This window comes from Lithobates pipiens, unplaced genomic scaffold (assembly GCF_037356315.1).
Source record: "Lithobates pipiens isolate NorthernLeopardFrog02 unplaced genomic scaffold, aLitPip1_a1.2 Scaffold_19, whole genome shotgun sequence".
Classification (NCBI taxonomy): Eukaryota; Metazoa; Chordata; class Amphibia; order Anura; family Ranidae; genus Lithobates; species Lithobates pipiens.
This window is the reverse complement of record NW_027507764.1, coordinates 589,622,370-589,694,458: the sequence shown is the minus strand read 5'-3', so window position 1 is coordinate 589,694,458 and position 72,089 is coordinate 589,622,370. Positions and strand designations below refer to the sequence as shown.

At 46.6% G+C, this 72,089-nt stretch overlaps 2 protein-coding genes across 2 annotated transcripts; both read left to right on the top strand.

Annotated features, from left to right (window-relative positions):
• Positions 1–14,103: 14,103 nt before the first annotated feature.
• LOC143997764 (uncharacterized) lies at positions 14,104–48,253 on the top strand. The gene is made up of 4 exons (XM_077493553.1): positions 14,104–14,508; positions 31,101–31,202; positions 33,364–33,435; positions 42,052–48,253. Exons 1-4 carry the CDS (start codon positions 14,320–14,322, stop codon positions 42,358–42,360), a joined length of 672 nt encoding a protein of 223 aa, XP_077349679.1. The 5' UTR covers positions 14,104–14,319; the 3' UTR covers positions 42,361–48,253.
• Positions 48,254–49,989: 1,736 nt separating this feature from the next.
• LOC143997763 (neutrophilic granule protein-like) lies at positions 49,990–70,790 on the top strand. Its single transcript, XM_077493552.1, has 5 exons — positions 49,990–50,327; positions 56,298–57,178; positions 62,939–63,040; positions 64,377–64,457; positions 70,251–70,790. The coding sequence occupies exons 2-5, from the start codon at positions 56,975–56,977 to the stop codon at positions 70,500–70,502; spliced, it is 639 nt and encodes a 212-aa protein (XP_077349678.1). The 5' UTR covers positions 49,990–50,327; positions 56,298–56,974; the 3' UTR covers positions 70,503–70,790.
• The last annotated feature ends 1,299 nt before the right edge of the window (positions 70,791–72,089 follow it).

Here is a 72,089-nt window from a genome sequence, read left to right as displayed (position 1 = left end):
TGGGACTCCCTTCAAGTGTTCTATAGCCCAGGACTCCCTTCTATTGTGTTGTGTAACCCAGGACTCCCTTCTATTGTGTTGTGTAACCCATGACTCCCTTCTATTGTGTTGTGTAACCCATGACTGCCTTCTATTGTGTTCTATAACCCATGACTCCCTTCCATTGTGTTGTGTAACCGGAGACTATCTTCTATTGTGTTCTATCACCCATATCTCCCTTCTATTGTGTTGTGTAACCCAGGTCTCCCTTCTATTGTGTTGTGTAACCCATGACATCCTTCTATTGTGTTGTGTATCCTGGGACTCCCTTCTATTGTGTTCTATAGCCCAGGACTCCCTTTTATTGTGTTCTATAACCCAGGACTCCCTTCTATTGTGTTGTGTAACCCAGGACTCCCTTCTATTGTGTTGTGTAACCCATGACACCCTTCTATTGTGTTCTTTAACCCAGGACTCCCTACTATTGTGTTGTGTAACCCATGACTCCCTTCTATTGTGTTGTGTAACCCAGAACTCCCTTCTATTGTGTTGTGTAACCCAGGACCCCCTTCTATTGTGTTGTGTAACCCATGACATCCTTCTATTGTGTTGTGTAACCGGGGACTCCCTTCTATTGTGTTCTATAACCCAGATCTCCCTTCTATTGTGTTGTGTAACCCATGATTCCCTTCTATTGTGTTGTGTAACCCATGACACCCTTCTATTGTGTTGTGTAAACTGGGACTCCCTTCAAGTGTGTTGTATAACCTTGGACTCCCTTCTATTGTGTTGTGTAACCCAGGACTCCCTTCTATTGTGTTGTGTAACCCACAACACCGTTCTATTGTGTTCTATAACCCAGGACTCCCTTCTATTGTGTTGTGTAACCCAGGACTCCCTTCTATTGTGTTGTGTAACCCAGAACTCCCTTCTATTGTGTTGTGTAATCCAGGACCCCCTTCTATTGTGTTGTGTAACCCCTGACACCCTTCTATTGTGTTGTGTAACCGGGGCTCCCTTCTATTGTGTTCTATAACCTAGATCTCCCTTCTATTGTGTTGTGTAACCCATGATTCCCTTCTATTGTGTTGTGTAACCCATGACACCCTTCTATTGTGTTGTGTTAATTGGGACTCCCTTCAAGTGTTCTATAACCCAGAACTCCCTTCTATTGTGTTGCCTAACCCAGGACCCCCTTCTATTGTGTTGTGTAACCCATGACAGCCTTCTATTGTGTTGTGTGACCCATAACTCCCTTCTATCGTGTTGTGTAACAGGGGACTCCCTTCTATTGTGTTATATAACCCAGATCTCCCTTCTATTGTGTTGTGTAACCCATGATTCCCTTCTATTGTGTTGTGTAACCCAGAACTCCCTTCTATTGTAGAAATTATTTGGTCCAAACTTCCCAGTGACACATTAATACTATAGGCACCTCATCCCCTAATAATTCTAGAAATAACATATATGAAAGGGAAGGGGGAGGGGGAATGCAACAGGGGATTTTTCAACGGTGCAGCTTATACGAAAGTAATAACAAAAATATAAAAAATTCATAGAGTTTTATTTCAATATATTAAAAATAGATTGTATAAACATTAATAACAGATACAAAAAATGTGCACAAGGTACATAGCTATTGGGTTTTGGGGATCCTGAAAATGTTTGTTGATAAAGTGATCGCACTTCTTCCCAACATGTTTCGCAATGAGCTTCTTCAGGGGAATGTGCAACTAACAATAACATGAAGAGAAAAATAAAACTTTTTTTTAGTTATACATTTAAATCAGGCTTTAATTGATAACTAATGTTCAATGTCTGTACCTTGTGCACATTTTTTGTATCTGTTATTAATGTTTATACAATCTATTTTTAATATATTGAAATAAAACTCTATGAATTTTTATATTTTTGTTATTACTTTCGTATAAGCTGCACCGTTGAAAAATCCCCTGTTGCATTCCCCCTCCCCCTTCCCTTTCATATATGTTATTCCCTTCTATTGTGTTGTGTAACCCAGGACCCCCTTCTATTGTGTTGTGTAACCCATGACACCCTTCTATTGTGTTTTGTAACCGGGGACTCTCTTCTATTGTGTTCTATAACCCATATCTCCCTTCTATTGTGTTGTGTAACCAATGATTCCCTTCTATTGTGTTGTGTAAACTGTGACTGCCTTCTATTGTGTTCTATAGCCCAGGACTCCCTTCTATTGTGTTGTGTAACCCAGGACTCCCTTCTATTGTGTTGTGTAACCCATGACTGCCTTCTATTGTGTTGTGGAACCCAGGACTCCCTTCTATTGTGTTCTATAACCCAGAACTCCCTTCTATTGTGTTGTGTAACCCATGACTGCCTTCTATCGTGTTCTATAACCCATGACTCCCTTATATTGTGTTCTATAACACAGGTCTCCCTTCTATTGTGTTGTGTAACCCATGACACCCTTCTATTGTGTTGTGTAACCTGGGACTCCATTCTATTGTGTTCTATAGCCCAGAACTCCCTTCTATTGTGTTGTATAACCCACGACTACCTTCTATTGTGTTGTGTAACCCATGACACCCTTCTATTGTGTTGTGTAACCCAGGTCTCCCTTCTATTGTGTTGTGTAACCCAGGTCTCCCTTCTATTGTGTTGTGTTATCCAGGTCTCCCTTCTATTGTGTTGTGTAACCCATGACACCCTTCTATTGTGTTCTATAGCCCAGGGCTCCCTTCTATTGTGTTGTGTAACCCATGACTGCCTTCTATTGTGTTGTGTAATCTGGGAGCCCCTTCTATTGTGTTGTGTAACCTTGGACTCCCTTCTATTGTGTTGTGTAACCCAGAACTCCCTTCTATTGTGTTGTGTAACCCACAACACCCTTCTATTGTGTTCTATAACCCAGGACTCCCTTCTATTGTGTTGTGTAACCCATGACTCCCTTCTATTGTGTTGTGTAACCCAGAACTCCCTTCTATTGTGTTGTGTAATCAAGGACCCCCTTCTATTGTGTTGTGTAACCCATGACACCCTTCTATTGTGTTGTGTAACCGGGACTCCCTTCTATTGTGTTCTATAACCTAGATCTCCCTTCTATTGTGTTGTGTAACCCATGATTCCCTTCTATTGTGTTGTGTAACCCATGACACCCTTCTATTGTGTTGTGTTAATTGGGACTCCCTTCAAGCGTTCTATAACCCAGAACTCCCTTCTATTGTGTTGCCTAACCCAGGACCCCCTTCTATTGTGTTGTGTAACCCATGACAGCCTTCTATTGTGTTGTGTAACCCAGAACTCCCTTCTATTGTGTTGTGTAACAGGGGACTCCCTTCTATTGTGTTATATAACCCAGATCTCCCTTCTATTGTGTTGTGTAACCCATGATTCCCTTCTATTGTGTTGTGTAACCCATGACACCCTTCTATTGTGTTGTGTAAACTGGGACTCCCTTCAAGTGTTCTATAGCCCAGGACTCCCTTCTATTGTGTTGTGTAACCCATGACTCCCTTCTATTGTGTTGTGTAACCCATGACTCCCTTCTATTGTGTTGTGTAACCCATGACTGCCTTCTATTGTGTTCTATAACCCATGATTCCCTTCTATTGTGTTGTGTAACCCATGACACCCTTCTATTGTGTTGTGTAAACTGGGACTCCCTTCAAGTGTTCTATAGCCCAGGACTCCCTTCTATTGTGTTGTGTAACCCAGGACTCCCTTCTATTGTGTTGTGTAACCCATGACTCCCTTCTATTGTGTTGTGTAACCCATGACTGCCTTCTATTGTGTTCTATAACCCATGACTCCCTTCCATTGTGTTGTGTAACCGGAGACTATCTTCTATTGTGTTCTATCACCCATATCTCCCTTCTATTGTGTTGTGTAACCCAGGTCTCCCTTCTATTGTGTTGTGTAACCCATGACATCCTTCTATTGTGTTGTGTATCCTGGGACTCCCTTCTATTGTGTTCTTTAGCCCAGGACTCCCTTCTATTGTGTTCTATAACCCAGGACTCCCTTCTATTGTGTTGTGTAACCCAGGACTCCCTTCTATTGTGTTGTGTAACCCATGACACCCTTCTATTGTGTTCTATAACCCAGGACTCCCTTCTATTGAAAAATGGCATGGCTACCCCATCACCCCCCTACCCCAGCTCATTACCAGCCCCTTTCGGTCTTGTATGGATATTAAGGGGAACCCCGCACCCAAAATATGTTATGTTAATGTGAGGCAGATGCCTGTGTTGCACAAATGAACTACACAACACCAGCAACGAGGGGGTAGATTCAGGTGTATGCTGTGCAGGAGGCACACTACACCCACTGTAACAGCGCTAGGTTAGGAAGCAAAGCAAAGCTGAAACTGTCCCTGCCTATCCTGCTCTCTCCCTGAACACTACACTCACTGTAACAGAGCTATCTAAAGAAGTAAAGCACAGCTGACACTGTCCCTGCCTATCCTTCTCTCTATGAACGCCGCAACACGCTACACAAGGCCGCTGCGCTAGTGGCCTTATATAGTGTGGGGGGTGTACTATACCCCCTGAGCTATAATTGGCCACAGGCATCCAACCTGTGGCCAATTATGGCTCTTCTCGCTGCCGGCGCTGTGATTGGCCAAGCATGTGAGGTCACAGTGCATGCTTGTCCAATCATCAGCCAGCAATGCACTGCGACTGGCGCAGTGCATTGTGGGCCATTCGTATCACACAAATTTGATGCGAACGGCCCACAAAGTTCTGTTTTCGACGAACGGATGAACGGCCGATGTTCGATTCGAACATGGGTTAGAAATGGGAGGGTGCAAATTTTGGAAGGGTGCAAACTGAAAAATTCTGAACCCCCCCCCCCCTCATCAATTGCAACCTCACTGTGCCCATCAAACACAGCCACTGTACCATCAAATGCAGCCACTGTGCCATTAAATGCAGCCACTGTGCCCATCGAAGCTTGATCATGTTTTTTTTTTTACTCTCACTGTGCCCCATAAAATGCTCCCACTGTGCCCATAAAATGCTCTCACTGTGCCCCATCAAATGCTCCCACTGTGCCCCATCAAATGCTCCCACTGTGCCATCATCAAATGCTCCCACTGTGTCCCATCAAATGCTCCCACTGTGCCATCATCAAATGCTCCCACTGTGTCCCATCAAAAACACAGCTACTGTGCCATATCAAATGCTCCCACTGTGCCCATCAAATGCTCCCACTGTGCCCCAGCAAATGCTCCCAATGTGCCCCATCAAATACTTCCACTATGCCCCATCAAATGCTCCTGCTGTGCCCCATTAAACACATCCACTGTGCCATATCAAATGCTCCCACTGTGCACATGAAATGCTCCCACTGTGCCCATAAAATGCTCCCACTGTGCCATGAAATACTCTCACTGTGCCCCATAAAATGCTCCCACTGTGCCCATAAAATGCTCCCACTGTGCCCCATCAAATGCTCCCACTGTGCCCCATCAAATGCTCCCACTGTGCCATCATCAAATGCTCCCACTGTGTCCCATCAAAAACACAGCTACTGTGCCATATCAAATGCTCCCACTGTGCCCATCAAATGCTCCCACTGTGCCCCAACAAATACTTCCACTATGCCCCATCAAATGCTCCTGCTGTGCCCCATTAAACACATCCACTGTGCCATATCAAATGTTCCCAATGTGCCCCGTAAAATGCTCCCACTTTGCCATCAAATGCTCCCACTGTGCCCCATCAAACGCAGCCACTGTGCCATATCAAATGCTCCCAACAAATGCTCCCACTGTACCCCATCAAATGCTCCCACTGTGCCATCATCAAATGCTCCCACTGTGTCTCATCAAAAACACAGCCACTGTGCCATATCGAATGCTCCCACTGTGCCATCAAATGCTCCCACTGTGCCCCATCAAACGCAGCCACTGTGCCATATCAAATGCTCCCAACAAATGCTCCCACTGTGCCCCATCAAATGCTCCCACTGTGCCATCATCAAATGCTCCCACTGTGTCTCATCAAAAACACAGCCACTGTGCCATATCGAATGCTCCCACTGTGCCATATCAAATGCTCCCACTGTGCCCCATCAGATGCTCCCACTGTGCCCCATCAAATGCTCCCACTGTGCCTCATCAAATGCTCCCACTGTGCCCCATCAAATGCTCCCACTGTGCCCCATCAAATGCTCCCACTGTGCCATCATCAAATGCTCCCACTGTGTCCCATCAAAAACACAGCCACTGTGCCATATCAAATGCTCCCACTGTGCCCCACCAAATGCTCCCACTGTGCCATCATCAAATGCTCCCACTGAGTCCCGTCAAAAACACAGCCACTGTGCCATATCGAATGCTCCCACTGTGCCAATCAAATGCTCTCACTGTGCCCCATCAAAAACGCAGCCACTGTGCCATATCAAATGCTCCCACTGTGCCCATCAAATGCTCCCACTGTGCCCCATCAAGTGCTCCCACTGTGCCCATCAAATGCTCCCAATGTGTCCCATCAAAAACACAGCCACTGTGCCCCATCAAATGCTCCCACTGTGCCCATCAAATGCTCCCACTGTGCCATCATCAAATGCTCTCCCTGTGCCCCATCAAAAATGCAGCCACTGTGCCATATCAAATGCTCCCACTGTGCCCCATCAAATGCTCCCACTGTGCCCCATCAAATACTCCCACTGTGCCCCATCAAATGCTCCCACTGTGCCTCATCAAATGCTCCCACTGTGTCCCATCAAAAACACAGCCACTATGCCATATCAAATGCTCCCACTGTGCCCATCAAATGCTCCCACTGTACCCCATCAAAAACGCAGCCACTGTGCCATATCAAATGCTCCCACTGTGCCCATCAAATGGTCCCACTGCGCCCCATCAAATGCTCCCACTGTGCCCCATCAAATGCTCCCACTATGCCCCATCAAATGCTCCCACTGTGCCCCATCAAATGCTCCCACTGTGCCCCATTAAATGTTCCCACTGTGCCCCATCAAATGCTCCCACTGTGCCCCAACAAATGCTCCCACTGTGCCATATTAAATGCTCCCACTTTGCCCCATCAAATGCTCCCACTGTGCCATATCAAATGCTCCCACTGTGCCATATCAAATGCTCCCACTGTGCCCCATCAAATGCTCCCACTGTGCCCCATAAAATGTTCCCACTGTGCCCCATCAAATGCTCCCACTGTGCCCCATCAAATGCTCCCACTGTGCCCCATCAAATGCTCCCACTGTGTCCCATCAAAAACACAGCCACTATGCCATATCAAATGCTCCCACTGTGCCCATCAAATGCTCCCACTGTACCCCATCAAAAACGCAGCCACTGTCCCATTTCAAATGTTCCCACTGCGCCCCATCAAATGCTCTCACTGTGCCCCATCAAATGCTCCCACTATGCCCCATCAAATGCCCCCGCTGTGCCCCATTAAACACATCCACTGTGCCATATTAAATGCTCCCAATGTGCCCCATAAAATGCTCCCACTGTGCCATCAAATGCTCCCACTGTGCCCCATCAAATGCTCCCACTGTGCCATCAAATGCTCCCACTGTGCCCCATCAAATGCTCCCACTGTGCCCCATCAAATGCTCCCACTATGCCCCATCAAATGCTCCCACTGTGCCCCATCAAATGCTCCCACTGTGCCATCAAATGCTCCCACTGTGCCCCATCAAATGCTCCCACTGTGCCCCATCAAATGCTCCCACTGTGCCATCAAATGCTCCCACTGTGCCCCATCAAATGCTCCCACTGTGCCCCATCAAATGCTCCCACTGTGCCCCATCAAATGCTCCCACTGTGCCCCATCAAATGCTCCCACTGTGCCCCATCAAATGCTCCCACTGTGCCCCATCAAATGCTCCCACTGTGCCATATCAAATGCTCCCACTGTGCCCCATCAAATGCCCCCACTGTTCCCCATCCCACCTGCCTCCCCTGACCGCACGTCTCTGATGCATGGCCAGCCTAAGGGTCAGCTTTATCAAATTCACATTTTTTTCCTCTTACAGGTCAGAGGTCGCACTGCGTTTTGATTCGTCGCGCTGTGATGTAACGCGGGGAATGCAATCCTGAGAGTGACAATCAGAATGGTTGTGTCTCAGGTGTGTCTCAGGTGTCACCTTCCCATGGAGGGAGTGACCCGTCTGTGTACATTGTATACGCATGGTTACCTCCGACAATCCCGGCTGACGCGTTGTGTACCCAGCAGATCATTCCCGGCTCAGGTTGGGTGTCTGAGGTTTGGCTCTCTCTCTGGGATTTACAGTAAAAGGCATCCCAGGTGTCGGTACATACGATATCCTTCAGGACAAACACAGCTGCAGATTAAAGGGGATTTCTGCGTCTGCCGCGTCCGCATTACTCCCAGCCAAGCCTTCAGAGAGAGAGATAGTGGGGGGGGGGGGGGGGTGGAGAAGCTGTGACCCCCCAAATGGAAGACATTGAGGTGAATAAAGAATCATTTATCAGAAACAATTCTCGTTTCTTTTTTTTTCTTTTTTATAAAATGCTCTTTTACATCCTTTGTTACATCTGATCTCCTGCAGCCCCTTTGCAGCCACTTCTTGTCCCTAATGCGCTCCGGCAATGGTTGCACGGCTTTTCTCAGGGGGTGGGCTTCCTGACAATGTCTGTGTAACATACGGTGAAAAAGCCCATATGATGGGGTGACAACACAGGAGACAGGGGCAGAGCAGTGTCACCCCCTATAACAGGAAGTGCCCAAACAAGGACCTTACTGGCAGGATCACTAAGAACAACAGTGGACCGTGCCTGTTTAACCACTTGCCTACTGGCCGGTTTTACCCCCCTTTCCTGCCCAGGCCGATTTTCAGCTTTCAGCGCTGTCACACTTTGAATGACAATTGTGCGGTCATGCAACACTGTACCCATATGAGATTTTTATTAAAAAAATTCACACAAATAGAGCTTTATTTTAGTGGTGTTTAATCCCCACTGGCGGGGGGGGGGGGGGGGTTATTTTATGCTAAACAAACGAATAAAGACCAACATTTTTTGAAGAAAATAAAGCATCATAGTTTGTTATAAAATTTTGCAAACAGGTAATTTTTCTCCTTCACTGTTGGGCACTGAGAGATGGCACCGATAGGTAGCACTGATGGGCACTGATAGGCTGCACTGATGGGCATCAATGAGGTGGGACTGATTGACATGATAGGCTTCACTGATGGGTACTGATAAGGTGGCACTAATGGACACTGATAGGCTGCACTGATGGGTACTGATGGACACCAATGAGGAAGGACTGATGGGCACTGATAGGCTGCACTGGTGGGGACTGAGCAGTGGTACTGATAGGCAACACTGATGGGCACTGATAGGCTGCACTGATGGGTACTGATGGGCACCAATGCGGCGGGACTGATGGACACTGATAGGCAGCACTGATGGGTACTGATGAGGTGGCACTGATGGACACTGATAGGCAGCACTGATGGGCACTGATAGGCAGCACTGATGGGCACTGATAGGTACTGATGGGCACCAATGAGGCTGGATTGATGGGCACTGATGAGGTGCCTCTAATGGATACTGATAGGCAGCACTGATGGGCACTGATGAGGCGGGACTGATGGGCACTGATAGGCTGCACTGATGGGCACTTATGGGCACTGATAGGAAGCACTGATGGGTACTGATGGGCACCAATGAGGCAGCACTGATGGGTACTGATAGGCTGCACTGATGTGGTGGCACTGAAGGACACTGATAAGAAGCACTGATGGGCACTGATAGGAAGCACTAATGGGTACTGATGGGCACCAATGAGATGGGACTGATGGGTACTGATAAGCTGCACTGATGCGCATTTATGAGGTGGCAATGATGGGCACTGATTGGCAGCACTGGTGAGCACTGAGTGGCAGCACTAGTGGGCACTGATTGGCAGCACTGGTGGGCACTGATTGGCAGCACTGGTGGGCACTGAGTGGCAGCACTGATGGGACTGCACTGATAATCAGTGTAGATGTTCCTTTAGCACAAGACAGTTATCAGCTCTCTTCTCCTCTCCCCATGCTGTCACCCTGAGGAAAGAAAAGCCGATAACTGGCTCGTGTTTACATCCTATGATCTGCTTTAATTGGCTGACAGCTGATCACATGGTAAAGAGCCGCTGTGATTGGCCCTTTACCTCGATCTGTGATCAACTGAGTCCGAAGAACTCGGCGATCACAGAGCACGCCAGTGGCGCAATCACAGGGGAACGTCCATGATGTACACCCTCCCAGCATACTAAAGCCCGCGCCGTAGCCGTCTTTCGGCTATAGCACGGGCATAAAGTAGTTAATGTGTGTTGAACAGGCCACATGCAATCTCCATTGGAAGCCCATGTGACAGGGTGACAACGCAGGAGCACAATTAAAGAGACAGGGACAGAACGTTGTCACCTTATAACAGGAAGTGCCTAAATAAGGACCTTAATGGCAGGATCTCCAGGGAACAACAGTGGGACCATGTCCTTAGTGTGAGCTGGAATGACCCCTTGTAGTCTCTATTGGAAGCCGGTGTAACAGGGTGACCACACTGGAGCGCAATTAGGAGACGGGGAGAGTGCGTTGTCACCTTATAACAGGAAATGGCTGAACAAGGACCTTCATGGCGGGATCACCAGGGATCATTTTGATGAAGGTTGAAGATCATTTTGAAAATGAAGTTTGAAAATGACATTCAAGTTTATCTTGGATTTTAGTGCTTGGGTATGCATTTAAAGGGGAACTCCAATCTTGCTAAAGGACAAAACATTCCTTTACCGTCATCTATATACATTACATCACAGAGATTTTAGAGAACCTTACTGGAGATTCTTACCTGCTTCTGCTCTGCCGATCTGACTGCATAGTGAGATAGACGGTCACTTTACAGCTCTATGATAAAGAAGCAGAAACTGCATCTGTTATGGGCATTTATGGCTGGCCCGAATATATAGTATATACTGTATGTAGAGCACCCCCTAAGGAGCTGCTGGTGAACTTAATTCCTTTTCCACAGTTAAAGCGCACACAGCCAGGTACACAGCATTTCCTCCCTTCTTCCACTGGCTCAAACAGAACAATCTAGAGGTGTCTTTTTGATGTTTTATTGGAACATTGACCTCGGACGGGGTGAAGGGGGCATGGGATACCCCAAACTGGTGAACAGAACTGTTTGAGGGACTCTTCTCTATCTTGCTGAGCTGAAACAAAATGTCCCACAGAGTCTCTACATCTGAGGAGTAACTATGACTCCTCCTAAAAGACCAAAAGCTACGCCAACTTCCAGCACCGGGTCATCTATTCACACAGCCACAGGATCATCGGTTGCCTCCTTCCAAGTTCTACCAGGCACCATAGGACAGCTGGGCACTTACCCAACAACTTCCTCCTGGCTCTCTCCAGTGAGCTTCTCCAGACCCAAACTCTAGGACTAGGCTTTGCAAATAGCCCCCCCCGGGCCAAGGGTCCAACTGGGACCTCATTGTCTTCTAAATGGCTCCTCCAGTGATCCCGCTCCAGGGAGAGAACCGCACAATGGTCTCTCCCAGCGGGACCGGAACCAGCAATGCTTTCCCTCCTGCCCCAGGCATCTGAATATTTATTGACTTTCCAACCAGTGCCTGTATCCCCACAAATATTCAGGCTGCCCACTCTGCCCCCCCCCCCACCACTATAATTCTAGAATCCTCTAGAATACAAGGCAAAGCAATCAAATCAGCAGCCTGTGAAACAGTGAGCAGGCAAGAGCAATCAACCCCTGTTCCACTGAATAAAGAGGAGCTACACTAAACCTACAAGACCTACAACAAAAAACAACATCAACTAAGAGAGTGTGCGGTGCTACAGATAGATAGATTAGATAGATTAGATAGATTAGATAGATTAGATAGATTAGATAGATTAGATAGATTAGATAGATTGGATAGATAGATAGATTAGATAGATAGATAGATAGATAGATAGATAGATAGATAGATAGATAGATAGATAGATAGATAGATAGATAGATAGATAGATAGATAGATAGATAGATAGAACATTTCTAAAATAATATCAAAGCTTCATCCTATGAACGTGTCTTGCCTTCCCCCTGAAATATCAGATGTCTTATGACTATACTGTCTTCATGATCGGAGGTCATAGGTGATACCACCAGAGGTCATAGGTCAAACCAGATTTAGTAGTTTGATACGTTGATACATATTACTGCTTGGTGGGGCTGTCAACTGGTTACTACACCGCTGTTCTAACAACCTTCCAGACAGCACCACCACACCACTATTCTAATATCCTTCCAGACAGTGCCACCGCACCAGAATTCTAATATGCTTCCAGACAGTTCCACTGCACCCCCATTCTAACATCCTTCCAGACAGAACCACCATTCTAATATCCTTCCAGGCAGCTCCACTGCACCACCATTCTAATAACCTTCCAGACAGTTCCACCACACCATCATTCTAATATCCTTCCAGACAGTTCCACCACACCACCATTCTAAAATCGCTCCAGACAGTGCCACCGCACCACCATTATAGTAATATCTTTCCAGACAGTTCCACCACACACCATTCGAATATCCTTCCAGGCAGCTCCACTGCACCACCCTTCTAATATCCTTCCAGGCAGTTCCATTACACACCACTCTAATATCCTTCCAGATAGCGCCACTGCACCCTTCCAGACCACACCACCATTCTAATATCCTGCCAGAAAGTTCCAACTACACACCATTCTAACACCCTTCCAGACAGTTCCACCACACATCATTCTAACACCCTTCCAGACAGTTCTACCACACATCATTCTAACATCCTTCCAGACAGTTCCACCACACATCATTCTAACATCCTTCCAGACAGTTCCACCACACATCATTCTAACATCCTTCCAGACAGTTCCACCACACATCATTCTAACATCCTTCCAGACAGTTCCACTGCACCACCATTCTAATATCCTTCCAGACAGTTCCATCACACCACCATTCTAATATCCTTCCAGACAGTTCCACTGCACCACCATTCTAATATCCTTCCAGACAGTTCCACTGCACCACCATTCTAATATCCTTCCAGACAGTTCCACTGCACCACCATTCTAATATCCTTCCAGACAGTTCCACTGCACCACCATTCTAATATCCTTCCAGACAGTTCCACTGCACCACCATTCTAATATCCTTCCAGACAGTTCCACTGCACCACCATTCTAATATCCTTCCAGACAGTTCCACCACCCCACCATTCTTCCAGATAGTTCCACTGCACCACTATTCTAATATCCTTCCAGACAATTCCACCACAGCATCATTCTGATAACTTCCAGATAGCACCACCGCACCACCATTCTGATAACCTTCTAGGCAGCTCCACTGCCCCACCATTCTAATAACCTTCCAGACAGTTCCATCATGCCACATTTATAACAACCTTCCAGACAGTGCCACCACACCACCATTCTGATATCCTTCCAGACAGTTCCACCAAACCATCCTAATAATATCTTTCCAGAAAGCACCACCGCACCACCATTCTAATATCTTTTTAGACAGTTCCACCACACCACCATTCTAATATCCTTCCAGACAGCACCACCGCACCATCATTGTAATATCCTTCCAGATAGCACTACCAAGCCACTATTCTAATATCCTTCCTGGGGGAATCAGCTGAGCTGGGGGTTACTATGGAGTGGGGGGATCAGCAGAGCTGGGGGTTACTACTAAGTGGGAAATCAGCAATGTTGGGGGTACTACTGAATGGAGCATCGGCAGAGCAGGGGATGTGCTGAAGGAGGGCACTAAAAATCCTTAGATCTGCTGAACAGGGGTGCTAATGAGCTGTGGATCTGCTGCATGGGGTACTACTAAGCTGGGGTTCTCAGTAGTACCCCAGTAGAATATCAACACACACACAGGGCATTTGCCAAGCTCCATTAAAGCTTCAAAAAAGGCTCAAAGAAGCATAAAAAAAACATCAAAAATCATGAAATCGTGCTAAATTGATGAAGGTGCTTTAATGTGTGTTAAGGTTGAAGAAAGTGTAAATGAGCCCTTTAGTGATGACACTTTCCTGTAGATGGTATTGTGGTTGTGCATTAACTGGTTCACCAACACACCATACCCATGGCTGCCCTTCGGGTCAGGCGTAGATCTGTGCCAAGCACGCACAGGTGAGGGATCAGTGTGTTTTGTTAATCTCTAAGCTCCGTGTCTTTGTTGGGTACATAGACGACGTCTCGCTCAGATAGCTCTGAATGGGAAGGTGATCTTGTTTATACCAGTGGAAGGGCCGGAGCGACAAACAAAACAAGACGCCTCGCCGTGCCGACCATCATAGCGGGTGCAGAGCGGAGACGGTGAAGATGGTGGCTGTCCTCTGGGCACTCATGGCACTAGGTTTGGGTCCGGTCATCGATTCGGCATCGTTACCGCCAGCTGCGCGCGCCGCCGGTCACTCTGAACTGATATCGGAGGCCGTCTCCAATTACAACAAAGGATCCGACTCAGAGTTTGTGTTCACATTGCTTGCGGATGAGGATGGAGGGAAGACGGTGAGTACGGCGATCACAGACCATACCTTTACAGCCTAAACATTGCGGGATCCCCCCTCCCCCCACCTCCCTTTAAAGCTAAACTAAAAAGCGAACAGATAAAAGAATAATAGGAGCTGTTCTTTCCTTCCTATGAATTTTCATTTATGTCCATCCAGTCCTGAGATTTACACAGCTCTATCACACAGCACAGCCCTGTATAGCAAGGCAGGAAACCTCGTTTTTTTTTTATGCAGCACGTTCCCTACCCAACCCTGTAACTGGACGGTGAAAGGAGAAGCAGAAGACTGATGCCGGGTCAGGGACATCTAGTGCCCAGCGTGACGATGCCAAACTCCCCCCCCCCCAAGATATATAATCATTATATAATCATCCCTCCTGGCACAAATCCCCCCACACTTCCCCATCCTAGCACAAATATCCCCACACTTCCCCATCCTAGCACAATTACCCCCACACTTCCCCATCCTAGCACAAATACCCTCAATAAACTCTCCTGACACAAATCCCCCCACATCTCCCCATCTTAGCACACATCACCCCAGTCTTCCCTCCTAGCACAAATTCCCCCAATTACCCCACCTAGCCTAAATCACCCCAAATTTTCCCATCTTAGCACTATCCCCCCAATCCTCCCTCCTAGCAAAAATCCCCCCAAATGTCCCCATCCTAGCACAAATCCCCCCAATCTTCCCTCTTAGCACAAATCCCCCAAAATGTCCCCATCTTAGCACAAGTAACCCCAATCATCCCTCCTAGGACAAATACCCCCACATTTCACCATCCTAGCACAAATCCCCCAACATTTCCCCATCCTAGCATAAATCACCCCCAAATCTCCCCATCTTAGCACAAATCACCCCAATCATCCCTTCTAGCACAAATACCCCCAAATGTCCCCATCTTAGTACAGATCCCCCCCAACCATCCCTCCTAGGACAAATCCCTCCAAATGTCCCCATCCTAGCACAAATCACCCCAATCATCCCTCCTACCAAAAATCTCCCCAAATTTACCCATCCTTGCACAAATTCCCCTAATCATCCCTCCTAGCACAAATCACCCCAATCGTCCCTCCTAGCACAAATCACCCCAAATTTCCCCATACTTACACAACCACCCCCCCCCCCATCATCCCTCCTAGCAAAAATCCCCCCAAATGTCCCCATCCTAGCACAAGTAACCCCAATCATCCCTCCTAGGACAAATACCCCCAATTTTCCCTCCTAGGACAAATCCCTCCAAATGTAGCACAAATTCCCCAACATTTCCCCATCCTAGCACAAATCACGCCAATTATCCCTCCTAGCAAAAATCCCCCCAAATCTACCCATCCTTGCACAAATTCCCCTAATCATCCCTCCTAGGACAAATCCCCCCAATCAGTCCTCCTAGCGCAAATCACCCTGATCATCCCTCCTAGCACAAATCACCCCAAATATACCCATTCTTGCACAACCCCCCCATCATCCCTCCTAGCAAAAATCCCCCCAAATGTTCCCATCCTAGCACAAATCTCCCAATCCTCCCTCTTAGCACAAATCTCCCCATCTTAGCACAAATACCCCCAATAATCCTTCCTAGTTCAAATCCCCCCAAATTTCCCCTCCTGGCACAAATCCCCCCAATCATACCTACTAATGCAAATCTTCCTCCCCATTCCTAACACAACCCCCCCTCCCCCCCACTCCCAAACAAAAGTCCTTCCCAGGGCAAATCCCCCTAAGTCCCCCCTCCTAACACAAATCTCCCCAAATCTCCCCTGATAAAGCACAAGTCCCCCTTCCTAATACAAATACCCCCCATTCCTGGCACTGAAATGGTTTTCTCTGATTGCACTGCACACTGTGAGCTTCTCACAATGTGGATTAGAAGCCGCAGCAAGTCAGACAGAGCCCCACCCTCATTTCCTGGCTGGAGGACGTCCAGCATCATCTAGATGAAGGGGCGTACCTAGAGCATTTGGCACCCGGGGCGGATCCTATATCTGGCACCCCCCCCCCCACCATAAAATGTAAAAACACCCACCGTGCCCCCTGCATACCTCTGCATCCTTCAATATCTTTTTGTCACTACTGTGTACCCCCCCTCTCCACAACTGCACCTCTGGACCCCTTTACATTACACAGGACCTTGCACCTAAGGACCTCTTTACATTACACAGCCCCCTGCACCTAAGGACCTCTTTACATTACACAGCCCCCTGCACCTCTGGACCCCTTTACATTACACAGCAGCCTGCACCTCTGGACCCCTTTACATTACACAGCTCTTGTACCACTGGACCCCTTTACATAACATAGCACCCTGAACCTCCTGACCCCTTTACATTACACAGCGCCCTGCACCTCTGGACCCCTTTACATTACACAGCAGCCTACACCTCTGGACCCCTTTACATTACACAGCAGCCTACACCTCTGGACCCCTTTACATTACACAGCTCTTGTACCACTGGACCCCTTTACATAACATAGCACCCTGAACCTCCTGACCCCTTTACATTACACAGCGCCCTGCACCTCTGGACCCCTTTACATTACACAGGACCTTGCGCCTAAGGACCTCTTTACATTACACAGCAGCCTGCACCTCTGGACCCCTTTACATTACACAGCTCTTGTACCTCTGGACCCCTTTACATAACATAGCACCCTGAACCTCCTGACCCCTTTACATTACACAGCCCTTGTACCCATGGATCCCTTTACATTACACAGCACCCTGAACCTCTGGGCCCCTTTACATTACACAGCCCTTGTACCTCTGGACCCCTTTACATTACACAGCACCCTGCACCTCTGCACCCCTTTACATTACACAGCCCCTCACAGCTCTGGACCCTCTGCATGTTACACAGATCCCCTACAGTGCAGACCCCCCTCCCTACCATACAGAACCCCATCTACAGTGTAGACCCCCCTACAGTACAGAATCCTCCCCTACAGTGCAGACCCTCCTACAGTACAGACCCCTCCACCCTATAGCGCAGACCCCCCCCCTACAGTGCAGACCCTCCTACAGTACAGACCCACCCCCCTACAGCGCAGACCCCCCTACAGTACAGACTCCCCTACAGTACAGAATCCTCACCTACAGTACAGACCCCCCTACAGTGCAGAATCTTCCCCTACAGTACAGACCCCCCCCCCCTACAGTGCAGGACCCCTTCTACAGTGCAGGACCCCCCTACAGTGCAGGACCCCTTCTACAGTGCAGGACCCCTTCTACAGTGCAGACCCCCCTACAGTGCAGACCCCCCTACAGTACAGGACCCCTTCTACAGTGCAGGACCCCTTCTACAGTGCAGGACCCCCTACAGTGCAGGACCCCCCCCTACAGTGCAGGACCCCCCTACAGTGCAGGACCCCTTCTACAGTGCAGGACCCCCCTACAGTGCAGACCCCCTACAGTGCAGGACCCCCCTACAGTGCAGGACCCCCTCTACAGTGCAGGACCCCTACAGTGCATGACCCCTTCTACAGTGCAGGACCCCTTCTACAGTGCAGGACCCCCCCTACAGTGCAGACCCCCTACAGTGCAGACCCCCTACAGTGCAGGACCCCCTACAGTGCAGGACCCCCCTACAGTTAAGGACCCCCCTACAGTGCAGGACCCACCACAGTAAAGAACCCCCCTACAGTGCAGGACCCCCCTACAGTGCAGGACCCCCCTGCAGACCCCCTACAGTGCAGGACCCCCCTACAGTGCAGGACCCCCCTACAGTGCAGGACCCCCCCCCCCCTACAGTGCAGACCCCCTACAGTGCAGGACCCCCCTACAGTGCAGGACCCACCACAGTAAAGAACCCCTAGTGTACCTGGAGCCCAAGGCAGCAGCATTGCAGGGGGGAGGTGTGAGCAGCACCCGAGTGGAGTGTCACCTGTCGGCTCAGTAATCCGGGACCCGGCGCAATAATCCCCTTCTCTCTGTAGTCACGTGACTCACATCGCGCCGTTCAGATCAGTCTCGGGCAGCGGCTGTCACTCACAGCCGAGCAGAGTGAAGCCGCCTCCCCCTCCTTGTCTACACAGTGCTGTGCATGGAGGAGGGGGAGGCGGCTTCACTCTGCTCAGCTGTGAGTGACAGCCGCTGCCCGAGACTGATCAGAACGGCAGCGCGACGCGACCACAGAGAGAAGGGGAGCCGGGTCCCGGATCACTGAGCCGGCAGATGTCACTCCACTCGGGTGCTGCTCGCACCCCCCCCCGCAATGCCGCCCACTGCCAGTGCCTCTGGCTCCTCACGGCGCTGTCTGACACTTCAGTTGCGGAGAGGGGAGGGGGGGGGCGCTGGCCTGACCCCCCCCCCCAGTGTGTGGCACCCGGGGCGGCACGCCCCCCGCCCCCCCCCCCACTTAGTACGCCCCTGTCTAGATGTTTCCTCCCTTCAATCGCTTGCCCCTTTTCAGAGCCTGCCTAGGAACGTCCACTCCTCCAGATGGACACCCACCCACTAAGGTGTTCTGATATTTGCATAACCCCTCCCATGATCCAGCCCACTGCTTGCATCAGGACCGAGGGCTCCCGAGAAGAGTCCTGTGATGTTTTCAGGAAGCTTTGTACAGCACCCTGCCAGCCCCTCCCACCAGCCATGATCTGCCTGCATTGCATAGAGAAGGGTGGAGACCCAGTGATGACATCACAGTGACCATGAGACAGTATGTAATGAAAATGGAAATGTTTAACCACTTACCGCAAACCGCTGTAGCTGTATGTCGGGACTTTGACGTAGAATACCGGGGCTACGGCCGCGGATCGCTGGCATAGCCCTGACATTTTCAGAAACGGCGGTCGGTCCTCTTTGAGAAAAAAGTGGTCTCCTCGGTATCCCCTCCCCCCTCCCACCGCGCTCCGGTCGTCTCCGCCCGCTTACCGGAGCCACCAGTAGCAGCGAAGACGATCCGGTCCTTTCCCCTGAGAGGACTGGAGCTGAGTGAGGGAACAATGGCCCCCCTCGCCATACCATTGGATGACGGAAGGGACCTCAAACGTCACTTTCGCCCAATGGTCTTAAAGAGGATTTTTTTTTTTTTTTTAAAAGACATTTCACTTATTTATTTTTTTAATTGCATTAAAGTGTAAATTTGAGATCTGTGATCTTTTTGACCCCCGGATCTCATATTTAAGAGGTCCTGTCATGCTTTTTTTTTTTCTATTACAAGGGATTTTTACATTCCTTGCAATAGGAATAAAAGTGACACCATTTTTTTTTTAAAAGGTCAATGTAAAAAAATAATAAAAAAAAAGTAAAATAAATAAGAAAAAAATAAAATAAATAGTAGGAGTAGCGCCCGCATATGAAAACGGTGTTCAAACCCCACATGTGAGGTATCGCCGCGATTGTTAGAGTGAGAGCGATAATTCTAGCCCCAGACCTCCTCTGCAACTCTAAACTGGTAACCTGTAAAAAAAAAAATTTAAACTTCTCCTATGGAGATTTTTAAGAGTAAAAGTTTGTCACCATTCCACGAGCGGGGCGCAATTTTAAAGAGTGACATGTTGGGTATCAATGTACTTGGCGGAACATTATCTTTTTATCTTTCACTATATAAAAAAAAATTGGGCTTACTTTACTGTTGTCTTATTTTTTTAATTAAAGAAAATGTATTTTTTAATTAAAAAAAAGTATATTTAAAAAAAAAAAAAAAAAAGTGCGCTTGTAAGACCGCTGTGCAAATACGGCGTGACAGAAAGTATTGCAACGACCGCCATTTTATTCCCTAGGGTGTCTGAAAAAAAAAGACTATATAATGTTTGGGGGTTCTAAGTAATTTTCTAGCAAAAAATAAAAATAAAAAAATAATTTTAACTTGTAAACGACAAATGTCAAAAAGAGGCTCGGTCCTTAAGCAGTTCATAATGTCATTATCATGTTGATAAGGGGGAGGGGGGGGGAGGGAACCAAAATAAAAGTAGCATCAATGATCACAGAGCTGTATTCATTTGCTGTCTCCTGTGTCTTCTCGGAGTTCCCCTTTAACCACTAGAGATCCGCGCTATAGCCAAATGACGGCTACAGCGCAGACCTCCTTGCCGGGACACGTCTATTGACGTCGTCCCGTGCACGAGCGGCCTGCGCGCCCCCTGAGGGGTTTGCGCGCGGCACGCTCTGTGATCGGCGAGTCTATGAGACTCGCCTGATCACAGATCAGAGCAAGGGGTCGATCCCGACCCCTTACCACGTGATCAGCTGTCAGCCAATGACAGCTGATCATGTGATACAACGGAGCCGGTAATCGGCTATTATTCCTCCTTGCGCTGACAGCGCGAGGAGAAAAAAAAAGAGCTGATCACGGCCAGCCCTGCCAGTGCCACCTCATTAATAAATAAGTGCCCCCCGTCAGTGCCACCCAGCAGTGCCCACAGTGCCACCCATCAGTGCCCACAATCTGCCTCAACAACGGTGCTGCACCTCAGTGCCACATATCCGTGCCCATCAGTGTCATCTACCAGTGCCCATCAGTGCCGCCCATCAGTGCCCAGCAGTGCCACCTATTAGAGCCGCCTATCAGTGCCACCTATCAGTGCCCATCAGTCCCATCTATCAGTGATACCTATCAGTGCCCCTTAGTGCCACCCATCCGTGCCACCCATCCATGCCACCCATCTGTGCCATCTTATCTGTGCCCATCTTTTCCCATCAGTGCAGCCTTATCTGTGCCTATCGGTGCCACCTTATCTGTGCCTATTAGTGCCGCATTAACTATGCCTATCAATGCCCACCAGTGCAGCCTATCAGTGCCCACCAGTGCAGCCTATCAGTGCCGCCTCATTAGCGCACTTCAATGAAGGAGAAAAATGACCTGTTTGCAAAATTTTATAACAAACTATTAAACATGATTTTTTTTTTTTTTTTTTTTTTGCATTTTTTTTGGTTTGTTTAGCAAAAAATAAAACTCCGAGCTGCAATTAAATACCACCAAAAGAAAGCTCTATTTGTGGGAAAAAAATGATAAAAATTTCATTTGGGTACAGTGTTGTATGACCGCGCAATTGTCATTCAAAGTGCATCAGCGCTGAAAGCTGAAAATTGGTCTGGGACTGAGGGGGGTTTAAGTGCCCAGTAAGCAAGTGGTTAACAACGATTAATAACAGTTTTTCGGTTTCAGACAATGGAGATTGTCGCCGGTTGCATCACAGGAGGTTTTGTAATATTTGCCGATAACTCGGGATAAGTGATCTGAAACTTCACGTCTTTCTCTGAAAAAACAAAAATATTTCATCACCCGATTGTGACGCAGAAACGATCGTCATTCTGTGGTTTTTCTTTCACCAGATTGAACGTTTCCTGATCAGGGTTCCCCATTCTGGGAAGCGATCAGATAATAATCATTGATTGGGCGAAAATTCTGACGAGTGGAAATCCAGAGGATATTATTACTATACACCACAAAGATATTTTGTATCGTTTTGTATCATTAATCCTGTACTTCACTAATGCTGGCCATACACACTTCAATCACTGACAATTTATTGTCCAATCAATCCGTTCTGATAGAATCTTCACTAATGCTGGCCATACACACTTCCATCACTGCCAATTTATTGTCCAATCGATCCGTTCTGATAGAAATATTTAACATATATTCAACAACCCCCATCCCATCGATATGCCACACACACAGGGCGGTAGATTCCAATCCATAGATAAGACATGATTGCAAGTTGTCGATCGCATCTCTGTTCCATTTTTTTTTTTTTTTTTTTTATGGGGAAAAGTAAAAACATAAAAGAAATTTATTGGAGGTTGACTTTTAAATCTCGTGGTGGCCGCACACACGTTACATTTTTTTTTTTTATCCGATCGATGTGCAATTTGATCAAAATGACATTCACAAAAATGGCAGACTGCAGTCCAAACCTGGTCCTTTGCGACAGTCCAGTCCAGAGCGCGGCCGCTCCACTAATCGACCCGGGCGTTCTCCCCCGTTGGTTCTCCCACCGGGCCGCCTCTCTCAATGGGTGGGGGGGCAGGAGGTGCTGCATATTGGGGTCGGAGGATGGGAACTTAGCCCAACTTACTTACTAACAACCCCCACACCATAATCGCCCCTCCGCCAAATGATTTGGGCCAGTGCACAAAGCAAGGTCCATAAAGACATGGATGAGCGAGTTTGGGGTGGAGGAACTTGAGTCGCCTGTCCTGACCTCAACCTAATAGAACATGGATGAATTAGAGCGGAGACTGCTCACCAGTGAACAAAGCAAGGTCCATAAAGACATGGATGAATGAGCTTGGAGTGGAGGAAATTTGCTGGCCTGCACAGACTCCTGACCTCAACCCAATAGAATGCCTTTGGGATGAAGTAGAGCGGAGACTGCGAGCCGGGCCTTCTCGTCCAACATCAGGGCATGACCTCACAAATGCTCTTCTGAAACATTCTCAAACGTTCCCCCATAGACACCCTCCTAAACCTTGTGGGCGGCCTTCCCAGAAGAGTTGAAGCTGTTATAGCTGCAAAGGGAGCGGAGCCAACTCAATATTGGACCCTACAGACTAAAGCCTTCGTACGCACGATCAGACTTTCCGATGGGAATTGTGTGATGACAGGCTGTTGACGGTAAGTCCGACAACTGTTGTCTCAAATTTTTCATGGACAAATGTGTCTTTGTCTGATTTTTCCCATCGTGTGTACACAAGTCCTTCGGACAAAAGTCCAAAGTACAAACACGCATGCGCGGAAGCAAGGAGGAGCCGGAAGTGGTCGGTCTTGTAAACTCGCGCTCGTAATGGAGAATTGGTGACACGGCAAATTATGAGCGCACAATTCTCTTATATATAATGGGATAATAATGAAGCTGCTTTGCTGGTGATACGGAGTTATCGCAAAACTAATTCTCAAAGGATTTTTTTTTTCTAGTGATATCAAGAATAATATTATTATGTTTTATTTTTATTTTTTATTTGGGGCAAGTTACCACAGCCCCATTATCCCGGAGTTTTTAAGATCAAAGATACAACTATGTTGGTGTCCCTTGTCAATGTTACATTGTATTTTTTTTTTTTAATGTAACCACCGACTCCCAAACTATCATTTGAAGTAAAACACACAGCCAAGTATTATTCTACACAATTGTTTTTATTCTGCATTAAAAAAAGAAAACAAATAAAATTAGACATGATATCTGCCAATAGAACTTAAGCAAAAAGTGCGTTCTATGCATCCAAAAATATAGAAAATATAACAAATCAAATCATCATTATTATTCAACCAAAAAAATTAATGCCAAAGCCATAACTCCCAGCCCAATAATAAATAAGACGTTATCTCCTCCGATTCTGCAACACGTCTAGTTGACGAATGGCCCTTCAGAAACTAACTGAAAAGTGCTAAATAAAAAAAAAAAACACGAAAAGAAAAGCGCAAAATGAAAAGCGTGAATCAACACTCGCCAAACTTCTACCGACACCAGATTAGCAGAAGGAGCCCAAAGGGTGGCGCTAAAGAGCTGAAAAACCACGTAGTACATCACTACGTTCGTAATTGTTGGCCAACATTTGTGTGGCCGTGTGTATGCAAGACAAGTTTGAGCCAACGCCCTTCAGACAAAATTCCACAGTTTTGTTGTCGGAAAGTCTGATCGTGTGTACAGGGCATAAGACTGGGATACCATTAAAGTTCATTCATGTACCTGTAAAGGCAGGTGTACCAATACTTTTGACAATATCGTATATATATATATATATATATATATATATATATATATATATATATTTATGGTCGAAGCCCTATGGCCGATACGGATATGAACCAATATACTTTACCATAGGATTAACAACATGAAATGGACCTGAAGTGTGCCCTGGTCTGATGGTCGGTATACCAAAATAAGGGGGCAAAAACATTCAGGTAGGGGTGTAGTTTTATTCGTTTTAGCTTAGTTAGATGAGCGAGTTTGGTGAATGCTTGTGCCACTTCCGCACGAGGATTGGGGATGTACTGGGCGAGGTAGGCAGGGTTCCAACTGCTTAGTCTCTCAATGACGTGACTTGGGACCCAGGCCAACATGCTGCCAAGGGTGCTCAAATACTAAAGAGTGACCACGTTATGGACTGGGGTCGAGGTGTAGGCTGCGTAGAAGGACCTAACCGAGAGCGGTCCTGACCTAGCTTCATCAACAAGATCAACCTCGGCCCAGTTGTCGGTGGTGAACGCCATGGCCTGTCCTGTCTTGACATGACCCCAGAGTCGAGAGGCTGTCATGACCGGGTATAACTTGAAGAGGGAGGAAGTCCAGGTAAACCCGGGGTTTAGGAGTATCCCTGATGCCATGGTTCTGTAAGCCAGTGGTGGCCAAAAATTGCAGCGAAGCCTGTGGAGGCTGCGGCATCCGTCACTACCAGGGGTGACAGGGCATCGTAGATGGTATAAACATCGCTATACCAATCCATGCAGTAAGGAACCTTCCGACATAGATAGGACTGCTAATGCTACGGCATCTAAATTAAGGATCTAAGCGGGGTCCTGCGTCCGTGAGAGGGAGACCAGGAGGCGTGACATAAAGATTGACCCTGGGGGATGGCCCGTATTGTAGATTTTGACCATTCGTCAGGTGGTGTCTGTGTAGAACTTGGCTGCCAGTGCTACTAACGAAAAACTGGGTAGGCCGTGAAAACCACCAAGGGCCCGGTAGATGGCCGCTTGGACGACCAGACTGGGGAATGTGCGAGGATTTTATGTGTCCCTAAAGATGGCAGACGTGATGGGCGAGTGTATGCCGTTGGCTATGGGCTGATGCCTCTAGATGCCTCGTAGTGGGGATCTTACTGTATGGGCCGTAAAGACAGATGGCTCTCCGAGTCCTGTAATGATAAGAAATGCTGAACGCTGGCTAGGTATAGCCTGACTGTGTAACAAGAAGAAGCCAGTTGCGTGTGTCAACACGATCCCGGTGCAGGACGGAAGTTGAACTCAACTGTCCTAAGGGAGAGATAACAGACAGGGAACGGTGAATGGCTTGTAAGAAAAGCCACAGAAGACAAGTGGCCAATTAAGTGCTGCTGAAAACAACGTGTAGCCAGTTTGTGGGCCACTGAGAATGTGCTAGCAAAAGAATGATTGCAAGAAGTTATGCTAAGTCGCGAGCCTTGGCACGATTGCAAAAGTTGTGTTTAAACATGTGCTTGCGACAATGGCACGGGAGTTTGTCACTGGAGATGTGTTCGTAGTGACTCTGAGAAATTCGTGTTGCCGCATGTGCTTTGCGAAGACTGCAGGAGTTGTGCTTGAACGTGTGTTTGGATGCGTGCTTGCAACGATTGCAAGATGTAATGCCAAGATGCGTGCTTGCAACGATTGCAAGATGTTATGCTAGGACGCGTGCCTGCCACGATTGCAAGGAGTTACACCAGGATACGTGCTTGCCATGATTGTAAGAAGTTATGCCAGGATACGTGCCTGCAATGATTGCTTAGCTGTTATGCCAAGATGCGTGCTTGCAACGATTGCAAGATGTAATGCTAGGATGCGTGCCTGCAACGACTGCAAGGAGTTCCCCAGGATGCGTGCTTGCCATAGTTGTAAGGAGTCATGCCAGGATAGGTGCTTGCAGCGATTGCAAAGAGTTATGCCAGGATGCGAGCCTGCAACGATTGTAAGGAGTTATGCCAGGATGCGTGCCTGCAACGATAGCAAGGAGTTATGGTAGGATACATGGGTAGCCAGGTTGAAAAAGACAGAAGTCCATCCAGTCCAACCACAAATCAAATAAACAAAGTATCGCACAACCCAACATACCCAATTCTACACCCACAGCTGATCCAGAGGAAGGCAAAAAACCCCAGCAGAGCATGGCCCAATTTGCTACGGCAGGGGAAAAAATTCCTTCCTGATCCCTCGAGAGGCAATCGGATTTTTCCCTGGATCAACTTTACCTATAAACATAAGTACCCCGTTATATAATGTACATTTAGGAAAGTATCCAGGCTTTCCTAAAGCAATCTATTGAGCTAGTCAGAACTGCCTGCTAGCAATGATTGCAATAAGCTTGTGCCTGGACATCTGCTTGCAATGATTGCAAGAGTTCTATGCTTGAATGAGTGTTTGCAATGATTGCAAGAGGTCCATGCTCGAATGCGTGCTTGCAACGATTGCAAGAAGTCTATGCTTGAATGCGTGTTTGCCATGATTGCAAGAGGTCTATGCTCGAATGCGTGCTTGCAACGATTGCAAGAAGTCTATGCTTGTATGCGTGTTTGCAACGATTGCAAGAAGTCTATGCTTGTATGCGTGCTTGCAACGATTGCAAGAAGTCTATGCTAGGATGCGTGCTTGCAATGATTGCAAGAAGTCTATACTTGGATGCGTGCTTGCAACGATTGCAAGAAGTCTATGCTTGGATACGTGCTTGCAACGATTGCAAGAAGTCTATGCTTGGATGCGTGCTTGCAACGATTGCACGAAGTCTATGCTTGGATGCGTGTTTGCAACGATTGCAAGACGTCCATGCTTGAACGCGCGCTTGCAACGACTACAAGAAGTCTGTGCCTGGAACATGTTTGCAATGATTGCAGGGAGCGTATGCTTGGGTGCATGCTAGCAGTGATTTGCAAGAAGTTGTTTCTTGGATGTGTATGGAATGAATCCGATATGAATCGGTCGAACAAACCGAATCTTATATGAGCCGATCGCATGAAATTAATCTGACAAAATCCGTTTTAGAGTGTATGAATTTAATCTAATATATAAGAGACTGTGGAGAGTACGGGATGAACCCGGTGCGAATCAATTTGCCGCTGGGGCGACTGGAATTGAAACGGGTTGTAGCGTGTATGAAAATGAAACTGACACGAATCTTTGTATCTATATGTAACAATCCTGATAGGAACCGATCGTAAGATGTATGAAAGGAAACCAAGATGCATTGGATTGTGCGACTATCAGGGGGAGTAGTAGTGAGGTGAAGGTTTAACGAACGAATCGAGACCCTTGGCTGAAATTCGAAGCACGAAGGATCGATCTATAGTGAGTGTCGGACTTGGAGGAATGACAGGCAACATGCGAACGATACCTGTAATGCTGACATGACGGGTGCAACCAATGTATTGTTGGTATGAGTGGATTAGACTCAAGTGACAAGAGTGCGCAGTGAATGAGTGAAATGTTTGCTGTGACATAGGCTGATTGCGATAACCGACGTTTCAGACGAAAAGTGATGAGATGAACTGTGGAGCATGTAACGAAATGCGACCGAGCCAATTCGGAACAAAACAATTGGAGCACACCGGAACAAATCGGTGCCTCACGGGCGACTGACTCGAATCGGGGCACGGTATATGACGGTCAAATTAATGAAATATGTGTTTATGACAGAGGCATAAGTCGATCGTGCCGCGACTGCGACTGATGAGGAACTGGATCCTGGAGTATGCACTGAAATTAGGTTAAAGCACCGGGGCACACCGTAACGAATCGGTGCATAACGTATGCAACCGGATTCGAAACGGAGTGCGGTACGTGGCGGCGAAATTATTTTGATTGCCATGACAGAGGCACGAATCAATCATGCTGCTGTTGCGACTGACCGTTAACCATGTACGCTCTGGAGCATGTACTGAAATGTGGCTGAAATACCTGGGACGCGCCGAGACGAATTAGCGCACGATGCGACTGGATTCGTATCGGAAGCGTGATACGTAACAGTGAACTGATTTCCCATGACAGAGACATGAATCAGCGAACCGAAACCTGCAACCAACAATGAATCATGACTCTGGAGCATGTACTGAAATGAGGCCGTAACAACTGGGGCACATCGGAACGAATCGGTGCATCATAGATGCGAATTGATTCAAATCAGAGCGCGGTAGGTGACAGTGAAATGAGTGACAAAAGTTTGCCATGACAAAGGCCCGAACCGGTGGTGCCGCGATTGCGACTGACAACGAACGGGACTCTGGAGCATGTACTGAAATGAGGCCGAAAAATACCTGGGGCCGTCCGGACGAATCGATGCACGGGGATGCGACCGGATTCGAACTGAACGTACTATGTGACAATGAAATGTTTCCCATGATAGAGCTACGAATCGGAGAGGACGCAACCTGCGACCGTCAACGACCGGGCTCTAGAGCATGTACCGAAATGAGGCCAACGCAACTGGGACACGTCGATCGAACCTGCGCGTTTTGAGAAAAGCGACTGGTTTCGATTCGAACGTAATAGGTGAGGTGAAATGACTCCCATGACAGAGACCCGGGTCGTTTTAACGACGAGCGGGCTCTGGAGCATGTACCGAAATGAGGCCGAGCAAGTAGGGGCACACCAGAACGAAACGGCGCATTTAGCGGATGCGACTGGTTTCGAATCGGAGCGCCGTGCGTGACAGAAATGAGTGAAATGATGAAATGACCTACGTGAGCCAGCTATGGCAGAGGTACGAGTCGTTGTGCCGTGAGACACGACTGGCAACGATTTTGACTGTGGAACACGGTAACGAGACTATATAACAAGTACTAAAACAGTGCAGTTTTTCCTACCAGCAATATCTACCGAAATGACGCCCGTGAAATGAAGGGCGCTGCGAAATTGGAGCGTATTGAGTGATAACAACCGGTATCATAACGAACGATTCCATATTTCAGGTTTTAACGACACTAAAAATAGTACAGGAAGGTCAATCGAGACCCTTACCTGCGGCAGTCGAGCTGGCGACGTTGTACAGAGCCGGCGACGTTGTACAAACGAACGGGAAAGAAAACCACGAGAGAGACGTTTTGTCCGAATGGAAACGAAACACGAGCCGTCGGCCTAGTGACGTAGTGCCGCGCACCGGAAACCGACAAAGACCACAGGCGAGCGGGCTGGTTAAATACCCTCCGGGCTCCTCCCATAAATTCAGGCCACCATACTGGCCTTCCTACATATATATATATATATATATATATATATATATATATATATATATATATATATATATTTTTTTTTTATTCATGTTTGTTACTTATGTATTGATTTATTTTATTAATGATTTAAAGTTTTAATTTATTAATATTTCTTCCCTACACTTTTTTAAGTTATTTGACTAAATATATATATACCGTATATAAATTATATATATATATATATATATATATATGTATATATTCATTTTAATTATTTATTTAATTTATTAATTATTTTATTTATTATTATTTTTTTTACATACTTTTTATTTATTTATTTGTGTGTATATATTCTGTGTATATATATATATATATATATATATATATATATTTTTTTATTTTTTTTATTCATGATTGTTACTTATGTATTGATTTATTTTATTAATGATTTAAAGTTTTAATTTATTAATATTTCTTCCCTACACTTTTTAAAGTTATTTGACTAAATATATATACCGTATATAAATGTTATATATATATATATATATATATATATATATATATATATATATATATATATTAATTTTAATTATTTATTTACTTTATTAATTATTTTATTTATTATTATTTTTTTACATACTTTTTATTTATTTATTTGTGTGTGTGTGTATATATATATATATATATATATATATATATATAATTTATATATATATATATTTTTTTTTATTCATGTTTGTTACTTAGGTATTGATTTATTTTATTAATGATTTAAAGTTTTAATTTATTAATATTTCTTCCCTACACTTTTTTAAGTTATTTGACTAAATATATATACCGTATATAAATGTTTTATATATATATATATATATATATATATATATATATATATATATATATATATATATATATATATATATATATATATTTATTTATTTATATATTCATTTTAATTATTTATTTGTGTGTGTGTATATATATATATATATATATATATATATATATATATATATATATTACATTTTTCTTAATTGTTTATTTATTGATTTTGTTTTAATTTTTTTCACACTGTTTTTCCTTTATTTTCACCTGGTGATCCTGTCAGTAACACACTCCTTGTCCTATGGTGACAACGCTCACTGCGAGGAGACAGGATAACCAGGTGAAAAGAAAAAAAAAACATGAAAAAAGAGATGAAAACGAAAGCAGCAAGATTCGGCTTTCATAGGATTTGGTGCCACCCTGTTTCCCCCGAAAATAAGACCTAGCGTGATTGTCGGTGATGGCTGCAATATAAGCCCTACCCCCCCTTCCCATTAAGCCCTACCCTGTTCCCCCGAAAATAAGCCCTGCCATGAAAATAAGACCTACAAGGACTTTAACTAGGGCTTATTTGGGGGGGTAGGGCTTATCACCGAAAATCACGCTATTTTCAGGGAAACAGGGTAAGTGACATTTCCACAACTTTCAATGACTCTCTACTGTCTGAGCTGCCTGTGGACTGTCACTGAGGTGGTACGGGGAGTAATCCTGTATAGAATGTGTATGTAATGAGCAAACATCACTCATCTCATTTCCAAAGACCATTAAAAGTATTAAATGTTTAATAGGAACAACAACATTCGTTTTAGAAATCAGATTAAAGTCCTTTTTTTTTTGTAAATGAAATGTAGAAATGACAGGTCCTCTTTAGCTTCCTGCACTGTATACAATCCTCTGGCCCCCTATCTGATCTTACACTGAGGATATGACTCTGTTCCATACAGGAGCCTGGAGGACCAAACGAGGTGAAATTCACCATCAAGGAGACGGTTTGTCAAAAATCTGAATATAAGACGACTGAGAGATGTGAATATAAAGCCGGAGGGGTAAGTGTGATGAGTGCGCCCCGCCATGAACAGCAATGCCTTCACCTTCCCTCTCTCCACTTTAAATAAATGATCCCCCCCCTTTTATCATTACAAAGCCGTCATTGATCTCCATTCTCCAGTCAGCGACTTTGCCGAGGCCGAAATAATGTCATCGGTCTGCTGCAGGCAGGAGGAAGCATTTCCTAAGTCTCCCCTCCCCCAGTGAACAAACTATACATTGTAACTTTGTCCTGCATAAGTATGAAGGGGTCCTTTGGGTTCATTCAGATACTCTTGCTGCACTTCTATTCTGTAAAACGCAGTAATACACACATACAGTACATCGTGACACAATGCATTGCGGGGCGGATCATATTGTATTGCGGGGCGGATCATATTGTATTGCGGGGCGGATCATATTGTATTGAGGGGCGGATCATATTGTATTGCGGGGCGGATCATATTGTATTGCGGGGCGGATCATATTGTATTGCGGGGCGGATCATATTGCATTGCGGGGCGGATCATATTGTATTGCGGGGCGGATCATTTTGTATTGTGGGGCGGATCATATTGTATTGCGGGGCGGATCATTTTGTATTGCGGGGCGGATCATATTGTATTGAGGGGGGGTCATATTGTATTGCGGGGCGGATCATATTGTATTGCGGGGCGGATCATATTGCATTGCGGGGCGGATCATATTGCATTGCGGGGCGGATCATATTGTATTGCGGGCGGATCATATTGTATTGCGGGGCGGATCATTTTGTATTGCGGGGCGGATCATTTTGTATTGCGGGGCGGATCATATTGTATTTCGGGGCGGATCATATTGTATTGCGGGGGCGGATCATTTTGTATTGCGGGGCGGATCATATTGTATTGCGGGGCAGATCATTTTGTATTGCGGGGCGGATCATTTTGTATTGCGGGGCGGATAATTTTGTACTGCGGGGCGGATCATTTTGTATTGCGGGGCGGATTATATTGTATTGCAGGGCGGATCATATTGTATTGCGGGGCGGATCATATTGCATTGCGGGGCGGATCATATTGTATTGCGGGCGGATCATATTGCATTGCTGGGCGGATGATATTGTATTGCGGGGCGGATCATATTGTATTGCGGGGCGGATCATATTGTATTGCGGGCGGATCATATTGTATTGCGGGCGGATCATATTGTATTGCGGGGCGGATCATTTTGTATTGCGGGGCGGATCATTTTGTATTGCGGGGCGGATCATATTGTATTGCGGGGCGGATCATATTGCATTGCGGGGCGGATCATATTGTATTGTGGGCGGATCATATTGTATTGCGGGGCGGATCATTTTGTATTGCGGGGCGGATCAAAAACAGGATAAACCTTCCGCATCCAACAAAAACTGAAATATTATATGTGGGTGGACTGACCCTTTAACAAACCTTGATAGTATTTTAGATTTTTGACTCTAACCTCCATCAACACCCAATACAAACAGCACCTCATCGCAATTAGAAATTTGTTTGAAAATTGGAGAAAAAGAAAGGGGATTTTTGCGGTGCTAAAGTACTTGAGGTAAAGCAGTAAAGAAAATTAATACATAAAACAAACTAGTTTTATGATCAAATATAAAATTGTAGCACATTTGCAATTGTTGCATAAATACAAAATGACAAGAAGAACCAGGTCCACATAATGGGGGGGAGGTGAAAATGCTTGCAGTCATCTATCCCGACATGTTTCGCAATAGCTTCCTCAGGGGATATGCAAGCTAGTAACAAATAGTAACAGAAACAAAATTACAATTAATATAATTAACCAGGCTTATTAATACATTCAATATGAAAAAAAAAACAGCTTGTTAATTTCATTGCCACATCCAGAACCTTAAGGGGGCTTAATGTGGCAATGAAATTAACAAGCTGTTTTTTTCATTTTTTCATTTTGTATTTATGCAACAATTGCAAATGTGCTCAATTTTAATATTTGATCATAAAACTAGTTTGTTTTATATATTCATTTTCTTTACTGCTTTACCTCAAGTACTTTAGCACCGCAAAAATCCCCTTTCTTTTTCTCCAATTTTCAAACAAACCTTGATAGTAATTAATAGTTTAATCCGAAAATAAGTTTAATATACAGCCCTTTAATTTACCAATATTATCAGTTTTCCATTTTATTTCCATGTAGGTGGAGAAAAGCTGCAAGGCTTCGATGAAGGAAAATCACTTCACAGTCATCTGTACGACCATACCAGACGGGGTAAGTGTGTCCCACATGGAGAAGATCCACAGGAATGAAGACACTGGGAGACTTTGTTAGGGTTAGTGGTAGAGAGATAGTGTTAGAGTTAGGGCTAGGGTTAAACGGTTAGTGTTAGAGTTAGGGTTAGCATTAGGGTTAGAGGGTCAGGGTTAGAGTTGAAGGGTTTGAGTTAAGGATAGAGGGTTAGGGTTAGAGTTAGGACTAGAGGGTTAGGGTTGAAGGGTTAAGGTTAGAGGGTTAAGGTTTCAAAGTTAAGGTTAGAGTTGGGATTAGGTTACAGGTAGAGGGTTAAGGTTAGAGTTAGGGTTAGAGTGTTAGAGTTAGGGTTTTAGGATTAAGGGTAGAGTTAGGGATGGAGGGTTAAGGTTATAGTTATAGGGTTAGAGTTTTAGGGTTAAGATTAGAGTTAGGGGTTAAAGGGTTAGGGTTGAAGGGTTAAGGTTTATATTTAAAGTTAGAGGGTTATAGTTAGAGTTAAGTTTAAAGGGTTAGGGTTCGAGTTAGGATTAGCATTAGGGTTAGAGGGTTAAGGTTAGAGTTAAGGTTAGTGTTAGGGTTAGAGTTAGGGTCAGAGTTAAGATTAACGTTAGGATTAGAGGATTAGGGTTAGAGTTGAAGGGTTTGAGTTAAGGTTAGAGGGTTAGGGTTAGAGTTGAAGGGTTTGAGTTAAGATTAGAGGGTTAGGTTTAGAGGGTCAGGGTTAGAGTTGAAGGGTTTGAGTTAAGGTTAGACGGTTAGGGTTAGAGTTGAAGGATTTGAGTTAAGGTTAGAGGGTTAGGGTTAGCGTTGAAGGGTTTGAGTTAAGGTTAGAGGGTTAAGGTTAGAGTTGAAGGGTTTGAGTTAAGGTTAGAGGGTTAGGTTTAGAGCAGGGATCCTCAAACTACGGCCCTCCAGATGTTGCGGAACTACGCATCCCATGAGGCATTGTAAAACATTGACATTCACAGACATGCCTAGGCATGATGGGCATTGTAGTTTCTGAACAACTGGAGGGCCATAGTTTGAAGACCCATGGTTTAGAGGGTCAGGGTTAGAGTTGAAGGGTTTGAGTTAAGCTTAGAGCAGGCATGTCCAAAGTCCGGCCCGCGGGCCAATCGCGGCCCGCAGTCCGGTTTTGAACGGCCCGCCTGGTGTGCTGCGGGATCAGGGCTGTCAAATGAGCCGATCCCCGGCACTGTGTGAAGCTCCGTCGGCTTCAAAAGTGAAAGTAAAGTGCAGAGGAGTGTGCTGTGCTCTCTGCTTCCCCCTACAGTGCAGTACCCGGCTGAATGAGGAAATGGAATGGAAAGGTACTGTACTACAAGCTAGATTCGTTTTAAAAAGGCTTTATTTATGTGTATGTGTGTGTGTGTGTGCATGTGTGTCTGTATGTATGTATGTGTGTACATGTGTGTCTGTATGTGTGCATGTGTGTCTGTATGTATATGTGTGCATGTCTGTCTGTATGTATGTGCATGTGTGTCTGTATGTGTGTGTGAGTGCATGTCTGTCTGTATGTGTGTGTGTGTGCATGTCTGTATGTATGTATGTGTGTGCATGTCTGTATGTATGTATGTGTGTGCATGTCTGTCTGTATGCATGTGTGTGCATGTGTGTCTGTATGTATGTATGTATGTATGTATGTATGTATGTGTGTATGTGTGTGTGTGCATGTGTGTCTGTATGTATGTGTGTCTGTATGTATGTGTGTCTGTGCATGTGTGTGCATGTCTGTATGTATGTGTGTGCATGTGTGTCTATATGTGTGTGTGTGTGCATGTCTGTCTGTATGTATGTATGTATGTATGTGTGTGTGTGTGCATGTCTGTCTGTATGTATGTATGTATGTATGTGTGTGTGTGTGTATGTGTGTCTGTATGTGCATGTGTGTGTGTGTCTGTGCATGTATGATTGCATGTGTGTGTCCATGTATGTCTGTATGTATGCGTATGTGCATGTGTGTCTGTATGTATGTGCGTGTATGTCTGTCTGTATGTGTGTGCATGTATGTGTGTTTGTATGTGTGTGCAGCATGTGTGTCTGTATGTATCTGTGTGCATGTATGTGTGTGTGTGTGTGTGTGTGTGTGTGTATGTCTGTATGTGCGTGTATGTGCGTGTATGTCTGTCTGTATGTATGTGTGTGTGTGCATGTGTCTGTATGTATGTAAGTATATGCATGTGTATGCATGTGTCTGTATGTGTGTATGTCTGTGTGTATGTGTATGCATGTGTGTTACTTTTAATCCAGACCCCCCCCCCCCCATTCTTGTACCATCAGAACTGCTTTTGTGGTGCTTGTGTGTGTGATAGCAGCCAGGATTGCTGCTCCTCTGAAAAGCAATCCATATACAGATCGCTTTTCAGAGGCATTTGAAAGGTGGTAAAGAGGCATTATGTTGCCTCCTCACCACCTGTTTTAAGCCCGTAAATGTAGCATCACTATACCGCAACTGTGCAGTCTACACAGTTGCGGGGTAGTTGCAGTGCAGGCCCATTCACCCTGAGCATACCTCCAGCTGCAGCCACAGCATGTGTACACCCCCAGCTGCTCCCTCTGCAGCTAAAGGGGGAGAAGTTGGGGGTGGTAAAAACAGCTTAACCATGTAGTTTTACTGCCCCTCCAATAAGCCCTTGGTTCACATCTGCATGGCTGCATGCTGTGTGTAGGGCAGCCCATGCATTTCAATGGGCTTCCATACCCACAAAAATGCAGGGAAAGAAGTCCCAGAGCTTTTTTTTTTTTTTTTAATTGCGCTGCACCAAAAGCACCCCATGTTTCCAATGTGTGGGGTACCATTAAGACTTAACGGTACCCCCAAATAACAGAGCATTCGTCTGTGTGTCAGGCAAACGAGCGCGACAAAGGCACGAGAATTTTTGTTGGGCCAGGTATGAGTGCTCGAATGACCGAATTTTAATGGTTCAAAGAATGTCAGGCAAAATGGTCGGCCCTCACACATGTTCACTTCATCGAATCTGGCCCTCTTTGAAAAAAGTTTGGACACCCCTGGCTTAGAGGGTTAAGGTTAGAGTTGAAGGGTTTGAGTTAAGGTTAGAGGGTTGGTGTTAGAGTTTAGACTAGAGGGTTAGGATTGAAGGGTTAAGGTTAGAGGGTTAGGGTTAGAGTTAAGGTTTCAAAGTTAAGGTTACAGTTGGGGTTAGGTTAGAGGGTTAAAGTTAGAGTTAGAATTTGAGTGTTAGATTTAGGGTTTTAGGGTTAAAGGTAGAGTTAGGGATGGAGGGCTAAGGTTAGAGTTATAGGGTTAAGGTTAGAGTTAAGGTTAAAGGATTAAGGGTAGAGTTTGGGATGGAGGGTTAAGGTTAGAGTTATAGGGTTAGGGTTAGAGTTTTAGGTCTAAGGTTAGAGTTAGGGTTATAGTTAGGGCTGGAGGGTTAAGGTTAGTGTTAGGGTTGAAGGGTTAAGGTTTAGAGTTAAGGTTAGAGGGTTGGGGTTAGAGTTAGGGATAGAGGGTTATGGTTAGAGTTAGGGTTAGAGTTAGGATTAACATTAGGGTTAGAGGGTTAGAGTTAAGGCTAGAGGGTCAGGGTTAGAGTTGAAGGGTTTGAGTTAAGGTTAGAGGGTTAGGGTTAGAGTTAGGACTAGAGGGTTAGGGTTGAGGGGTTAAGATTAGAGGGTTAGGGTTAGAGTTAAGGTTTCAAAGGTTACAGTTGGGTTTAGGTTAGAGTTAAATGGTTAAAGTTAGGGTTAGAGTGTTAGAGATAGGGTTTTAGGGTTAAGGGTGGAGTTAGGGATGGAGGGTTAAGGTTAGAGTTATAGGGTTAGGGTTATAGTTGGGGTTATAGTTAGGACTGGAGGGTTAAGGCTAAAGTCTAGGGTTAAAGGGTTAGAGTTACGGTTGGAGGGTTAAGGTTAGTGATAGGGTTGGGAGTTAAGGTTAGAGTTAGGGCTAGGGTTAGAGTTAGGGTTGGAGGGTTAAGGTTTGAGTTAATGTTAGAGGGCTAGAGTTAGGGGGTTAAAGTTAGAGTTAGTGTTAGAGTTAGGGTTGTAGAGTTGAGGTTATAGTTAGGGTTAAGGTTAGAATTAAGGTTAGAGTTAGCGTTAAGGTTGAAGTTAGGGCTAAAGGGTTAGAGTAAGGGTTATCATTAGAGTTAGGTTGGAAGGTTAAGGATGGAGTTAAGGTTACAGTTAGGTTTGGAGGGTTAAGATTAGTGTTAGGGTTATCGAGTTAAAATTAGGATTAGAGAGTTTGCGTTAGAGGATCATTGTTAGGGTTGGAGGATCAGGGTTAGGGTTGGAGGGTTAGGGGTGATTTTATGCTTGTTTGAAAAAAAATTAGCTGCTGTGTGTGGGAGGTGCAACAACATATGAAAATTGCACACAAATACGTCAACCAACCACTTTGCTTGGTGCTTGGCATCACAGTGGAATCACTACTGTGTAGAGTCTCTACAGCCAAATTCAAGAAAGCAGAGGGAAAAAACAATACTAGGAGCCCATCAGCAGGGCAAAGAGCATGATGATGAGAGGAGGGAGCAGAGTGACAGAGAGAAGAGCTCATCAGTCTGATGCTTTTCCATTCACTGTCCACTCACAGACTGGGGGAGGGACAAGACCTGTCAATGAAAATGAAACTGCAGTAGAGAAAAATCAGGTCCCCTGCACTGCCAGGCAAAGCTGCGCACAGTGCCTTGAATAAGTATTCATACCCCGTGAAAGTTTCCACATTTTCCACAGCCCAGGGGGGAGAATCTGTCCACAGGACAACTATTAGTCGTCTCTCCACAAATCTGCCCTTTATGGAAGAGTGACAAGAAGAAAGACATTGGAGAAAGAAAGTCATAAGAAGTCCTGTTTGTAGTTTGTGAGAAGCCATGCGGGGGACACAGCAAACATGTGGAAGGAGGGGATCTGGTCAGATGAGACCAAAATTTAACGTTTTGGCCTAAAAGTAAAATGCTATGTGTGGGGAAAACTAACACTGCCCATCCCCCTGAACACACCATCCCCACTGTGAGACATGGTGGTGGCAGCATCATGTGGTGGGGGTGCTTTTCTTCAGCAGGGACAGGGAAGCTGGTCAGAGTTGATGGGAAGATGGATGGAGACAAATACAGGACAATCTTATGCCACGGTCACACCAAATTCCGATCGTTTATAACGCAGTGTCGTACAACACGTACAACGGGACTAGAAAAAGGAAGTTCAATAGCCAGTAGCCAATAGCTTGCGTCTCGTAGTTGAATCTGAGCATGCATGATTTTTGGCGTGTCGGAATTGCATACACACAATCGGAATTTCCGATAGAAAGTTTTTCCGTTGGGAAAATTGAGAACATGCTATCAATTTTTGGCTGGCGGAAATTCGGACAGCTAAATTCCGATGGACCGTACACACGGTCGCATTTTCCGATGAAAAGCTCTCATCTGTCTTTTCTGGATGGAATTTCTGATCGTGTGTACGTGGCATTAGAAGAAAACCTGTTAGAGTCTGCAAAAGACTTGAGACCGGGGCGGAGGTTCACCTTCCAGCAGGACAACGACCCGAAACATCCAGCCAGAGCTACAATGGAATAGTTTCGATCAAAGCATATTCATGTGTTAGAATGGCCCAGTCACAGTCCAGACCTAAATCCAATTGAGCATCTGTGGCAAGACTTGAAAATTGCTGATCACAGACGCTCTCCATCCAATCTGACAGAGCTTGAGATATTTTACAAAGAAGAAGAATGGGCAGAAATGTCCTCTCTAGATGTGCAAAGCTGGTAGAGACATCCCCAAAAAGACATGTAGAGAAAGGGGGTTCTACAAAGTATTGACTCCGGGGGGCGCCATACAATTGCCCCCCTCCCCCACACACTTTTCACATATTTATTTGTATCATTTATCATTTTCCTTCCACTTCACAATTATGTGCCACTTTGTGTTGGTCTATCACGGTGATGGCGAAGCTTGGCACCCCAGATGTTTTGGAACTACGTTTCCCATGATGCTCAACTACACTGCAGAGTGCCTGAGCATCATGGGAAATGTAGTTCCAAAACATCTGGGGTGCCAAGGTTCCCCATCACTGGTCTATCACATAAAATCCCAATAAAATACGTTTTTGGTTATAACATGACAAAATGTGGAAAGATTCAAGGGGTGTGAATACTTTTTCAAGGCACTGTAAGGCCGCGTACACACGGGCGGATTGTCTGCCCAACTAAGTTCGTCAGACAATCCGACAGACAGTCCGTTCAAAATTTGAATGAACGGACTTGCCCACACACGGCACTTTTTGAGCGGACTAATACGGCGGACTAAGTCTGCCATACAATCCGCTCTACTTTTGAAATGAACGGACTCGCCCACACACACGGAGAAAAGACCGCTCATTTCGAGCGCGTCTCCAGGTAGGCGGGGCCCGCGAAGGAGACGTCGCTGGCCCCGCCGCCTGGAATGGACTTAAAGGGGAACCCCAACGCCGAAAAAAATCGGTGTGGGGGTGCCCCCCAAGTCCACAACAGGCCCTTGTCCGAGCATGCTACCCGGCCGGCCAGGAAAGGGGGGCGAGCGAGCGCCCCCCCTCCCGAGCCGTACCAGGCCGCGTGCCCTCAACATGGGGGGTGCCTTGGGGAAGGGGGGGCCGCGCGGCCCCCCCCCACCCCAAAGCACCTTGTACCCATGTTGATGAGGACAAGGGCCTCTTCCCGACAACCCTGGCCGTTGGTTGTCGGGGTCTGCGGGCGGGGGGCTTATCGGAATCCGGGAGCCCCCTTTAATAAGGGGGCCCCCGGATACCGGCCCCCCACCCTATGTGAATGAGTATGGGGTACAATGTACCCCTACCCATTCACCTGTGAAAAAAAGTACCAAAAAAAACACAACACAGGGTTAAAATATTTTATTGCACAGCTCCGGGGGTCTTCCGTCTTCGGGGGTCTTCTCGCCGGACTCCTCCGCTATCTTCTTGTAGCTCTTTTGCTAGCGGAGGAGTCCGGCTTTCTTCCTCCCCGCCGCTGGCCTCTTCTCCCGACTTCGGGGGTCTTGTCCCCCTCTTCGGTTCTTCTGCCGGGCCACCGTGCCTTCTTATAGCTCTTTTACAGGCGGTGGCCCGGTCTTTTGTTGCCGCTGTCGCCGCCGCCTTCCGTTCTTCTTCTTCTCCTTCTTCTCCAGGAGATGTTGCCTCAACGATCTCTCCGGCCGGAATGCCAGAGCCGCGCTGCGCGGCCACTTATATAGTGACAATGGGGCGGTGTCACATGGTATATGTCACATGGGTTGGTCACATGGGTTGATGTCACATGGGGACTATGACATCATAAGGGGGCGGGGTCACCATGCGACACCAACCCATGTGACATATACCATGTGACACCGCCCCATTGTCACTATATAAGTGGCCGCGCAGCGCGGCTCTGGCATTCCGGCCGGAGAGATCGTCGAGGCAACATCTCCTGGAGAAGAAGGAGAAGAAGAAGAAGAAGAACGGAAGGCGGCGGCGACAGCGGCGACAAAAGACCGGGCCACCGCCTGTAAAAGAGCTATAAGAAGGCGCGGTGGCCCGGCAGAAGAACCGAAGAGGGGGACAAGACCCCCGAAGTCGGGAGAAGAGGCCGGCGGCAGGGAGGAAGAAAGCCGGACTCCTCCGCTAGCAAAAGAGCTACAAGAAGATAGCGGAGGAGTCCGGCGAGAAGACCCCCGAAGACGGAAGACCCCCGGAGCTGTGCAATAAAATATTTTAACCCTGTGTTGTGTTTTTTTGGTACTTTTTTTCACAGGTGAATGGGTAGGGGTACATTGTACCCCATACTCATTCACGTAGGGTTCCGATAAGCCCCCCGCCCGCAGACCCCGACAACCAACGGCCAGGGTTGTCGGGAAGAGGCCCTTGTCCTCATCAACATGGGGACAAGGTGCTTTGGGGTGGGGGGCCGCGCGGCACCCCCTTCCCCAAGGCACCCCCCCATGTTGAGGGCACGCGGCCTGGTACGGCTCGGGAGGGGGGGGCGCTCGCTCGCCCCCCTTTCCTGGCCGGCCGGGTAGCGTGCTCGGACAAGGGTCTGTTGTGGACTTGGGGGGCACCCCCACGCCGATTTTTTTCGGCGTTGGGGTTCCCTTTTAAGTCCATACCAGTCGGCGGGGCCCGCGACGTCTCCGTCGCATGCCCCGCCTACCTGGAGACGCGCTCAAAATGAGCAGACTTTTCTCCGGGCGGGAAAAGTCCGCTCATTTCGAAAGTACAGCGGACTGGCACACACACGGGCGGACTGTCCGCTCAAACCAAGTTTGGACGGACAATCTTACGGAAATTCCGTAAGACTTTGTTCGCCAGACTGTCCGCTGAAAAAGTCCGCTGAAGCCCACACACGAGCGGATTGTCCGCTGAAATGTGTTTCGGCGGACTAAGTTGGGCAGACAGTCCGCCCGTGTGTACGCGGCCTTAATCTCAACAGTGATTGGACAGAAATAAAATGCACTACACACAAAACAATCTGATTTTGGATCACCAACAAATATACAGCGATAGGATCCAAATTAAGGATTAGGTAGCCCCCCCCAAGAGATATAATATACTGCCGGGGGGGGGGGGTTTCAACTCTCTAGAAGCCACAAATATCAGTTTTGGGGTGGAGTGACCCCATTCCGATCACATTGACAAATATTTTCTCTTGTGTTCCGTTGTGACTAGAACAACAAAGATGGAGGACCTGTGGCAAAGTCTTCAGAAAGAGAGAGCGGCAACCAGAGAGGGCTTTCTCGTGAGCGCACCGTCATCATTACAGAAAAGCGGGTGGTTCCTGAGGAGGAGGACGAAACGTCCCCGGAGGATGAGGATGATTACTATGACCTGCCAGACACAGTGATAGAGTTCCACGATGACCATCAGGATGACGGGGCGGATCGCCGATCAGAGAGCCAAGAACGGAGGCTGTTCCATGGGGACATCTTGGGAAGGCTTCTTTGCCTGAGTTGTATCATTGACATTTTTCCCAGATAGTAAACGGGGAGATAACTAAAGTGCACCCAAATCATATACTTCGGTTATTGGTGGAGTTCAGTGGGCAGGGCCACATTGTGGCTTCATCCATCTCTTGGCCAAAAACGGACTGTTGCTACCACTCATTGGAGGAAAGAGCAACCTTCCATACACACGTCTACGAAAAACTGAAAATTTATTTCTGACAACTGTAGCTTTAAATTCCTTCCTCCCACAGTGATTTACACATCTCAGCTCATTATCTACTATAGAATGGGGGCTGTATGAACTCTGCTCATTATCTACTATAGAATGGGGGCTGTATGAACTCAGCTCATTATCTACTATATATAGAAGACTGTATGACCTCGACTCAACTAATTACAGGCATCGGCATGTTATACATAGCTACATTTTTCCATCTCGGGCAATTATAACTACATTATATACATACCATACCTGGCCAATGCCCCTAGAACAGGCTTTCTCAACCTTCTAATCCTAGTGGAACCCTAAAAATAATTTTCATGTCTCGAGGAACCCTTACTAAAACCAAATCATCAGGGCTCAATAGGAACAATGCTCCTTATATTAGTGGTCAATAGGAAGAATGTCCCCCTTAAAGTTGGGTTTAGAATGCCCCCGTTAAAAGACAGCTAAAAAGATATTTGGCTTTGCCAAGTGGTGCTGAACCTCGAACTCTGTAGGCATCATCAAATAGGTGGTTCATCAGCCACAGCTCAAGGAACCCCTGGCAGGGTTAGGGTTGGAGGGTTAGGGTTAGAGGATCAGGGTTAGGGTTGGAGGATCAGGGTTAGGGTTGGAGGGTTAGGGTTAGAGGATCAGGGTTAGGGTTAGGGTTAGAGGATCAGGGTTAGGGTTGGAGGATCAGGGTTAGGGTTGGAGGGTTAGGGTTGGAGGATTAGGGTTGGAGGGTTAGGGTTAGAGGATGAGGGTTAGGGTTGGAGGATCAGGGTTAGGGTTGGAGGATCATGGTTGGAGGATCAGGGTTAGGGTTGGAGGGTTAGGGTTGGAGGATCGGGGTTAGGGTTACAGGGTTAGGGTTGGAGGGTTGGAGGATCAGGGTTAGGGTTAGAGGATGAGGGTTAGGGTTGGAGGATCAGGGTTAGGGTTGGAGGATCAGGGTTGGAGGATCAGGGTTAGGGTTGGAGGGTTAGGGTTGGAGGATCGGGGTTAGGGTTAGAGGGTTAGGGTTGGAGGGTTGGAGGATCAGGGTTAGGGTTAGAGGATCAGGGTTAGGGTTGGAGGGTCAGGGTTAGGGTTGGAGGGTTAGGGTTGGAGGATCATGGTTAGGGTTGGAGGGTTAGGGTTGGAGGATCAGGGTTAGGGTTGGAGGGTTAGGGTTGGAGGATCAGGGTTAGGGTTAGAGGATCAGGGTTAAGGTTAGAGGATCAGGGTTAGGGTTGGAGGATTAGGGTTAGAGGATCAGGGTTAGGGTTGGAGGGTTAGGGTTGGAGGATCAGGGTTAGGGTTGGAGGAACCCCAGAGTTCCATGGAACCCTGGTTGAGAATGCCTGCCCTAGAAGCTGGAAGTCACTGGAGTAGGCACCACTGCTACGCCGCTACTACAGTGATCTCCAGTTGCTTTGGTGTCCCATACCGAGCGCACTGATAGGCATCATTGATAGGCACTGACAGGCAGCACTGGTGGGTACTGTCGGGGCTGCACTGATTACCAGTGCGCTCAGTGTGAATGTCCCGTGTGGATTGCCACTTACCGGCTCACCTCTCCTCTGCGCTGTCAGCATGAGGAGCGAACTGAGGATAACTGGCAAATCCTGTTTACACTGTGGTCATCTGTGATTGGACCCAGCTTCTCACATGGTAAAGATCCACAGTGATTGGCTCTTTACACTGATCACAGATCCCTGCTGATATGTGCCTCAAGGGGGGGGGGGGGGGGGCAAGCAGGAAGTGTGATCACGGTAGAAGACATCAATAGATGCCCTCCCGGAAATGTGCAACCATGCCGTAACCATCTATTCAGCTATAGCGCGGTCAGGAAGAGGTTAATTAGGGCTGCTCGCTGTTTCACAGGCTGCTGCTCTGTTGCTTTTCCCTGCCCTCTAGAGGATTCTAGAATTGTAGTGGGAGGAAGAAGAGAGCATGCAGTTTGAATATTTAGGGAACTCCAGCCAATCCCAGGGGAGGTGTGCCCAGAAGATGGTGAGAGAGTTCATAAATCGCTTGGGACATGGGCCCAGTCCTGCTGGAGGAGACCCCTGTGCAGGGGGGGGGGGGTCTACCCCGGGACAGATTTCTAAAAGAATCCATTTGGAAGATACGGAGGTCCAGCTAGGTTTAGCTAGGGGAACCTATTCGCAAGTATGAGTCCAAGGATCAAGTTGAGTCGCGAGGAGCTCACAGGAAAGAGCCAGGAGGAAGTTGGTGGGAAAGAGTTCAGCTGTCCTATGGTGGTGTGAGTCTACATCCCCCTCACTAGGAAGAACTCTGGAATGGGGTACAGGTCACTGTCAGCATGGAGATCTTGTGGGAAGCGAAAAACTTACCCAAGATCTACCACTATATAGTATAGTTGGTTTGTAGAGTAGTCGGTGCTCTGGCTAATTAAGCTCACAAAAGATCCATAGAAAGTACAGGCCAGAAACTCAACAGCTTCTCCATAGAAGCTTTCTACAGAGAAGCTGTCGAGTTGCCGGTCTGTACTTTCTATGGATCTTTAGAGATCTTGTGGGACTTTCATTTTCGAACTGTGCAGCCATAAAGTCATGGAGTCCTCTGGTTATTCCGTTCTACCGTTTTCTGGGGTATCTCATGTTCCTTCCCCCTATCCCAGACCATTGTTCTCAATAAAACCCCCAAACAGAAACCCCCAGACTGTTCTTTGGAGCCAGTGGAAGAATGCAGGAAATGCCATGTGCCTGGCTGTGTGTGTTATTGGGTACAATAGAATAAAGTTCACCAGGGGGTGCTCTACTCAGGTGACCTGGAAGCTAGTGGAGATGGCTGGAATAGTGGATGCAGTAGCAATGTGTATACTGTGCTTTCCAGCTTTTTGAGGGGTTCCCCCCCCCAGATATGGTATATACATAGATACAGTACATTGGTCTGAGCTGGAACCATGTAACTATGTACAACATGCCAATGCTTAGACTTATTCTTTAACTGTTATCTAAGGCGGGCTGTATAATATCCAAGCTCTTATCTGAATTCAGTCATGATGATATCAGCTGATGGTTTGGGGGTATGATGTCATAGGTAGAGTAAATAGGTACCAGTAGCCATGTTGGTAATGAAAAAGATAACTTACCAAAGACCCCGGCTCCTGGCCCCTTCACCAGGCATGTACTGGCCATTGGGACTACCAGGAGTTTCCTGGTGGGCCGATGGCTCAGTGGGCCACTCTGATGTAAGGGGGCTGGTAATGGGACACTCTGATGTAGGGGGGTGCTGATGGGACACTCTTATGTAAGGAGGCTGGTGATGGGACACTCTGATAGGGGGTGCTGATGGGACACTCTGATGTAAGGGGGTGCTGATGGGACACTCTTATGTAAGGAGGCTGGTGATGGGACACTCTGATAGGGGGTGCTGATGGGACACTCTGATGTAAGGGGGTGCTGATGGGACACTCTGATGTAAGGGGGTGCTGATGGGACACTCTGATGTAAGGGGGTGCTGATGGGACACTCTGATGTAAGGGGGCTGGTGATGGGACACTCTGATGTAAGGGGTTCTGATGGGACACTCTATTGTAAGGGAGTGCTAATGGGACACTCGAAATGTAAGTGGGCTGGTCTGGATGAAGTCCAAGGCTAAATTTTTGTCCCAGTCCAGCCCTGCTCTTCACCAAGGCACTGATGATGTCACCGCAGACTCCCAGGAAGCCAGAGGATCCCAAATCTTGTGGGACACGGTTAGGTTTCCTAGGGAGCGGCGGGAAGGTTGAGTGATATCAGTGAATGGATGAAGAGGCCATGTGCTGGTGGTCTCTGGTAAGTCTATGTATTTTATTTTTTTCATTTTTAGAGCCATTTTGTTGTTTGCAACAATTTTACATTTTGCATGCTAAGGGTCATGTAAGGGGAGGGGCTAAAATAGGGGTTATATATCAATTTTAGTGCAAGTCCCCATTAAGCATCCCTCCTTCTATTTTAAATGTAAAGAGCTGAAGTCTGTAAATGACTGAACTGCCCCCTCTGGCAGTATCCCCTTTTATGTTAAAGTGTCTGCAAATCATTAAAAGAGATTGAATATATAATTTCCATGTACTAATCTTAACTAAGACCTGTATATGCCCAGCCTTGCTATTCCTTATCCTGGTGCCCCAATTATCTGGTGATCCTTCTCCCGTCTTCAATCTCCAGGTCCTTTCTTATGATTTTCATTCACTTGCATGGTGGTGGCACTGCGTGCCAAACACAACGTCATGCTGTATAATGAAGCAAAGCATCATGGCCGCACCAGTAAGTCCTACCCCCTCTGACCACCAGTAAGTCCTACCCCCTCGGACCGGCAGTAAGTCCTACCCCCTCGGACCGGAAATAAGTCCTACCTCCTCTGACCACCAGTAAGTCCTACCCACTCGGACCGGCAGTAAGCCCTACCCCCTCGGACCGCCAGTAAGTCCTACCCCCTCCGACCGGCAGTAAGTCCTACCCCCTCGGACCGGCAGTAAGTCCTACCCCCTCCGACCGGCAGTAAGCCCTACCCCCTCGGACCGCCAGTAAGTCCTACCCCCTCCGACCGGCAGTAAGTCCTACCCCCTCCGACCGGCAGTAAGACCTACCCCCTCCGACCGGCAGTAAGTCCTACCCTCTCTGACCACCAGTAAGTCCTACCCCCTCGGACCGGCAGTAACTCCTACCCCCTCGGACCGGAAATAAGTCCTACCCCCTCGGACCGCCAGTAAGTCCTACCCCCTCTGACCACAAGTAAGTCCTACCCCCTCTGACCACCAGTAAGTCCTATCCACTCAGACCGCCAGTAAGTCCTACCCCCTCTGACCACCAGTAAGTCCTACCCCCTTGGACCTGCAGTAAGTCCTACCCCTTCTGACCACCAGTAAGTCCTACCCCCTCTGATCGGCAGTAAGTCCTACCCCCTCGGCCCGCCAGTAAGTTCTACCTCCTCCGACCAGCAGTAAGTCCTACCCTCTCTGACCACCAGTTAGTCCTACCCCGTCTGACCACCAGTAAGTCCTACCTCCTCTGACCACCAGTAAGTCCTACCCCCTCTGACCACCAGTAAGTCCTACCCCCTCTGACCGCCAGTAAGTCCTCCCCCTCTGACCACCAGTAAGTCCTCCCCCTCTGACCGCCATTGCACAATTTAGGTGGGTGGTCAAGGGGGGCTGCAGTAAAAATAAAGATCAATTGCCTATTTTTTACTGCATGTCTGTGTGAATGAAGGCACACTATTTTTTTTTCCCCCAGAGTAATGTATTCTGATATTGATAATAAAAATAGTAACAATAATAATAGTAATGATAAAAATAACAATAATAATTATTAATATTTGCATATTATTAATAATCATAATAATAATAATATCAATAATACTAACAATATCATTAATAATACTTATAATAGCAATATTAACAATAATAATAGCAATGATAATAATAATAACAACAACAATACTATTAGTCATAACAATGACAATACTAATAATAATAACAATACAAATCATCATATGATGACCTCAATATTGTTCAGAATTTTTCTGATTCTATCATCTTGTCCGTGATCTGTGTCATATCCATCCACCTACGTTTTTGTGATAGAGATGTCTTTTTCGTACACTTTTCCTAGTTATTTATGACTCATCCCCTCCCCCCACTTCTCATGGTGTCATAACTTTGACCAGTTCTGGGAACTTTGTATGATGACTGAGCAAAATAAAAAGAAAACTGAATTACCAAGTAACAATATTTTACTGTGTTCATCATGGGTACAATGTTGCAAAATCTAAAAACACAATACAATCAAAACAGAATACAGATCCCTCTGCTGTACTATAGTTAGTAAGAATGAATAAAGACACCAGTCCATCCAGAGCGAGTGTGGGTGTGTGTCTACAATTATCCCTATTTATTTAAGGTACCCAGATAGCGCCGTCAATTTTACGCAGTGCTCCACACATACATAGCACACTCACATTGGTCCCCACCCTCACAGAGCCCACAATTCAAGGTCCCCAACTCACATTCATATACTAGGGGCCAATTTTTGGACAGAAGACAATTAACCTACCAGCATGTCTTTGGCATGTGGGAGGAAACTGGAGTGAGCCCGCGCAGGCACAGGGAGAACATGCAAACTCCAGGCAGGTAGAGTTGTGGTTGGGAATTGAACCAGCAACCCTTCTTACTGCTAGGTGAGAGTGCTAACCACTACACCACTTTGATCAGCCCTGCTAAAGGAAAGTGATCTGTGGATCTGCCCGCATCACTGACTGACAGAGCTCTGGGCATGGAAAACGACAGCAACCCCTGACCATGTCCGCAGCCCTGCAGCCCCGCAGCCCCGCAGCCCCTGACCATGTCCGCAGCCCTGCAGCCCCGCAGCCCCTGACCATGTCCGCAGCCCCTGACCTTATCCGCAGCCCCTGACCATATCCGCAGCCCCTGACCATGTCCACAGCCTGTAACCATCTCCTGTATCATGTCTGCAGTCTCTGATGATGTCTGCAGTCTCTGACCGTCGCCTGTATCATGTCCGCAGTCTCTGATTGTCTCCTGTTTCATGTCCACAGTCTCTGACGGTCTCCTTTGTCATGTCCGCAGTGTCTGACCATCTCCTGTATCATGTCTGTAGTCTCTGATTGTCTCCTGTATCATGTCTGTAGTCTCTGATTGTCTCTTGTATCATGTCCACAGTCTCTGACCATCTCCTGTATCATGTCCACAGTCTCTGACATCTTCTGTTTCATGTCCACAGGATCTGATCATGTCCGCAGTCTCTGACCGTCTCCTGTATCATGCGAAAGAGGGAAGGGGGCTCTCAGTGGATCAAAAGATTCTAGTGTGGTGGTCTCATCCCTAATACATTTTGAACAAAAAAAAATCCCCCTATATAAATGGGATTATAAGTGACCACCAACACCACACACAAATCAAAAACATGAATATTTTATTAACAAATACAGAACAAAAGATACACATAAATACATTAAAACCAGAGGGACCACTAAGTAAGCAGTGTCCCAATGGTGTAGCAAAATGTTATAAACACATAATTACAAAAAAAAAAACAACCAATAAATATTAATCATACTCTAAGCTGATGACCCCACACCCAAAAATCATGTCCGCAGTCTCTGACCGTCTCCTGTATCATGTCCGCAGTCTCTGACCGTCTCCTGTATCATGTCCGCAGTCTCTGACTGTCTCATATATCATCTCCGCAGTCTCTGACCGTCTCCTGTATCATGTCTGCAGTCTCTGACTATCCCCTGTATCATGTCCGCAGTCTCTGATCATCTCCTGTATCATGTCCGCAGTCTCTGACTGTCTCCTGTATCATGTCCGCAGTCTCTGACCGTCTCCTGTATCATGTCTGCAGTCTCTGATCATCTCCTGTATCATGTCTGCAGTCTCTGACTATCCCCTGTATCATGTCTGCAGTCTCTGACTATCCCCTGTATCATGTTTGCAGTCTCCGATCATCTCCTGTATCATGTCCGCAGTCTCTGACTGTCTCATATATCATCTCCGCAGTCTCTGACCATCTCCTGTATCATGGCAGCAGTCTCTGACCATCTCCTGAAGTGGAGCTCTAATAGGAAGAGGTGGAGCATAAAGAGGATGGGGGGGGGGGTTTACTAGACATGTGCGATTAGTTTCGTACGAATTGAAAACTCGCACGAATCTCCGGAAATTCATACATTCGTACGAATCTGAAATATGAATTTCTATGCTTACGAATTTCATACAAAATTTTTGTTAACGAATTTCAGATCCAAATTACCAGAAACATGACTGGTGTTTTGTTCACCAATCAGAAGTCAGCACAGCACATTGTTGTTAGGAGTAGGGATGAGCTTCGTGTTCGAGTCGAACGTACGTTCGACTCGAACATTGGCTGTTCGTCCGTTCGGCGAAATCCGAACTCTTGGTCCGTTCGCGTCAAAATTCGTGTGGCGCGCACGGCCCACAATGCACTGCGATGGCGCAGTGCATTGCTGGCTCGTGATTGGCCAAGCATGCACTGTGACCCCGCATGCTTGGCCAATCGCAGCGCCAGCAGCGAGGAGAGCCATGATTGGCCACAGGCATCCTGCCTGTGGCCAATCATAGCTCAGGCTGTGTAGTGCACGCCCCACACTATATAAGGCCACCATTGAGGCGGCCTCGTGTAGTGTGTTGGCATCTGAAGCAGTGGGTGTTCTGTGTACCTTCAACACAGTTACACACCGATCGTTTTTGGCTGATTTCCTATCTTGCTCTTGTGTAGTGGTTATTGTCTGTGCCCTGACCGCAGTATACACCACTATATTCACCTCACCTATATAGCTAGTGATCTAGCTTTAATAATAGAGCTTGCAGTCAGTAGTGTCAGGAGATAGTGCGTGCTGTCTGCGTGCTCTGTACCCAGTACATACCGCTATAATCCACCTACATAGCTCTTCTCTATTTGAGCCCATTTGCCATCTGCAGGAGTTATTGGAAGTTGTGTGTGCCTCCAGCACAGCACAGTATACATCTGTATATACCCCTTTATCTCTGCTGTTTTCTGGTTATTGTCTGCGTGCCCTGACCGCAGTATACACCGTGATATTCACCTCACCTATATAGCTAGTGGTCCATCTTTAACAATAGAGCTTGCAGTCAGTAGTGGCAGGAGATAGTGCGTGCTGTCTGCATGCTCTGTACCCAGTACATACCGCTATAATCCACCTAAATAGCTGTTCTCTATTTGGGCCCAATTGTCATCTGCAGGAGTTATTGGAAGTTGTGTGTGCTTCCAGTATACATCTGTATATACCCCTTTATCTCTGGTGTTCTATAATAAAGGCATCTGCAGGAGTTAGTGGGTGTTGTGTGCCTCCAGCACAATATAAACTACCCAACTACTGTTTTACCCAACTCCCTTCAGGCCATTACCATGTCTGGAAGGCCAACAAGGAGAGGCAGACAGGGGCGAGCCGATAAAAGAGGGCAAGCAGGCTCTGTGTCTAGAGACAACAGTGCTGGTCGTGGACGCGGTGCATTGTCATCAGCACGTGGCCATGGGACATGCTTGTCCTTCTTTTCTGCAGCTGGACATGTTGAACCGCAACATGCCAACGACTTGGTAGAGTGGATGCCCAAGCCCTCTTCATCCTCCTCATCCTCTCTCACCCAGTCTCAGGGTAGTAGCAAAGCAGCTGCCAACGCATCGTCTTCCCTCCTCTCAATGTCATCATCAGTGACTCCTTCCCTAGACCCACCACGTCCTCCTGAGGAGTCTCCTGAACTCATTGAGCACAGTGTTGGGTACATGCTCCAGGAGGATGCCCAGTGTTTGGTGGGCTCTGATGATGACGCTCAGCTAGAGGAAGGCAGTAGCGTGAGCGCAGAGAGAGGGGATGCTCAAGAAGGACAGCAATCTGGCAGTCATGTTCCACAAGCTGCAGCATACTGCCAGGTTTGCTACAGCGATGAAGAGGGAGGGGATGATGAGGGCACTGACTCCACGTGGGTGCCTGGAAGGAGGGAGGAGGAGGAGGAGGAGGAGGAGGAGGAGGCACATGTCCAACGAGGCAGGATGCCCTCCGGGGGCCAGCTTAGGGGCAGCACACCGACTGAATCACACCGCAGAGCTCCGCCTGCGCAGAGCGCTTCCTCTGCACGTTATTCTAAAAGTTCTTTGGTGTGGGCCTTTTTTGAGACGAGTGCATCAGATCACACCGCTGCTATTTGCAACATATGTCTCAAGCGTATCTCACGTGGCCAAAACATCAGCCGCTTGGGCACCACATGCTTGACCAGACATATGTTGACCTGCCATGCAGCTCGTTGGCAAGCGTACCTCAAAGACCCACACCAAAGAACAAAGCGGACCTCTCCTTGCTCCTCATCAGCTGGCATCTCCAACCCCACTAGACCTTCAGTCCTCTCTGAAACCTGCTCTGAGAGGAATGAAGGTGTAGAATTAGGTGTGTCACAGCCAAGTGCTTCCGGGAACTCTGCTAGTGGTACATCCACGTCCGATTATAGCAGGCAAATGTCCCTGTCCCAGCTGCTGGACCGGCGGAAGAAGTTTACTCCCAGCCATCCACATGCCCAGCGGTTGAATGCTAGCTTGGCTAAATTGCTAGCACTTCAACTGCTGCCTTTTCAGTTGGTAGACTCGGCCCCCTTCCGTGAGTTTGTACAATGTGCGGTTCCTCAGTGGCAGGTCCCCAAACGGCACTTTTTCACACGGAAGGCGATTCCGGCTCTCTACTGGCACGTGGAAGGCAATGTCCTTGCCTCGCTGGACAGGGCGGTCAGCGGTAAGGTGCATATTACGGCTGACTCATGGTCCAGCAGGCATGGACAGGGACGTTACCTGTCTTTCACGGCCCAGTGGGTCACTCTTCTGGCTGCTGGGAAGGATGCAGGACAAGGTGCAGTAGTGTTGGAGGTTGTTCCGCCACCACGCCTCCAAAATGCTACTATTGGTTATGACACACCTCTCTCCTCCACCCCCTCCTCTTCTTCTTCCTCCATGGGCTCTTCCAGTGCTCTGTCCTCAGAACCAGCGGTGCTCCGTAGGTGTTGCAGGGGCTACGCAAGTACGCAGGCAAAACGATGCCATGCCGTGCTTGCGCTGGTTTGTTTGGGGGACAGGAGCCACACTGGGGCGGATGTTTTGTCAGCTCTGCAGGGGCAGGCCGAGAGGTGGTTGACGACACGCCAGCTTAAGCCAGGAATGGTGGTTTGCGACAATGGCACCAACCTCCTCTCCGCCCTCCGACAGGGACAACTGACCCATGTGCCCTGTGTAGCTCACGTCCTTAACCTGGTGGTGCAGCGGTTCTTGGGCAGGTACCCCGGCTTACAGGATGTCCTGAAGCAGGCCAGGAAAGTCTGTGTGCATTTCCGCCGATCATTTAATGCCTGTACTCGGCTGGCTGAGCTCCAAAAGGAGTTGAACCTGCCCAAGAACCGCCTTATATGTGACATGCCCACCAGATGGAACTCAACATTGGCCATGCTGCAGCGGCTGCACACGCAGCAGAGGGCCATCAATGAGTACCTGTGCAACTACGGCACCAGGACAGGGTCAGGGGAGCTTGGTTTTTTCTCACCACGCCAGTGGGGCATGATCAGGGATGCATGCACTGTCCTGTCACCATTTGAGGAGGCCACAAGGATGGTGAGCAGTGACAGTGCATGCATCAGTGACACTGTACCTCTTGTCCACCTCTTGGAGCATACGCTGCGTGGAATAATGGACAGGGCACTTGAGGCAGAACAGAGGCAGGAAGAGGAGGACTTCCTTGCCTCTCAAGGCCCCCTTTATCCAGACAGTGTTCCTGCTGTGCCACCCATCACACAGGAAGAGGGTGAGGAGGAGGATGAGGAGGAGGAGGAGGAGGATGATTGTGTCAGCATGGAGGTGGAGGCTGGCACTCAGCATCAGCATCAGCAGCAGCAGTCTTATAGGGATGATTTACAGTCCCAAGAAACACGTGGACTTGTACGTGGCTGGGAGGAGGTAGCTGCGGATCATGTTGTCCTTAGTGACCCAGAGGACTCCGGACCGAATGCCTCAGCTAACCTACGCTGCATGGCCTCCCTGATCCTGCAAAGCCTGCGGAAGGATCCTCGTATTCTTCGGATCAAGGAGAGGGACCATTACTGGCTGGCCACTCTCCTTGATCCACGGTACAAGGGTAAGGTTGCCGACCTTATCTTGCCATCGCAGAGGGAGCAGAGGATGAGACATCTCCGGGAGGCCTTGCAGAAAGCTCTGTGCAACGCGTTCCCAGAGACTGGGAGGTTACAAACTCCTGGTCCTGGACAACGTGTTGCTGAGGCATCGGTCAGAAGGAGCGGTGGAGAAGGTGGCGTCTGACTGATGCTTTCAGACAATTTTTTAGTCCGCAGCCCCAAGGTATGATTGGTTCCAGCACCCATCGCCAGCGTCTAATTTACATGGTGCAGGAATACCTAGGGGCAAGGTCAGACTTGGACACCTTTCCCACCGAAAATCCTCTGGCTTACTGGGTCTTGAGGATGGATCACTGGTCAAGAGCTTGCACAGTATGCAAATGAGCTACTGGCCTGTCCTGCATCCAGCGTTCTTTCGGAACGCACCTTCAGTGCTGCTGGTGGCTTTGTTACCGATCACAGGGTGCGCCTGTCCACCGAATCAGTTGATCGACTGACCTTCATCAAGATGAATCAGTCTTGGATCACCCACAGCTACCAAGCACCTGAAGCTGATGTAACCGAATAATTTTTTTTGAAATATCACATCCCTTCAAGACTGCCTATGCTGATGCTGAGTGACTGTCCTGTTATGTTGATTGTCTATCCTCTTCCTCCTCCGCTGATATGTTGGAAGAACATTTTTGGTTCTGGGTGATGCCAGCAGCCCAATTTTTCTGCCCCTGTTTAACAGGGGCGTTTAAGTACAATTTTTGATGCAATGCTTTGCAGCAGGGCTAATTCCTGCAATAAAACTAGAGTATATGGCAGAGGTTGGAGTGTGGTGGCACCAGCACCAGTGCCTAAGGCCCAATTTTTCTGCCCCTGTTTAACAGGGACATGTAATTACAATTCTTGATATAATATTTCACAGGAGGGCCCCTTCCTGTGCCCACCCATAGTAACGGTGAGGACTTATAGTGTTGTGGCACCAGCACCACAACCACCAAAGGTCAATTTTTCTACCACTGTTCAACAATGGCATGTAATTACAATTCTTGATATAATCGTTCACAGCAGGGCGCTCCAGCGCCCACCAAGAGTCACTTTGAGGGCTTACAATGTTGTGGCAAAACCAACACCTTGTTCCGCCATTTCTGCAGAGCATATAGGGCAGGCCCCTACTTTCAAACATCCAACTTACAAACATCTCCTACTTGCAAACGGAAGGAGACAGCAGCAAGTGAGATGAAAAAAGATGGACGACAAAACAAATTATACAGGGGTGATAACCCTTCCCTATGTTTTCCAAAAAGCTTTAAAATAGTTTTTTTGACTGGAGCTACACTTTAAAAATGTACCAGTTGAAAATTACAAACAGATTCAACTTAACACAACAAACCTACACAGTCCCTGTCTTGTTTGCACCGCCTGTATACTGCTGTTCTGAGTATATAGGGCCTGGGGGCCACACGCATTTCCTTTTTTTAATATGGGTACGGGGTTCCCCTTAATATGCGTACAAGACCCAAATAGGCTGGTAATGGGCAGGGAGGGCTACCCATGCCATTTTTCTCAATGATTTTCATCCATATTGCAGGAACCAGATATAACATTAAAACCGCAAGCAGTTTTAAATGGTGTTATTTCCGTTTAATGTCATTTTGTGCAGGGACTGTTCTAAACACGGGAAACACGTGGCACTTCACAGGCATACTACAGACACCCCCCAGGCACCATATTTAAAGGAATATTTCACTTTTTTTTTTCACTTTAATTGTCATTAAAATCAGTGTTCCCGCCAAAACGGCCGTTTTTAAAACTTTTTCTTGCATTGATCCATGTCCCCTGAGGCAGGAGTCAGGTCCCCAAACCCTTTTTAGGACAGTATCTTGCATATTAGCCGTTAAAATTAGCACTTTCCATTTCGAACGTTCGAGTCCCATAGACTTCAATGGGGTTCTAACGTTCGTAACGAATGTGGGGTCCGTTCGAAAGTTCTGGTGCGAACCGAACCGGGGGGGGGGTGTTCGGCTCATCCCTAGTTAGGAGCCCCTCATAATGATAAATTCATCATAATGAACATTCGTAATTGTTACAAAAAGTTTACAAACCTAAATGTTAAAAACCCCAGGAAGTCAGCACAGCACGGGGATGGAGGGAACCCCTCATAATGATAAATTCATCATAACGAACTTTCATTATTTTAACGAAAAGTTTACAAACCTAACGGAAATTCGTATTTCGTACAAATCCGAATTAAATCTTGTACACGAATCACGAAATACGATTTTTTTTTTCATACGGAATAAAACAGAATGAAATTAAACAAATTTTTTTAACGGCGCCCATGTCTAGGGTTTACAGAGGAAGGGGTGGGTCTTACACAGGAAGGGGGTGTGGCAAATTTAGATGGGGAGGCGCCCAATTTTAGTCTTGCCCAGGGAAGCACAAAACCAAAATACATCACTAGGATTTTGCGTGGGTAGCGCTACACTATGAAAACCGGCCAGCCTTCACACTGATAATATCTGGTTCCGGTTGCTTCAGGGTTTATAATTATTTAAACAATTTTACATGTGTGCCAGTCATCACAGTGCGTGTGAGAGGACTCTGAATGTCACCTCCTTTCTGCAAAGTCAATATTTCAGATTTTGTTTCCTGTTGAGAAGTTTCCTGCAATTTCTTGCCCGTGAGCCGAGAGCCAAGGCTCTGACAGCGACATCTGGACATTGCGCAATTTAAAAATCAGGGGACTGACAGTGCTGCCTTCACTCTATGATAGTGAGTGACGCTTCTGCCTGTCTGTGAATGAATTATCGAACGATGGGGAATTATTTCCAGATCTGCGTCTTGCTCCAGGCAATGACAGTCCTGTATTCTGCATCCATCTACCACCCATTGAGGAGACCCCCCAACCCTCAGTTACTGGAAGATTCTATAGAACTCTTCAACGAAGGACTAAATAATTCAAGTTTTCTCTACAAACTTCTCCAGGTGGACTCACACAGCCAGGTATGTAGTAAGGCTGCTCTTTGTCTTTGTGTCCAGTGGGCAAAAACACATCTTCTAGAAGAGGAGGAAAAGTCCAAAATCATTGACGCCTGTGACTTTCTGTCTTGGTTTTGAAATTGCAAAGAAACAGGGAAAGGGAGAGGAGAGAGGAACCTTCACACAAAAGACCTCAAGGGAAAGTGTTGGTTCCATTGGACTTTTTAGGCAAGATTAAACAGTAAGGAAAAAGACACATTCAAAAAAAAAAATATATATTTATTAACCACTTGAGACCCGCGCTATAGCCGAATGACGGCTACAGCGCGGACTTCCTTTGCTGGGACGACGTCTATTGACGTCGTCCCGTGCGCGAACGGCCTGCGCGCCCCGTGAGGGGCACGCGCGGCGCGCTCTGTGATCGGCGAGTCTATGAGACTCGCCTGATCACCGATTCGAGCAAGGGGTCGATCCGGACCCCTTATCACGTGATCAGCTGTCAGCCAATGACAGCTGGTCATGTGATACAACGGAGCTGGTAATCGGCTATTATTCCTCCTCGCGTTGACAGCGCGAGGAGAAAAAAAAAAGAGCCGATCACCGGCGGCCGTGATCGGGACATTAGGCCCGATCACGGCCAGCCCTGCCAGTGCCCACCTGCCCCCTGCCAGTGCCACCTCAATAAAAAATAATGGCCCCCCGTCAGTGCCACCTAGCAGTGCCCACAGTGCCACCCAGCAGTGCCCACAGTGCCACCGAGCAGTGCCACCCAGCAGTGCCCACAGTGCCACCCAGCAATGCCCACAATCTGCCTCAACAAAGGTTCTGCACACCAGTGCCACATATCCGTGCCCATCAGTGTCATCTACCAATGCCTATCAGTGCCCATCAGTCCCATCTATCAGTGGTACCTATCAGTGCCCCTTAGTGCCACCCATCCGTGCCATCTTATCTGTGCCCATCTTTGCCCATCAGTGCCGCCTTATCTGTGCCCATCATTGCCGCTTTATCTGTGCCTATTAGTGCCACCTTAACTATGCCTATCAGTGCCCACCAGTGCAGCCTATCAGTGCCCACCAGTGCAGCCTATCAGTGCCCACCAATGCAGCCTATCAGTGCCCACCAGTGCAGCCTATCAGTGCCCACCAGTGCAGCCTATCAGTGCCCACCAATGCAGCCTATCAGTGCCCACCAGTGCAGCCTATCAGTGCCGCCTCATCAGCGCACTTCAATGAAGGAGAAAAATGACCTGTTTGCAAAATTTTATAACAAACTATTAAACATGATTTTTTGATTTTTTTTGCAGCTTTTTTTGTTTGTTTAGCAAAAAATAAAACTCCGAGCTGTAATTAAATACCACCAAAAGAAAGCTCTATTTGTGGGAAAAAAACGATAAAAATGTCATTTGGGTACAGTGTTGTATGACCGCGCAATTGTCATTCAAAGTGCATCAGCGCTGAAAGCTGAAAATTGGTCTGGGCAGGAGGGGGGTCTAAGTGCCCAGTAAGCAAGTGGTTAAAAGACTAAAAATTGAAAAAAAAAGGAGGGAAAATTACAAAAACATATCAAGTACTGGTATTGTGTCCTGTCTATGTTGGTATAATCTAAACAATATCCATATTCATTTCCATATATATCAAAGAGTGACAATTTGTATATTAATACAGAAAATAAAATAGACAGGATATCAAATACAGAACTAAATCTTAGATATGTTCTGGCGCTCTACATGTTTCGCGTTTCTGAGCAAACGCTTCCTCAGGAGCTTTAGCAATTTTGTTTCTTCATGGGTACACCCCAAGAGAAATGTGTAGGAGGGAGAAGAGAGATAAAAGGAAAGTATTTTTCCAAATATATAAGAAACGGTTTTCACTTCTTCGGCATCACACTTTGGTCAATATAAGAGCCTGCGGTTGGTATAGAGGCTTCAGGTACTTTGTAGTGTGAGACAGCCAAACAAAAAACAGGAGGGGGTTGTGATACCCCGTATTCTTTTGGAATTGAAAGGATCACTTCCTGTAGTATCTTTAACCACTTGCTTACTGGGCACTTAAACCCCCCTCAGTCCCAGACCAATTTTCAGCTTTCAGTGCTGTCGCACTTTGAATGACAATTGCGCGGGCATACAACACTGTACCCAAATGACATTTTTATCATTTTTTTCCCACAAATAGAGCTTTCTTTTGGTGGTATTTAATTACAGCTCAGAGTTTTATTTTTTGCTAAACAAACAAAAAAAGATGCAAAAAAATAAAATCATGTTTAATAGTTTGTTATAAAATTTTGCAAACAGGTCATTTTTCTCCTTCATTGAAGAGGCGGCACTGATAGGCTGCACTGGTGGGCACTGATAGGCATAGTTAAGGCGGCACTAATAGGCACAGATAAGGCGGCACCGATGGGCACAGATAAGGCGGCACTGATGGGCAAAGATGGGCACAGATAAGATGGCACGGATGGGGGGCACAGATGGGTGGCATGGATGGGTGGCACGGATGGGCACTGATAGGTACCACTGATAGATGGGACTGATGGGCACTGATAGGTGGCACTGATAGGTGGCTCTGATAGGTGGCACTGCTGGGCACTGATGGGCACTGGTAGATGACACTGATGGGCACGGATATGTGGCACTGGGGTGCAGCACCTTTGTTGAGGCAGATTGTGGGCACTGCTGGGTGGCACTGTGGGCACTGCTGGGTGGCACTATGGGCACTGCTGGGTGGCACTGACGGGGGGCACTAATTTTTTATTATTTATAGTTATGAGGGGGCAGGTGGGCACTGGCAGGGGGCAGGTGGGCAATGGCAGAGCTGGCCGTGATCGGGACTGATGTCCCGATCACGGCCGCCGGTGATCGGCTTTTTTTTTTCTCCTCGCGCTGTCAGCGCGAGGAGGAATAATAGCCGATTACCGGCTCCGTTATATCACATGAACAGCTGTCATTGGCTGACAGCTGATCACGTGATAAGGGGTCGGGATCGACCCCTTGCACGGATCGGTGATCAGGCGAGTCTCATAGACTCCCCGATCACAGAGCGCGCCGCGCGCGCCCCTCAGGGGGACTACGTCTATTGATGTCGTCCCGGAAAAGGAGATCTGCGCTGTAGCCGTCATTTGGCTATAGCGCGGATCTCAAGTGGTTAAAATAAGTAGATTGAAGACAGCATCTCCCAGTTAGTCCAAGGTGAGAGGGGGATCCTCGTAGCCCCTATAGCGTTTTTTCACCCGGTGAGGAGGTGGGACCGCTGTGCCGTGGCGTTTGTTTGTTTTTTTTACTTTTGAGTGTATCCGCAGAAACCACCCTGCGATAGATACACATCTCTATTTAATATTTCTGTCTTGGTGACCCCGGGTACACTATATGGCCAAACATTTGTAGATGTGAAGAATTTGTACCCCCTTGAGTTGTAGGCAGAGTGTAGCAGGATGAGGAGTGGGTTGGGTGCCTGCAGTGGGTCCAGACACGGAAGGATAGCAGAAGACAGTCTGGAAGATGTTTTGTTGCTGGAGATGCTCAGGCTAGGTCTGCGCAGGAAGCTGGTACACAGGTTGGCCATAGAAACTTGCAGGTGTGAGGAGAATATTTGCTGTCAGGGCAAGCGGGGTCAGTCAGGCAGCAGAGGTACCAAGTCAAATGTAGGTTTGAGGTCAAAGTCCAGGCCAAGGTTGACAATAGACAGGCAGCAAAGGTAGCAATTCTGAAGCAGGAGCAAGGACAAAGTCCAGGCCAAGGTTCACAACAGACAGGCAGCAAAGGTAGCAATTCTGAAGCAGGAGCAAGGACAAAGTCCAGGCCAAGGTTCACAACAGACAGGCAGCAAAGGTAGCAATTCGGAAGCAGGAGCAAGGACAAAGTCCAGGCCAAGGTTCACAACAGACAGGCAGCAAAGGTAGCAATTCGGAAGCAGGAGCAAGGACAAAGTCCAGGCCAAGGTTCACAACAGACAGGCAGCAAAGGTAGCAATTCTGAAGCAGGAGCAAGGACAAAGTCCAGGCCAAGGTTGACAACAGACAGGCAGCAAAGGTAGCAATTCTGAAGCAGGAGCAAGGACAAAGTCCAGGCCAAGGTTGACAACAGACAGGCAGCAAAGGTAGCAATTCTGAAGCAGGAGCAAGGACAAAGTCCAGGCCAAGGTTGACAACAGACAGGCAGCAAAGGTAGCAATTCTGAAGCAGGAGCATGGACAAAGTCCAGGCCAAGGTCCATAACAGATGGTAAAAATTCAGAAGCAGGAGCAAATTCAAAGTCTAGGACAAGGTCAATAATACTGTAGATGGAAAACAGAGGTACCAGAGGAGCAAGGTCAAAGACCAAGCCAAGGTTGGTAACAGATGGACAGAGGAACCAGCTCAGAAGCAAGCTTAGTTGTCAAAATCTAAGCCACGGTTGATAATATAAGGGTAGTAGAGGTATCAATTCAGTAGCACGATCAAGGTCAAAATCCAGGCCATGGTTGATAACTGATGGGCAGCAGAGGTAAAAATTCTGAAGCAGGAGCAAGGTGAAAGTCTTGGATAAGGTCAATAATGGACAGAGAACAGCGGCACTCAACTGAGTGCAGTATATTAAAATGATACATATGAATTTTGACATCACTGGATGTAGGGCACAGGACCAGCAGCCACATCCAGTGACGTCACAGCCGACGGGGAGAAGACTGCCAGCTTGACTCAAAGCCTTGGAAACCCGTGCAGCTAGCGAAAGAGCAGCAGCACCCCACACCGCCGGCTGTCTGGATCAGTGTCTGACTAGACATTTTAACCCTTACCCTGTGAGTTAATTCTTATTTTAAATTTGTATTTGAATAAATTCACCATTACTCATTTTAATATACTGCATCCAGGTGAGCGCCGCTGTTCTCCACATTATATATCTACAGAGCTGCTTCCTCTTCCACAGCTGCCTGCACCTCTAGTCCTCATCCAGAGTCCTCAGTCCTGATGCAAGCAATGGGCTGACTTTTGGGAGGAGTTATGCAGATATCAAAATGCGTTGATAGGTGGGTGTCAGTTTGGAGGAGTGGGCGTTCCTAGGGTAACTCCCACATGTGATGCAGAGCCTCTATGATTGAAAGAGCTGAAATCCAATCAAAAAAAAGGGGCGGACCAGGGACAGTAAGGGTGGGAAGGAAGGAAATAAATGAGGTGGATCTCTAACTGATGCATTTCGGCCCTCAGCAAAAAGCCTAAGGCCAAAACGCGTTAGTTTTTTTGGATGATGTTACTGCTCTAATGCTTAAATAAATATTTTCTATGGAGAAGCTGTCGAGGTGCCGGCCTGTACTTTCTGTGGATCTTTTATGTGTTGTGGGTTCTAAAAAAATTTTAAACTAACCACGAGATGGCGCTATAATCCTTTTTTAGCCACGCACACAGGAGCGGTGGGGGAAACAGGTGCAATTCGGACAGGAATCGCACCGCATCCCTGTCCAAATCGCATGCGATTCTATGCAGTGAGATTTGCTTCCATTCATTTTGTACTAACGCAAATCGCATCGGTTTGCGAGATCGGCAGCATTTGGGCGAGTACCGATACTCACGAAAATGCTTGGTATCGGTGCATCCCTACTGGGGAAAAAAAAAGGTTTTAACTTTTTAAATTGTGAAATACCTCATTATGGACACCAGATGGCGCTGGACGATCAGACGGAAACAACATTAGATGAATGACGGGGGTTGTTCAAAAGGGCGGTGTGAGAGCTGAGATATTGGCACCGTGAATTTGGATAAATAGACTGAATATAATGAAATAATAATATATCATTTTTTAATTTTCTTTAGGCAGATTTCCATGAAAATAATTCACTAAGCTTTGTTATTAAAGAGACGGTTTGTCGGAAGGCAGCAGAAATCCCGGAGGAATGTCCCTTCAAGGAGGACGGGGTAAGTAAGAGATATCGGTGAGGAACTGCACAATGCCGGAAAATGTATAGAGGGGAATTTACCTTCACATAGGAGTGTATGAACCTTTCCAGAGTTTATTAGAAGAGAAAGTCCGAGAATTAGTGGTGCTGCCCCCTGCTTTTCAGTGCCCATCAGTGCAGCCTTATCAGTGTAGCCCTGTCGGTGCACATCAGTGCCCATCAATGCAGCCTATCAGTGCCACCTATCAGTGCCCATCGTTGTAGCCTCATCAGTGCAGCCTATCAGTGCCCATCAGTGTAGCCTCATCAGTGCACATTAGTGGAGTTTTTCAGTGCACATCAGTGCAGCCTCATCAGTGCTCATCAGTGTAGCCTCATCAGTGCACATCAGTGGAGCCTATCAGTGCCCATCAGTGTAGCCTCATCAGTGCCCATTAGTGTAGCCTCATCAGTGCACATTAGTGCAGTTTTTCAGTGCCCATCAGTGCAGCCTATCAGTACCCATCAGTGTAGCCTCATCAGTGCACATCAGTGCAGCTTTTCAGTGCCCATCAGTGCAGTCTCATGAGTGCATATCAGTGCAGCCTATCAGCGCAGCCTCATCAGTGCCCATTGGTGTAGACTCATCAGTGCACATCAGTGCAGCCTATCAGTACCAATCAGTGTAGCCTCATCAGTGCACATTACTGCAGTTTTTCAGTGCCCATCGGTGCAGCCTCATCAGTGCCCATCGGTGCAGCCTATTAGTGCCCATCAGTGTAGCCTTATCAGTGCAGCTTTTCAGTGCCCATCAGTGCAGTCTAATGAGTGCACATCAGTGCAGCCTATCAGTGCCCATCAGTGAAGTCTCATTGGTGCACATCAGTGCAACTTTTCAGTGCCCATCAGTGCAGTCTCATGAGTGCACATCAGTGCAGCCTGTCAGTGCCCATCAGTGCAGCCTCATTGGTGCCCATCAGTGTAGCCTCATCAGTGCACATTAGTGCAGCTTTTCAGTGCCCATCACTGCAGCCTCATCAGTGCAGCCTCATCAGTGCCCATCAGTGCAGCCTCCTCAGTGTAGCCTTATCACTGCACATCAGTGCCCATCAGTGCAGCCTATCAGTGCTGTCTGTCAGTACTCATCAGTGTAACCTCATCAGTGCCCATCAGTGAAGGAGAAACATAATTTATTTGCAAAATTTTATAACAGAAACTGAGAAAAACATATTTTTTTCTTAATTTTTTGGTCTTTTTTAACTTGTTGCAGACTTAGAATGAAGTACTGTGTGCGTTTTTCCTGCATTTCATAGATTTATAACCGTTCTCTGGATAATAGTGACCATAAACCTCATCCGATGTGTGATTTCTCTCAGGTGATGAAGAACTGCACAGCCGTGTATTCCAGACCCAGGCAGGACAAGGCTGAGCTCAGCTGTCAGACGTTGGATCCTCCAGTAAGTGTTCCCTTCTCTTCTCTTCTCTTCTCTTCTCTTCTCTTCCCTTCCCTTCTCTTCCTTCCATGTGCTCTCAGCATACTTCGTCTAACTTCATCCATCTAGCGGCCATTATCACGGAATCACTTCCCACACTCCGCGTGAGTGCTTCTGTCGTATATTGCTTCCTCCCAATCTGAATATAGATATCAGATATTCTAACCACTTGCAACCAAGAACTAAGCAGTACTAGTTTTGGCTGCTGATAATGGACTGATTATTGAAACACAAGTACACAGGTAACACTCAGGACAACCTCCCCTCCCTTTGCATTCAGGGTGGGGTAGACTGTCCAATCAGCAGGAAAATCTGTTGGAGGAATTCCCCCTCCCTTCTCACAGCAAACACACATACACATCCCATAATACTTTTCTCCCAAGGCAGGCAGACACAATACAACAATGGAATACAGCCACACCACAAACAACCCAGCAAAGAGTCTATATATATATACATACAGTATATACACAACATTCCAGCGTGGTTGTCTGATTAGTACAGATCAGACTGGGGTTCTCGGTCACCCTGTGCCCCTAATAGACACAGGATAACTTACACATAGGTGGGACCGGGGGAGCAGGACAAGGAGATTCCAGTGCCTTCCAAGAGAAGCTGGGTTCCACAAGTCCCCTGCCCAAAGTGACTCCTGTCACAGCCATAATGCTGCATTTTCTAGATTGTGGTACTTAGAGGAAAAAAAATGCATTTTGGCCACTAGATGGAGCTGACGCTCCAGAAACAACACCTATTAGACAGATTACTGAGATTATTTGTGACAGCTGCTCAGGCATTCACACAGTTATTGTTTCTTATAATTAGCTGTCATCGGGGGGGAAGGGGTCCCCATTGCAAGACACCCCGAAGTAATCTCATTTTTGCCTAAATTTTTTTGTAAAAATTATGTAAATGTTGAGGGAAATAATACAACTAATTCTGCACAGTGTGTATCTCAACTCATTTCCTCCTAGCTCCATCCTTAACACACACCTTTTATCAGCCTGCACAGCAATCAGTTTGTAGCGCCCCCCATTGTGGCGAGTCGTTAAGGCAGTTCCAGCTCCAAGGTTCCTTAGTAAAGATGGCCCTGGGGCCATGTGGGGGAATCACACCTCTCGGTCTAGGCCTAGTTCACAGGTGTCCCACTGAACATGCAACGTCCAGGAGATATGGGGGCCCAGGTCGCCCAGCACATCCACCCAATGGAACCTTCTTTCCACCACCAGGCAGGTGGACCTACCTTCGTAGTGAACAAGGCTGAAATGCGTTTACATCCGCTGTGTCAGGTGCGGGTATGGAGATCGAGATGCTAAGAGGGCTCCCCTTGCGGCTAAGAGCAGTGTGCCCCTGGAGCTGGAGACAGGAACGTGGTGCTCAAAGAAGCGCGGTTTGCCAGGTGCTTGCTTGTAGTCAGAAGAGCTGGTCACCGAGGGATGACTGTAGCAGGCTGGTAGCAATAGCTGTACTTGCGGTGCTTGGTAAGAGGAGAAACCAGGAGCCAGGCCAGAGGTCATACAGAGCATAAACAGGGGCAAGCCGAAGTCCTATAAAGGAGACAGGAAAAGAAGCAAAGTCCAGATGCAAGCCAGAGGTCAAACCAGGATATAAAGGAGCGAGGTCAAGGCAAGCCGGGTCAATAACGGGTCAATAACGGGTAGTCCACAGATCAGGATACAGAGTCATAAGGAACACAGAGAAGCTGAGATAATCCAGCAATGTTCTGTCTCTAATGGCTGGTTTCAATAGGGCAGTTGGCGCCAGCGTCTGTCACGTCACTTGTGCGCCACCGAGCACACGTCGTGTTGCGCAGGCGCATGCGCCGATGCGTGCTCCTGCGCGCATCTGAACTCTCTGTGGACGTTGATGTTGGATTTGGGCGACATTGCCGGTCCTGCAATGGCCATGTCCCTGACATGTGTCTTTTATGGAGAATCAATACATCTTGGAGATTTTAAATAACAAGCAAGGAGTTGCGGACCACCTTTTCTCAAAGTGAACCTTCCTCCTCTAGGCCACCACTCTCAGTCTTGGTCCAAACTGGCTGCCACACACAAACACTCCCCACGTATTGGCTGAATGGAAATTTTCTTAGGAAGGTCGCCCCAACCAGTCCAGCACTTGCTACTGCAGCTCAGTCCGTTACCCAGGGCTGGACTGGGACAGAAATTTGGCCCTGGACTTCATCCAGACCGGCCCACTTACATTTTAAGTGGCCCATCAGCACCCCCTTACATCAGAGTGTCCCATCACCAGCCCCCTTACATCAGAGTGTCCCATCAGCACCCACTTACATCAGAGTGTCATATCAGCACCCCTTTACATCAGAGAGTCCGATCAGCACCCCCTTACATCAAAGAGTCCCATTAGCACCCCCTTACATCAGAGTGTCCCATTAGCACCCCTTTACATCAGAGTGTCCCATCAGCACCCCCTTACATCAGAATGTCCCATTACCAGCCCCCTTACATCAGAGTGTCCCATCACCAGCCCCCTTACATCAGAGTGGCCCACTGAGCCATCAGCCCACCGGGAAACTCCCGGTAGTCCCGATGGCCAGTACATGCCTGCCGTTACCTGCTCTTGAATTCCTGCCAAGCTGAACTTGACTTACCTAGGGCCACCCATTGAGTGGTTCCTCAGGAACTGGGTAAAAAGTTAGTACAATGTATGAGCAGCTTTACTCCCTGTTGTGTCTCTGGGACCAGACAAGAGTGGTTTAGAAAAAAAAAACCACCTCATTATGGCCACTAGATGGAGCTAAGGATTAGTTATTTTTTTCTTATGATCCTCAGCACCAACCTTCCGGAGATGAAGTGGTTAAAAAAAAAAGAGTGGTTTGGTAAGTCATTGATGGAGCTGAGGATCATGGGAAAAAAAATAACAACTACTCCTTAGCTCCATCTAGTGGCCACGATGAAATGTTTTACCAAACCACTCTTTTTTTTTTTTTTTTTTTTTTTAACCACTTCAGCTCTGGAAGGTTTTACTCCCTTTCATGACCAGCCTATTTTTTTGCTATTCAACACTGCGCTACTATAACTGGCAATTGCACGGTCATGCAACGTTGTACCCAAATTATATTTATACTTTTTTTTTTCACAAAAATAGAGCTTTCTTTTGGTGGTATTTGATGGGGGTTTGTTTATTTATTTTTATATAAAAGAAAAAAGACAGACAAAAAAATAAAAATAAAATAAAAATAACTATAATTATTACTTTCTGCTATAAAACATATCCAATAAAAAAAATGTAAAAAAATCAAATTTCTTCATAAATTTATTCTGCTACATGTCGGTGGTTAAAAAAAAATCCCAATAAGTGTATAGGAGTTGGTTTGCGTGAAATTTATAGAATCTACAAAATATTATATACTGTATTTACTGGATTATTTTTTTTTTTTCAAATATAAGTAATGGCGGCGATCAGCAACTTATAATGGGACTGTGATAGTCAATCTGACACTAACTGGCGCTGGGTGGGCAACTGACTAACTAGCACTGACATCACCAGTGACACTAATACAGGGATGTCCCCCCCTCCCGCCTCTCTTTCCGGGCCTCCCGGTGGCATGGGAGGGCCGATCGACGATCCACCGCTTCCGGCGGCTAGTGGCAGACTGGAATGAACCCGGAGACGGCTTTGTTCCAGTCTCCTTTATGTAAACACGGAAGTGACGTCACTTCCTGTTTACTCGGCTGCCAATGGCGCCGGATTAAAAAAAAATATACAGTATTCAGATACAACGTTTTCAGTGATCTGAATACTTTGAAGTGCAAAGGAGGAGTTTGGGGTCTTTTAGATCCCCCGATCCCTCCATAAAGAGTACCTGTCACTGCCTATTACTGTCACAAGGGATGTTTACATTCCTTGTGACAGCAATAAAAGTGATCAAATTATTTTAAAAAAAAAACACAATTTAATAATATAAAAATAAAGAAAATAAATTTAAAAATGTCAAAAAGCCCCCGTCACAGTGAGCTCGGGTGGCAAAGAAAATGCATATTCGACATGTGCAAAAGGAAAAAATTTGTTTAGTTTTGTTTCGTTTTAATTCGTTAATTCATTAATTTCGCTTAGTTATATTCGTTAACTTCCTTAAATTCGTTTTCGGATTTCGTTTGGTTTTCTACCGAATTTCGAAAAATCGGCCACATTCGAAAATATTTCAACCAAATTCGAAAATATTTCTACCGGATTCGAAATGATTTCAACATGATTCGAAAGTATTTCAACCGCATTCTAAATGATTTCAGCATGATTCAAAATTATTTCAACTGCATTCGAAATTATTTCAACATGATTCGACATTATTTCAACCGCATTCGAAATGATTTCAACATGATCCGACATTATTTCAACTACATTCGAAAATATTTTGTGACCCGACTTTAGGGCCATGTATCTCGGGGTCACTTAGTGCTAGAAACTCCAAATTTGGATATGTTGTAGTGCTAGTACTATTGTGTTTTCATACCAAATTTGGAGTTTCTAGCACCAAGTGACCCCGAGATACATGGCCCTAAAGTCGGGTCACAAAATATTTTCGAATGCGGTTGAAATAATGTCGAATCATGTTGAAATAATTACGAATGCGGTTGAAATAATTTCGAATCATGTTGAAATCATTTCGAATGTGGTTGAAATAATGTCGAATCATGTTGAAATAATTTCGAATGCGGTTGAAATAATTTCGAATCATGTTGAAATCATTTCGAATCCGGTATTGAGTCGAATTTTGGCCAAATTCGGCCGAATTCGGTTGCATTGTAATTCGGTAATTCGGATGCATCCGAATGTCCGAATAATGAAAATGTGTCCGAATTTCAAATCGTAACGAAACGAAATGCACATGTTTAATGCATATGGAAGTCACGCCCGCGTATGTAAACGGTGTTCAAATCACACACGTGAGGTATCACCACGATCGTCAGAGCGAGAGCAATAATTCTAGCATTAGACCTTCTCTGTAACTAAATTTAAAGTGTCGCCTATGGAGATTTTTATGTACAAAAGTTTCTCGCCATTCTACCAGTGCGTTCAATTATAAAGCGTGACATGTTTGGTATCTATTTACTCAGCGTAACATCATCTTTCACATTATACAAAAAAATTGGGATAGCTATGCTGTTTTTTTTTTTTTTTAATTCATGAAAGTGTCCCTTTTTGCAAAAAATTGCTTTTAAAACACCACTGCACAAACAAATACGGTGTGACATAAAATAATGCAACAATCGCCATTTTATTCTCTAGATCAGGGATATGCAATTAGTGGACCTCCAGCTGTTGCAGAACTACAAGTCCCATAAGGCATAGCAAGACTCTGACAGCCACAAGCATGACACCCAAAGGCAGAGACATTATGGGACTTGTAGTTTTGCAACAGCTGGAGGTCCGCTAATTGCATATCCCAGCTCTAGATTCTCTGCTAAAATATATATATATATATATATATATATATATATATATATATATATATATATATATATATATATAATAAAATATATAAAAAAAATATATATATAATATAATATATATATATTATATATATATATATATATATATACAGTATATATATATATATATATATATATATATATATATATATATATATATATATATATATATATATATAAAATGTTTGGGGGTTCTAAGTAATTTTCTAGCACAAAATAGGGATTTTAACTTGTAAACACCAAATGTCAGAAATAGGCTTAGTCATGAAAGGGTTAACGCAGACAATGTTCCTTCTCTGCACAGGTGTCCAGCCTCCAGCCAGCAACATCTGAAGGAGGTGATAAAATAAAGTCCAGCCAGAGCCATCCCAAGGCCAAATTCATCAACTCCGGCAAAAAGAATGAGAAGACTTTCCAGGATGACATCAAATTGCATAACATCGGAGGCTCGTGCCTCGAGTGCATATTTGACCCGCTTCCCAACTCCCAAAACACAATTAGAAGTTCTGTGTTTTATGTATTTTTATTATATATATTGTTGCAATTGGTCATGTAATTGATACTTTCATCATTTATTTTGTACATATTTGTAAGTTGTAGCATCTGGCTCTCATGAAAACTGTTTTACTGTTTTTTTTTTGTATCAAATAAATTTAATATTATTATTATTACTACTATTATTATGTTATATGGAAATAATTTGTTTCCCAAAAGAGAACCTGTCATCTAGAAACTAAGGCATAGGCTTGCAGTACAAAACCATTCAGATAGTACAACGTGCCTCCGCTGTGTCTGATTCATGTCTGAAGTATTTTTTTATTACAATAAATATTATTCGAGGGTGGTTACGGATTCCCTCTATTTATTGCATATATGTATTACCTTGTCTATTCCTATAGTTAGCTAGTCTATTAAAACTCTGATCACATGTTAACCACTTCAATACCGGGGGGCACTTAAACACCTTCCTGCCCAGACCAATTTTGAGCTTTCAGCGCTGTCGCACTTTGAATGACAATTGCGCGGTCATGCTACACTTTACCCAAATGAAATTTTTATCATTTTTTTCCCACAAATAGAGCTTTCTTTTGGTGGTATTTGATCACCTCTACGGTTTTTATTTTTTGCGCTACAAATAAAAAAATACCGAAAATTTTGAAAAAAAAATGTTTTTTTTGTTTCAGTTTCAAAACTTTGTAAATAAGTAAGTTTTCTCCTTCACTGATGGGCACTGATGGGGATACACTGCTGGGCACTGATAAGGCGGCACTGATGGGCACCAATGATGTGGCACCAATGAAGTGGCACTGATGAGGTGGCATTGATGGACACTGATATGTGGCACTGATAGGCGGCACTGATGGGCGACACGGATGGGCGACACGGATGGACACTGATAGGTGGCACAAATTGGCACTGATAGCTGGCACGGATTGGCATGGATGGGCGGCACAGATGGGCATGGATAGGCGGCACAGATGGGCATGGATAGGCGGCACAGATGGGCACGGTTGGGCACTGATAGGTGGCACAGGTGGGCACTGATAGGCGGCACAGGTGGGCACTCATAGGCGGCATTGGTGTTATACTGTACTAATGGATGCCAATCAGTGCCAAACAATAATGCATGCCAATCAGTGATGCCCATTATGGGCACTGATTGGCATCCATTATGGGCACTGATTGGCATCCATTGTGCTGACTGGCATCCCTGGTGGTCTAGGGAGGATTACCTTTTCCCTGGTGGTCTGGTGGCATCCCTGGTGGTCCAACGTGGGCATCCCCTGTCAGAGGAGCAGCCGATCAGCTCTCCTCTACTCGCGTCTGACAGACGCGAGTGAGGAAAAGCCGATCACCGGCTCTTCCCATTTACACTGTGATCAGCCGTGATTGGACACGGCTGATCACGTGGTAAAGAGTCTCCGTCGGAGACTCTTTACCGAGATCGTAGTTGCCGGGTGTCAGACTGACACCCCACAACAATGATCGCTGCGATGCGCGCCCCCGGGGGCGCGCAGCGACTCATAATCCTGATCACGTCATATGACGTCCGATCAGGATTATGAAACCACTTTGCCACCGTCAAATGCCTATAGGGCGGGCGGCAAGTGGTTAATGTTTATAACACTATAATACAAGGTTA

What these genes read in the sequence shown, in the direction of transcription:
- LOC143997764 (XM_077493553.1), top strand. Translation starts at nt 14,320, where the DNA reads ATGGTGGCTGTCCTCTGGGCACTCATGGCACTAGGTTTGGGTCCGGTC. An exon ending in ATGAGGATGGAGGGAAGACG is followed by an intron (nt 14,509 to 31,100) that starts GTGAGTACGGCG and finishes TGTTCCATACAG; the next exon opens with GAGCCTGGAGGACCAAACGA. An exon ending in GTACGACCATACCAGACGGG is followed by an intron (nt 33,436 to 42,051) that starts GTAAGTGTGTCC and finishes CGTTGTGACTAG; the next exon opens with AACAACAAAGATGGAGGACC.
- LOC143997763 (XM_077493552.1), top strand. Translation starts at nt 56,975, where the DNA reads ATGAATTATCGAACGATGGGGAATTATTTCCAGATCTGCGTCTTGCTC. An exon ending in AGGTGGACTCACACAGCCAG is followed by an intron (nt 57,179 to 62,938) that starts GTATGTAGTAAG and finishes AATTTTCTTTAG; the next exon opens with GCAGATTTCCATGAAAATAA. An exon ending in GTCCCTTCAAGGAGGACGGG is followed by an intron (nt 63,041 to 64,376) that starts GTAAGTAAGAGA and finishes GATTTCTCTCAG; the next exon opens with GTGATGAAGAACTGCACAGC.